The 72,089-nt window shown below is 40.2% G+C and overlaps 2 protein-coding genes across 4 annotated transcripts in view; one reads left to right on the forward strand and one right to left on the reverse strand.

Annotated features, from left to right (window-relative positions):
- Positions 1-8,764: 8,764 nt before the first annotated feature.
- On the reverse strand, positions 8,765-49,938 carry LOC133649167 (UV-stimulated scaffold protein A-like). 2 transcript variants are annotated; one of them, XM_062046000.1, is made up of 15 exons: positions 49,774-49,938; positions 46,837-46,961; positions 42,056-42,209; positions 40,462-40,638; positions 37,030-37,150; positions 34,551-34,997; positions 32,091-32,200; positions 31,755-31,883; positions 24,162-24,273; positions 17,630-17,837; positions 16,113-16,238; positions 15,843-16,026; positions 13,682-13,790; positions 9,700-9,883; positions 8,765-9,314 (listed from the first exon to the last, which is right to left on the reverse strand). In XM_062046000.1, exons 2-15 carry the CDS (start codon positions 46,944-46,946, stop codon positions 9,221-9,223), a joined length of 2,265 nt encoding a protein of 754 aa, XP_061901984.1. In that variant the 5' UTR covers positions 46,947-46,961; positions 49,774-49,938; the 3' UTR covers positions 8,765-9,220. The 2 variants fall into 2 exon arrangements, with proteins under 2 accessions (XP_061901984.1, XP_061901983.1); XM_062045999.1 differs by having other exon boundaries at positions 16,113-16,241.
- A 12,368-nt stretch (positions 49,939-62,306) lies between these two features.
- LOC133648050 (protein Spindly-like) overlaps positions 62,307-72,089 on the forward strand; it is a 14,948-nt gene continuing 5,165 nt past the window's right edge. Inside the window, exons 1-8 of one of the 2 annotated variants that reach the window (XM_062043829.1) lie at positions 62,379-62,441; positions 62,958-63,042; positions 64,915-65,085; positions 67,441-67,617; positions 68,560-68,754; positions 68,819-68,959; positions 69,968-70,066; positions 72,053-72,089. The exon at positions 72,053-72,089 is cut by the window's right edge and continues 74 nt beyond it. In XM_062043829.1, coding sequence (XP_061899813.1) covers positions 64,915-65,085; positions 67,441-67,617; positions 68,560-68,754; positions 68,819-68,959; positions 69,968-70,066; positions 72,053-72,089 — 820 coding nt within the window. In that variant the 5' untranslated portion in view covers positions 62,379-62,441; positions 62,958-63,042. Of the gene's footprint in view, positions 62,442-62,957; positions 63,043-64,914; positions 65,086-67,440; positions 67,618-68,559; positions 68,755-68,818; positions 68,960-69,967; positions 70,067-72,052 lie in introns of both variants that reach the window. The other variant, XM_062043830.1, reaches the window with a different exon arrangement.

Genomic DNA, 72,089 nt, shown 5'->3' on the forward strand with positions numbered 1-72,089 from the left:
AAGGCGGGGTACACCCTGGACAAGTCGCCACCTCATCGCAGGGCCAACACAGTGATCTGTAAAGATTTCCATGATGAATATGAGTAAACATTTTATCCCAGATTTTCTATTGTGTTAAAAAACTAAAAAATGTGTTAGTTGGTGGTATAATAATAATATAAGCAAAGAGTAATAAGAATAAGAGCTTTAATATTTTAAGGGGGTTGTATTAGGCAAGGCATTTTTATTTAATAGCATTAATATGCTCAACAATCCAAAGTGCTTTACAGATGCATCACAATTAAATATTTTAATTGAGATTAATTGCATTTTGTTCATAGTTAACTCAAACTTAAAGGCCTACTGAAATGATTTTTTTTTTATTTAAACGGGGATAGCAGATCCATTCTATGTGTCATACTTGATCATTTTGCGATATTGCCATATTTTTGCTGAAAGGATTTAGTATAGAACAACGTCGATAAAGTTAGCAACTTTTGGTCTCTGATTTAAAAAAAGCCTTGCCCCTACCGGAAGTAGCGTGACGTTGTCAGTTGTTCACTTCCTCATATTTTCCTATTGTTTTCAACGCAGCTAGAGCTATTCGGACCGAGAAAGCGACGATTACCCCATTAATTTGAGCGATGATGAATTGATTGATTGATTGAGACTTTTATTAGTAGGTTGCACAGTGAAGTACATATTCCGTACAATTGACCACTAAATGGTAACACCCGAATAAGTTTTTCAACTTGTTTAAGTCGGGGTCCACATTCGTGGATGAGGAACGTTAGAGTGACAAACTAGAATGCAGTGAAATACATATCTTTTTTCGCTCTGACCGTAACTTAGGTACAAGCTGGCTCATTGGATTCCACACTCTCTCCTTTTTCTATTGTGGATCACGGATTTGTATTTTAAACCACCTCGGATACTATATCCTCTTGAAAATGAGAGTCAAGAACGCGAAATGGACATTCATAGTGACTTTTATCTCCACGACAATACGTCAGCGAAGCTCTTTAGCATGAGCTAACGTGATAGCATCTGTCTCAAATGCAGATAGAAACAAAATAAATAAATCCCTGACCGGAAGGATAGACAGAAGATCAACAATACTATTAAACCATGGACATGTAACTACACGGTTAATAATTCTCAGCCTGGCAAAGCTTAACAATGCTGTTGCTAACGACGCTAAGGCTAACTTAGCAACTTAGCAACCGGACCTCACAGAGCTATGATAAAAACATTAGCGCTCCACCTACGCCAGCCAGCCCTCATCTGCTCATCAACACCCGTGCTCACCTGCGTTCCAGCGATCGACGGCGCGACGAAGGACTTCACCCCAACACAGATGTGGTTGGTGGCTAGCATCGGCTGACGCGTCTGCTATCCAAGTAAGTCCTTCTTGTTGTGTTGCTACAGCCAGCCGCTAATACACCGATCCCACCTACAACTTTCTTCTTTGCAATCTCCATTGTTCATTAAACAAATTGCAAAAGATTCACCAACACAGATGTCCAGAATACTGTGGAATTATGAAATAAAAACAGAGCATTTTTGTATTGTATTCAATGGGGAAGCCATACCTCTGTTCCCCTGGCTACGTCACGCGCATACGTCATCCTCCAAAGGCTTTTTCAACCGGAAGTTTAGCGGGAAATTTAAAATTGCACTTTATAAGTTAAACCGGCCGTATTGGCATGTGTTGCAATGTTAAGATTTCATCATTGATATAAAATCTATCAGACTGCGTGGTCGGTAGTAGTGGGTTTCAGTAGGCCTTTAATGGTGACCAATCGCACATAATGTAACATTTCATCATTAAGAAGTGTACCCTAGACAGATCATTTTCAAGTTTTTAACACAAATTAGTTTGCTTTGATGAAATGTTTTTTTTTAACATTATGCTTTTTTTATACAGTTAAAAACAAAAAGGACATACAGACGCTTTTAATGACAATTTAAAAAAATACCTGCAGTGTGTTGGTGTCCTGCAAGATTTTGTATTTTGTAATGGCGACCTTTTTCATTTTGTTAGTGTAAGTTAGGCATAGCTGACATATTCCTTATTTTCTGTATTTTCCTGTCCAGTGCTCTTACTTTTGTTCACTTTCTGTCTGGTTTCACTACTCTGGCCGAGGCGCTGTTTCCCTCACTTGTCCCTGATTGGCAACCTGAGCACACCTGTTTGTGGCTGCCAATCAGGCTCCTTTATAAGACAGCCTGCCCAGCACTCAGGGCTGGAAGATTGCCTCGGTTATGGCCAATGTCACATGTGTTGCTCAACTCCCTGGTGTTAAACAATAAAATACTTGTCTTACCTGCACATTGCCCTCCTGTCTCTGCATCTTGGGGTCACAACTATTGCAGTAACGCGTGAGCGCGACACATAGCGCTATTATTGTGAAGAGGTGTCTTGACGTGTTTTGACGACGTGACAAGAATAAAGAATACGAATTAGTGACGTGCGATACCACTGATGTTTTTTTCCGAACATGATACTGAGTAAAATTCAGGCTGGTATTGCAAAGCGTTCCGATATCGATACTTTGTGCAAATATGACTTACCATGAATTTAGAGCTGATTTTTTTCATAATGTACCTATTTCTTTGTGCATTTCTGCTCACTATTTTCCCACTTGAGTCTCAACAGTAACTAAACACAGATACTAAGGGTGTGCCTCGCTACCTTAAAGGTGCCATATGTAATAATTTCATGTCAAGTCATCATTTAATGGCCCTGATATGTCAAAAGGCATTAATAAATCATGTTCTTTTCTAATACCTCTATAACTAATAATGGTAGTTCAGCCAGGTTATGCTCATTTCAAAATTAGATTTACAGCCCCGAAATCTTGTTATTGTTTTCATTTCAATGCCCCGTCCTCTACCGTTTGACCAATTAGAAAGTCTGTGAGTGTGTCACATCCAGGTTGCCAGTTACGCACCGCCCTCTTCGTCTAGCTACTGCCACTGGTAAAGTTACTAAACATGTCAGACCTTAATAAATCTAAAAGGTGTTGTTACGATTCTCAACTTATTCATGACAAAGCCAGGAACAAAAGGAGGATTTGTATCGGGGATGCCTTTGAAAGATGGAGATGATTGAAGACGGGGAAGATTTTTTTCATGTGATGCCAAACTTGCTAATTTCCTCCTTGATAGGTAAGTCAGGCATTTACATTTTCTTATTACTTGTAATAAATGGAAATGGACATTTCGTATGTAAACTATATTGTCCAATATAGTCTAACAAAACTAGTATGTTCGTGCAACGAATGCTTAGGAGCGAAGCACCATCACACTAGTGTAATGCTTACTTAGCATGCTAGCCCGGTCAATGACACATCGACATATACTGTAGGCTAACAGCGGAAATATATGCCTGTTAGCCTGTATGTCGATGTGTCATCCAATTGACAGGGCAAAATATATTTTCGACAAACAAAACCTATGTGGATATTGGTAATGTTCGTGCCTATTTACTTCTCAATATGCTGAGGAAATGCGTTCCAACATTGGCACGGCTAATTGCGGTTTCTGGCACTGCATGTGCATCAGGCACATATGGAGTGGTATTTGCTTGGCACAATATAATGCTTTACATGTAATGGATTTTTACTTTTGACATGGTAAATAGGCTATATGATTTATACGTAACGTGGTTTTTGCGTGACGTGGGTTGGCTCATAGAATTGCACTCTGCACTGAAAGATGGTGATGTGCGTACATGGAAGAGAATGCCGTGCAACATGGAGTTATGCTGAACAAAATGTGGCGGTAATTTTACTGTTGGCCTTGGCTTGCCATCAAAGTAGGCCTATGCAATATATAATATGTTATATATTATTATATATAATTATTCTGATGGTGATCCATGCGGTCAAACTAGACATTTTAGCAGGGTAACGCCAACAGTCTGTCCCGACTCCCGACGAAAATATTGCTGCGTAACTTTACAAATACATTTGGCTCATCGACATCAGTAAAATGTGGCATAATTACTTAGTAAACCATCTTACAAGAAGCATAAACAAGAGAAACCTACATGGTAGTTGTTTCTTGGAGTAGGATTCGGATTTGGCTGCGTATCTGGCAACCTCAGTCATGGAGAGTGGGAGCGGACTACAGCATTTTGACCGTAATTGCAGTACCATTTCTGGCCACATTACTACATGTGGTACCTTTTTAAATGGCGATCCGATATGCATCTCGATACATGGGTTACGATGCAATTGACTAACAATACTTTTTAAAACATTACGATTCGATGTAAAAGGGAGCTTTGCAAGAGGAAAGAAAAATGGATCATGTCTGAACAATGTCATGTGTTTATTTTTCAAATGGACAAAACAGACAGTCCCTGTATTAATTATGAGCAAAGAGAAGTATCTAAATAGTAGCTTGGTTGGTAGAGCGCCCGTGCCAGCAACTTGAGGGTTCCTGGTTCCTAGTTCCTAGTCACGGACGTTGTGTCCTTGAGCAAAGCACTATACCAGGGGTCGGCAACCCAAAATGTTGAAAGAGCCATATTGGACCAAAAATACAAAAACAAATCTGTCTGAAGCCGCAACAAATTAGAAGCCATATCACATACAGATAGTGTGTCATGATATATAAATTGAATTAAGAGGATTTAAAGGAAGCTAAATGAGCTCAAATATAGCTACAAATGAGGCATAATGATGCAATATGTACATATAGCTAGCCTAAATAGCATGTTAGCATCGATTAGCTTGCAGTCATGCAGTGACCAAATATGTCTGATTAGCACTCCACACAAGTCAATAACATCAACAAAACTCACCTTTGTGCCTCCACGCACAACGTTAAAGGTTTGGTGGACAAAATGAGACAGAAAAAGAAGTGGCGTAAAACACGTCCTAGAAAGTCGGAGAAAGTTACACATGTAAACAAACTAAGGTGAGTTCACGGACCGCCAAAATTAGTAGGACAAAACGGCGCTCGCCAAATACTCGAATCAGTGAAGCCTGTTTAATATAAACAGTGTGCTTTATAACAATTAGGGAGGTTTGTGTCATGTTTGTCCTCCTACAGTAACCATACTAAAAAAAAAAATGTTTTTTTTTCCCATCATCTTTTTCCATTTTTCATACATTTTTGAAAAAGCTCCAGAGAGCCACTAGGGCGGCGCTAAAGAGCCGCATGCGGCTCTAGAGCCGCGGGTTGCCGACCCCTGCACTATACCATTGCTCCTGATGGGTCCTAGTTAGGGTCTTGCATGGCAGCTTTCCACCATCAGTGTGTGAATGTGTGTGTGAATGGGTGAATGTGGAATTTACCAATTGTATCAACTTCACGACATTGCAATTCATAAACTTGACGAAAAAAACTATGTAAACAAAACACTTTTGGAAAGCTAGCAGGTATTTAATGTTGTTTGCTCGGGTAGCAACAATTAAATTGAGAGAAAAGCAAGCTGTGCATCAAGTAGAGGTGGTATAACACCACAGTATACAAATGTAAGATACAATTATGCGCCACCAAGTAAACTAAACGGCAGATTTATTGTGGAAACTGAAATACTTTTCATAGTGTCATTCTGGTGGTTACTGTGCAGCTATGTCTTTATCTTTAGCACAATGAACAGTGTAGCGAATGCTGTTAACACTTTGCAGAGTTGGGGAGGGGAGTCTTTTAAATCAGTTTCCTTAACTTGCCAGTTGGTAGCTCTGCTAGCATTAGCATACTTAGCTCCCTCATGGCCGATTTTTAGTGTCTTCATGCCGTCACCACAAGTGGGTGCTAAGATTAGTCGTGCAGCAGCAACGTTGCTGCTTTCAAAACATTACAAATCGCCATAATATTATCCAACCGACCAATATTTTATACAAAATCTACACTTTAGAATTTATATTCGGGGGTGTGTTGTCTGTAAACTCTTTCGGTGATGTCTGCCATGTTGGTCTGCTGTCAGTCGCAAACGAGAACATTACTACGTCATCACAGAAGTCTGGCAAGATTAGAGAGGCCATATTTTTTTAGCAGAGCTGCAATCAACCCGATTAATGAATTTCCAACTGGATATTGACCGATCCATAGGCTACAAGATTTAGATCAATCGAGAGGCTCGCCATACAATTTATTCATATCTCTAAAGTTAAAATAGTTTTTTGATTTGTACAGATTAATCCCCTCAACAGATACATTATCCTACGCTACGAAATAGACTGAGGATCAAGCAGGACACGCTTATGGAACTTCTAGTTAACGTGTTACCATAGCGTTAACTTGGACAGCCCTAGCATTCATTTAATTTGCCCGAGTGCAGCTGGGATAGGCTGCCGCGATCCGAGAGGGACAAGCGATAGACAATGGATGGATGGATGCGTTGTTACCTTTAACACAAACTGTACATTGATTTTTATGTACAAAATATGTCAAATAGGTCCCCGCAACCTTACATTTTTCTGTACGCAGGCATTGCTGGAAAAAGTTTGGACACCCCTGTTCTAAAGTTAAGTCCTGTTTATGTTTATTTCGAACATGGAAACAAGATTATGCAATATTTGGAGCACTCATTTACAGTGGAATACACCAAGGCAGGTGTGGAGATAGTCCATGTTTCAGTTGTTTCTTCTTAACTTTGCACTCGAAAAGACTCTCAAAAAAGCGACCGCATGTCTGCTGCAGACGACTTCAGGATCCAACCAAAAGAATCAGTCACTCTTGAATGCAAGATAAACCAATTCTTCAACTGCCTCACCCTACTCGCAGTGGATGAACTCAGACAGTGATTGAATCGTTGAAGCTAAGGAGCGAAACGTATTTCAACAAAACATTGATGCTGATAAAGATGTCAAATCCAGAATAGGAAACACAAGAACATCATTCAACATACTAAACAAAATCTGGAGAGCAAAAAACATTTCTCTCAAAACCCAACTGAAAATCTTTAACTCAAATGTTAAATCCATCCTGCTCCTGGATCAGAAACATGGAAAACCACCAATAGCATACTCACTAAACTACAGACATTCACAAACCGTTGCCTACGTCAGGTCCTAGGAGTCTACTGGCCAGACACCATCACCAATGCCAACCTGAGGGAACTCGACAAACAAGAACCAGTGGAACTGCAAATCAGGAGAAGGAAGTGGAGCTGGATAGGCCACACACTCAGAAAACCCAATAAATCAATCACCAAACAGGCACTAATATGGAACCCACAGGGAAAAAGAAACCGAGGGAGACCAAGAACAACCTGGAGAAGAAGCACGGAACAGGAGATGAGGGCTGAGGGGCTGTCATGGCAACAACTCGCCCGAAGGGCACAAGACCGGAATGGATGGAAGGCTTTCGTCGACGGCCTATGTTCCTCAGGGAATACTACGGCCTAAGTAAGTAAGTAATGCAAAACAATACAACATTGTCTAAGAAGCACAAGTGGAAGTTTGTAATGTGCTTTGGATACAGTACTCGCCAGCGGTGTTCAACAGGTTTGGTGCGGCGACACAATTCTGTGGGACTCCAGAAGTGCTAACAAAAACTTCCTCTGCTTTTAATATGCAGGTGAAGTCTGCATGAAGATCATAGAGGATATTAATACAGTTGTAGGAGATTTCCATGTCTTGTAGGAGTTGCCATCAATCATCAATGTGCGGCCGTAGCCGAGAGACCTTGCACAACCCTCCGCCAGCAGTTGGCGTCACTCATGGCAGAGCCCAGCTCTGAAACAAGGATCCCAGTGTCCCGTGCGATTACTTCGGGGTAGGTGAGGCGACCCCTGGTAGATTGTTTCCAAAGGAGGAGTTGTGATATCAGCTCCGTCTTGGCACGGAAGCAGTCACCAGCAAACTGTGCGCAACGTTGGCTCAGACGGGTGCTTGCTCGAAGTAGGTTGCCGTATATTTGGTCCAAGGTGGGATGGGACTGCCACGACAAGCCTTGAACTCTTCGAAGCAGGTTGGTATAGCAACCGTCAAGCCACTTGTGACGGCGCGCATTGAGGGTCCAGGTCTCGGAGCCGTATATGAGGATGGGTTCGATGGTAGACTTGAAGAGGTCTAGCTTAAGTGAATTGGGCAGGTTGGAGTGCCATATGCTGTCCATTTTATTACATGCTTTCCAGGCTTGGGCTTTCCTGGTACGGAAGTCATTACCGGAATCCATGGTCCAGGAACCGAGGTACTTAAAATCGTCAACTTGATTAAGTGGGGCTCCAGATTTGGAGAACAGTTATACAGCAGTTTCGGTTGAGACAAATTCTGTCTTCAAGGAGTTGCAGTGGAGACTAACGCAGTTAGCGGCATCCTCTACAGCCTGGAGAAGGGTCTCTGCATCTGCCGACGAATTGGATGGTATTGCAATGTCATCGGCAATATCTAAATCTGTGATGCATTTCGCCGGGTGTCTGCGGCTAGTTCCGGGCTTAAGTAGCAGCCCCATGTTGTTGTTAGCATCAAAAGAGACGCGGAGGACGTAATCGAGGACGATGATAAAAAGAAAAGGGGCTAAAGTGTCTCCCTGTAAAACGCCAGCGCTGATTTCAAACGACCCAGTTTCTCCGTCAGGGGTGATAACTCCTGTACTGGTATTGGTGTGAAGAGCCTTAACGGTCAGAACAATCTTATCTGGAATACCATAGCGGGGTAAAATGATAAACATGGTCTCTCTGTTGACAGAATCAAAGGCTTTCTTGAAGTCAACTAACAGTAATGGAAGATCTTTCTTTTTTGTTCCTCATTTCCTCCACTATCCTCCTCACAATGTAATGTTGTGATTATTAGGAATATAAATACAGAAGGATCATTTCCTGTACAGCAGTTGTTTTTAATAAGTATGGTCAGTGCATGGATGATCAACATTTATTGTCAATTCATTTCTTTAGTTTACAATACATACATTTATGACACAACATTAATGAAAAAAATATTACCTTAATCTAGTCACATCATGAGACTGTAAGAGTACAAATAAAATACAATAAATCTAGTTAGAGTTATAAATATAGTTATGAGAGCTTGTATTAAAAAAAGCAAACAATCCCAGGCAAACATCAACACTTTCTAAGATGAAATATAAAATATCAACACAAAAGCTGGACCACTGGGGTTCAATGTTTGATATTTAATGAGTAGAATCAGCTTCCTTCCTCTGTGAAGATGATTGTGTGGTCTCTGAGGAAATATGTTTGATCAAGCTATAGGACAGAAGAAGAAATACTTCAAGTGTTTATGTGGTAGAACAAAAGTGATGAAATGTATGAAAGCGTTTAGTTGAGAGCGTAGTTGAACTGGTTGGAAAACTTGTCGTGTTTCCTGCTGTCAGCTTTACTCAGCGTCTCAGCGACTCGCCGCATGGAACTCCTGCAAACAGCAAACAAACTTCTTCAGATGATGACAAAACTACAAAAGTACTGAAGACACGCCCACGTCCAAATAAGAACCGGCGTCCTCTACAGTGGATATTTAATAAACTATCCAGACTGACATAATAGTGACGTCCAAGCAGTGTGACATAGTGGTCGTGGATAAACATCAGAAGACAGCAGTGGTATGTACATACCAAACTGGGAGGTTGACGTACTATTGCATGCAGATATTTACAAATATATATTTAGTCCATGTTTTTGTATTTTGTCTTTGAACACTGTAGACCATAAACATTGTCAATGTGTGAAAATATATTGATTGCATATACCATTACTGTACGACATCACACCATGAATATAAATATCAGAAAACAACGTACTTGTTGAATATTCGATTCTCCAGGCGAGAACGAGATGTGTTTGCTTTGTTCTTCAGATTGCTGAGGTTTGCATATTTACTCTTCTTCTTCTTCTTCTTCTTATTCTTTTTGTCCATCCTGTCAGAACCAAGGTCTTGTCCTGTTTGAATCTCAATGTCACGAAGTAACTCTGCATCACACCAGTCTGCAATAAAACATAAACATAACATAAAGATAAACATGGGCGAACAATTCCCGTCAACGGATTGCTGTGCGTATAGTTTTGCAAATAAATATTGGATTTTGTAACTTTACCTTAGGATTACTGCATGTAAATATGTAGCTTACTGTTTTCATTTTTAAAATTTTCCTTTTATCTTTCTTAATTCAGTGTTTCTTAACCATTGCTGGGCTGTTGTTTCCCAGCTGTTATTTGTATGGGCCGCAACGATACTCAGTTGTCATACATTCTTCCACCACTTGTGGCAGTAATGCATCAGTAAGTTGATTGAATTACAAGCTAAAACTATGAAAAGAAGTCTGAGCAAAAGTCATGAAGAAGTTTCCAAAGGAGTCAGATTATGATTTTTTTCTACATCTAAAACACTTACTTATGGTCTACATAACATGTAATGGTGGTTCTTTTGTCAAAATGTTGTATAGATTATGTTTTACGGTCCATCTTAAAGTCTATGCCACATCAATGTGGAATGCGCTCCCAACAGGTATAAAAGAAAGGGCATCTCTATCCTCCTTCAAAACCGCTATAAAAGTTCACCTCCAGGCAGCTACAACCCTAAACTAACACCCTCCCCGGATTGCTAATAATCAAATGTAAACAATCAAATGCAGATTCTTTTTCTTATGCCTTCTGATCTCTCTCTCTTTCTCTCTCTCTCTCTCTATGTCCACTACTTGATGTCCATATCCCCACCCCCCCACCCCACCCCCCCTCCACACTCCTGATTGTAAATAATGTAAATAATTCAATGTGATTATCTTGTGTGATGACTGTATTATGATGATAGTATATATGATAGTATATATCTGTATCATGAATCAATTTAAGTGGACCCCGACTTAAACAAGTTGAAAAACTTATTCGGGTGTTACCATTTAGTGGTCAATTGTACGGAATATGTACTTCACTGTGCAACCTACTAATAAAAGTCTCAATCAATCCTTTCTAACAGTCTCCTCAGGGTGTGCCGTTTTATGGGCGAGTTTATTTATGTGGTTCCACTTCGACTGTGCTTTATCCTCGTCAGCCATGTTGTTATTTTAGCACTTCCGTATTGAGTGTAATGAAAGATATAAGTTGGAACTATACGCTACTTTTTTTATGAAATGGCAACAGCGGGGGATGCATGTGCATGTACGAGCCAGTCTGCCCCACAACGGGATAGAGAAAAAGAAGGAACTTACTGACTATTGCTTCAGACTACAATGATGGACTCGGGCAAAGGTCTTTGGGTAAATTTCAACCATATATGGAAATATTGGCTGATGTCACAACTAAGAAAAACATGGGAAAAATGCATAACGGCTCGTTTGCCAGAAGTATGAAGGAAGGCAAAATTATTTTATAAATATCTCAGCGATGCCTCCATGGTTTGAGTTCTAATTTTCGAGACGTATGGGGATACCAAATACAAAAAAGCAGATACCATCAGGTATGAAAAGTTGGTTTTGCATAATAGGTCCCCTTTAAGTGCAAAAAATATAATAAATAATTATATGTAATATAATATTATATGTATTGTAATATATGTATATGTAATTGATAATTATATACAATGTGTATGTATTTTTCTAACTCACTTCTTTTGCAGTATATTTGATTAATATTTATTTTGTGATTTGACTGACATAATTCTTGTTATGCATGCAGTTTGTGTAAAAATACAAATCTGTTTTCAAATAATCTGACCATGTTTATTTAGTAGACCTGTTAAATTGTCAGTAGGTAGGCCAAATTATTGAAATACTAATAAATTTAAGATTAACATGGATAATTCAGTGTTAATATTTGTGTGAACTGTACAAGTGGGGCACAAGGTTAAGAAGTTCTGATCCAATTTACAGTAGCTTGTAGTTATTGTATAAAATGTCCCTAAAGTTTGGAGAAATAGGCAAACATATATTATACTACCGTATTTTTCGGATTATAAGTCACAGTTTTTTTCATAGTTTGGCCAGGGGTGCGATTTATATTCGGGAGCGACTTATGTGTGAAATTGTTAACACATTATCGTAAAATATCAAATAATATTATTTAGCTCATTCACGTAAGAGACTAGACGTATATGATTTCATGGGATTTAGCGATTAGGAGTGACAGATTGTTTGGTAAACGTATAGTATGTTCTATATGTTATAGTTATTTTAATGACTCTCACCATAATATTTTACGTTAACATACCAGGCATGTTCTCAGTTGGTTATTTATGCCTCATATAACGTACACTTATTCAGCCTGTTGTTCACTATTCTTTATTTATTTTAAATTGCCTTTCAAATGTCTATTCTTGGTGTTGGGTTTTATCAAATAAATTTCCCCCAAAAATGCGACTTATACTCTAGTGCGACTTATATATGTTTTTTTCCTTCTTTATTATGCATTTTCGGCTGGTGCGACTTATACTCCGGAGCGACTCATACTCCGAAAAATACGGTATACAGTATTATGGAAAAAATAAAAACAACTTAAAATGTTGTATCACATGATACATTCATATTGTTATAAATAATTGATGTGTATGCTAATGTTATAGCAATACACAATAATATAATTAATGGAAATAGATGTGAAATATTAGTGTTCACTTAAAGTGTGTAAAATGTTATTATGGTGACAATTGTCGTTCAGTTTGGTGTTGTGTGTGATGGCATCATGTCTACAGACAAGTGGACCGAGACCCAAACTAAGTAAGTCTAAAGAAGAGTTTTCAAAGTAGAAAGATGAAGTGAGAATGAAAAAAGATCAAAGGCTCAAGGAGGATTCAGACATAGATGTTGCAGCAGTCTTCATTTCTCTTTCAACACTCCAGATGGTGTCTGTGTTTGTTTTCACAAGCATGAGTGCCACTCACACTGTAGACCACACACCAGCACTCGTGCATCACAACTCTTCTGCTTCGTGTGTGCGTGCGTGTGTGAGAGACTTACTAGAGCATGTTTATCTACAAACAAGTATATTCCTTCCAAAATACACTATTTTTAAAAACACACCACACAAACACACACACGCACGCACGCACGCACGCACGCACGCACGCACGCACGCACAAAAGTACCTTGGTTTTCAAAAGTGCAACTTTTTATATGCTTAAGCTTTTGATGAAGATTTTTGCCAAATTTTACCCTGGTTTTGGTTTATTTTGTTATGTTATGAATACACACTGCATGTTATTCACTGCATAGTCCATTTGTCCATGTATTATTCAGTGGAATGTAATATACAAAGTATCACTTGTTGGTGATTTAGTCTACTTGTGTACTTTTTTATTTTGTACATAATCCATCATGGCCTAAAGAAAGTTGTGAGCATTTATACATTTTCTTTCATTCGTCATATGTATTTCACATTGTTTTCTGTATTAAAACTATCAATATTACCTCCACCTTGTATGTCTGTCAGTTAGTTGCACATTAAGACGATAAAAAAAAGAAGGGAGTATTTTACTTTCACAAAAATGCTGTTATCAAATACTTCATGGCCATATATATTTGCTTTGATTAATTATTGAAAAAACATTTGAGTCCTAACTTTTACTATATTTGTATGCAAATCACATGAACTATCCTCCATAAAAATGTACTTTAATGGTCACCTCTGTTTAGGAACTTGCCACACACACATACTATTTAATAGTTATAGCTGCTTATGTAAGCATGACTGCTTTCGTAAATTATTTTTAGATGTTAGTTGTCTTTGTGGTTAGGACTGGCAGAAAATGTTCACCTGAACAATATTTGTTTAACAATATTCGTGCACACTTACTATTTGTTTCCTCTTTCTTCCTCTTCTCATTCTCTTCTCTCTGACGCTCCTCCTGGGAGGAGGGCCGGCCCTCCTCATCCCTAGGAATGATGCGCCCATGGAACGGACACTACAGGACACAGTAATAAGTCACTAGAATTACACATTTTAAACATGTGCCAGAGAAACACACTGCTCTGCTGCAGGCGTTATGTATGCTTACATTTTTAACTGTAATTGTTATGCTTTTCGCTGCTGTACAGCGACCCTAAGTTAAAGTTAAAGTTAAAGTACCCATGATTGTCACACACCCACTAGGTGTGGCGAAATTATTCTCTGCATTTGACCCATCACCCTTGATCACCCCCTGGGAGGTGAGGGGAGCAGTGAGCAGCAGCGGTGGCCGCGCCCGGGAATAATTTTTTGTGATTCAACCCCCAATTCCAACCCTTGATGCTGAGTGTCAAGCAGGGAGGGAATGGGTCCCATTATTATAGTCTTTGGTATGACTCGGCCGGGGATTGAACTCACGACCTACCGATATCAGGGCGGACACTCTAACCACAAGGTGTCTTAGAAAGCACCTTATGAAATACATGGATTATTATTATTATGAAAGTAAATAGGGAAAATATGGGAAAAGTAGAGCACCTTCCAAAGACATGAGAGATGTTACAGACTTATGGGGTTACAGTAGTGCACTTGCAGTGTTCCATCTAGGGTTAGGTTTTGTTACTGTTTTCGGTTTGGTCCGGTGTACATTCTTAATAACAGAGTCAGTCCTGCCAGCCCTGGGCTGAAAGCTGTTTATTTTATTTGTTTGTTGTTGTTTTTTACAGTGGAGCAGGTAAAAATAAAACAATACCTAATCAAAACCACATTGACTAAGATGATAACACAACTAGCTGACATGTATTCTTATCAATGGGTGAGACAAATTCGGAATATACCCAGTCAAAGCTTTTTAACAGCGTTCTTAAGAAAGGGGTTGGGGTTAGTAATGAAGGAGTGCCAATCAAATGCTTTTCCTTGTAAGACGAGGAAGTCACCGCCAAAAACAAAACCAAAATGTGTGGCTTCAACATGTCACACATCGCAATATGTGTACAACTGGGATACAGTGAAGAGGACACCTTTTATTTTTACTGCTAAGATGTCATCAGCAGGCGAGTCATCGATCGTGACATCTACACAACTGTAAATTAAATCTGTTATTTGCTTCTTTTGGTGTTGTACCAAAAATGTAATCCTGCCATGTGAGCGCGCACTGGGGCTTCGTCTGTCCACAACTTATTACTACATGTAAGAGAAATACTACAGAAAGGAGATGTGTCATTATACAAATATAACTTTGAATCCTTTTTTGACAACCAATAATACATTAATTTAATGAATACATCCAAACACTTTAATAATATTTATTATGTGGATATTTCCTTCCTTCCATTTTCTACCGCTTATTCCCTTCGGGGTCGCGGGGGGCGCTGGAGCCTATCTCAGCTACAATCGGGCGGAAGGCGGGGTACACCCTGGACAAGTCGCCACTGTAATATTTAAAGTAGCTTCTAAACAAAAAAGGAGTTTTAGCACATCAACATCGGATCAACAACAATCTCATTGTTCCATATGAATGGCCAACTCTTTGATTTTGCGGACACTATCAAGGATTTAAAAAATGTAAACACATATCCATACAAAACCCACAAATATAAGTGTTTGTCTCACACCTAGTAGTCAGTTGTGGATAGATGAAACGCCAGCAGTGCAGCTTTAAAAAGCGTGTGCGCTCCCGCGGCAGGAGTTAATTTTTGGCAGAGGGCCCCCTGATAAAATTGAATGCCCCCCCTTAAATGTTTTTCTGCAGTCGGGTCTGCTGCTATATATCCCAATATTCCACCATTACCATTTTTCACTTGTGGTTCTTACAAAAATACAGCATATTACAAAACAAAAGTTAAAAATGGCTCTTGAATTAGTGTAAACCCAAAATGTAACTACACAATAGTTTTCTTTGTTAAAAACAATATGTAAACATGAGGATATTATATACAAGTTTTTGCCTGTCTGAGTTTTTAAGTTTTAAATGAGGGAAGTAGCTGAAGAAAGTAATAGTAATAATAAGAAGTAGTTGTGTATCCCATTTACAGATGTTTCATTAGATCAAAGTACTTTGTTGTGTTACCTTCAGCCGGTCCTGTCTCTTACACAGCTTCCCGTAGCCTATTGGCACATGGCAGTAATGGTTAACAGGAGTGAATTTGCCGGGGAAGGAGATGTATCTGCATTTGCTCTCCGCCAACATTTCCTTGTTCTCCACCTCTTCTTCCACAATAGATGGAACCCAGAACTGGTGCTGAGAGCCCATTCTGAAGGTAAACACAGCAGTACACATGTGGATCAGAATGCTACATTTTACACAATGCTATCTATGTACGTGTTCCAGGGATAATACTTGATGATCTTCCTGGAGTTGGGCTGATCTTGGCCCCAGTAGTACAGATCTAAACCAAAAGGAACCACTGGAGCCTTTGAAGTTGTTGGGCTTGTGTTGGACTGAGTTGAACTTGGATGAGAGGAGCTGCTGCAAGTAAAAATTGTATTAAATTAGTTAGTTTTTTTGTTGCAACAATATGTAATACAAAAAATACATTCACACACACTTAAGCAGTTTAGTAGGTGCACCTCAAAAGTGCTCAGGTGGTAGACTAGCATCTTTCTTAGAAAACTGAGAAGTGTAAAAGTGGAAGTGGATCCATTTTTTTCTTCTGCTTATCTGGGTCCGAGTCAAGAGGCAACAGTCTCAGGAGGGATACCAATTTACTTTCTGGTCTGCAGTCACCACTTCATGCTCTACTGGGGTACACTGAGGAGTTCTAAGGCTAGCTGTGAGAAATAATCCCTCCAATGTCTTCTAGGTTTTTCCTGAGGTTTCTTTCCAGCTGGGCATGCCAAGAACACCTCACCACAGGGGCATCTAGAAAGCATCTGGGCAAGTTCCCTGAGCCATCTCAACTGGCTCTACTCCAAGTGAAAGAACGGCACATTTACTCTCCTTCGCGATGACCAAGCACCTCACCTTGTGTCTGTCAGTCCAGTCACACTACAATGAAACACATTTCACTTGCTTTTATTTGTGATTTTGCTCTTATTGGAGGGTAAAGAAAAAAACATCAAAGAGGAAAGTGAAGGCGCACCTGGACAACAAAGACTCATGGTGGAAGTGGCAAGGCATTCAACACTTGATGTGCTACAAAAGTAACTCAGCTGCAGTCAACAACACGTAAGATTCGCTAGTTGAGGAACTCATCATTTCTTTGCCCGTTTTGAGTCATCCAGATCAGCAACATCGCATATGCCCTTACTACCCTTTAGTCCTCAACTGCTCGTCCGGCACTGAAGGCTTTAAACCCGTGTAAAGCGCCTGGGCCGAATGACATACTAGAAAAGGTGCTCCGAAACTGTGCAGACCAGCTGGTAGGAGTACTGACAGGGATATTCAATTCATCCCCGGCACAAGCCCAAGTCCCGCCTTGTCTTAAGGCACCCACTATCATCCCAGTCCCTAAGAGGACAGCCATAAAAGACTTAAATGATTATAGACCAGTGGCACTGATGTCTGTGGTTATGGAGTGTCATATCAAAACCTGCCTCGCCTAGAACTTGGATCCACTCCAGTTTGCCTACAGACCAAACAGGTGCACAGAGGATGCCATCTCCTCTCAGCTGTGGAACATCTGGAACTCCCAGACACCTATGTCGAGATGCTGTTGGTCACCTACAGCTCGGCGTTCAATACCATCATCCCTGACATCCTGGTGGAGAAGCTGAGTTCCCTGGCAGGCATATTGCCTCTTAAGGCTGTGCCTGGCCGCACTTCACACAAATTACTGGACACAACTATTTACGAAAATACTAAGTTGAAGAAAGCACTGTATGTACAGTAAAGAGTATTTTTCCAAGTATTTTTACCTGGATACTGCAGTCAGATTAAGGTCTTTTCGAAGGAGGTGTAATGTTGCAGCAGCACTAGTAGGATCTCTCTCTTCTTCTTTGAGTCTTTGGAGCCTCCTGGAGTGAGAACATGAAGCTAAAGGTGGAGTAAAAGGCTTTTGGACAGGAGTTCTTTTTGTCACAGGCAATGCTGGAGTGGAAGAGGGGGCTGAAGAGGGGATCAAACCTGTCAACAAAAAAAGTGGAACTAAACATCTGTTTTGCATTCTCGTTTTACAATCAAATTAGCTGCACTGAGAATATCAGCCGATCAAAAGTCTTCAAGTCTGTCTTTCATGTAATTTTGTGTGATCATTGATACTAATATGACCTGATAGCAAAGCAAAATACTTTGTCTTTGAATGTTGTAGATTGTTGAGAAACACAAAATAAATAGTAAGAATGGATTAGATTTACATATACATTCGCTGTACACACATATACACATACTGTACATATACATTCACTGTACAAGCACACATATACACATACTGTACATATACAAGTACATATGCACACATACACTCATGCACATAATCACGTTTCATCAAACATATATTAACGTTGTTGCCCTAGGGTAAACTGGGTATAACACATGGCACACTGACAAAGCTTAACCTATTGTTACTATAACAATCTACAAGGTTAATGTAGGTTGCTTCTCTTTCTTCCCCTCCATTTTTCTGCATTCTTTCGTATCTCAAGTTATCATTACGTATATGTATTGTTGCATTTGAACAATTGTATTGTTGATAATAAAGGTAAAGTACTGGTATTGTTTATTATCAATAGCACTATTTCTATTGGTATTCATATTGCTCCATTTTTAGTGTAATAATGCTCTTTGTCATTTCTGTATTTTTTTTTAAATTTTCGCTAACTGCTTATTTGCTATTACTTTTACCATCATATTTGTACATGTCGTATTTGCTGATGCTGCTCTGTTGTTGTTGTTGTTGTTGTTGTGTTTGCTGTTGTTGTTTTTGTCTCTCTGTCTAATCCCCCTCTTGTCCCCACAATTCCCCCCTCTGTCTTCCTTTTTCTCTCTTTCTATCCCCTCCTGCTCCGGCCCGGCTGCACCAAATGATAATATAAATACATTTAATAAAGTCAAAATACAAGTAAGGCAACAAGAGAAGTATCCTACACTTCTCTTTTGTAAAGTAAAAATAAAAAAAATAAAAATAAAAAAAAATAAGATTTACATAACACTTTTCTAGACACTCAAAGCGCTTTACAGTGAGAACTGAAAATTAAACATTCATTCACTGCAAATTCACACATTGATGGCAGTAACCTACATTTGTACCACTGATGGAAACGCGTCTACGGACTCTCCAACCACCACCAAACATTCTTTCACATTCATACACCAGTGTCAGCGGCATAGGATTCGAACCAGTAACTAAGGCTGCAGCTAACGATTATTTTTCTATCGATTAATCTATAGATTTTTTTTCGATTAATCGGTTAATCTATAGATTTTTATTTTTTTCGATTAATCTATAGATTATTTTTCCTTTTAACGATTTTTTTTTTATTTAAAATGAAGATGAAAAAATAAATGTAGGCCCGTTTTTTCAAAAGGCATGGCTTTTATTTACAAAAAAAAAGAAGTATGGCCACTCAGTCAACATTGACAACAACATGACAAAATATTCTGTAACAATGTAAACATTTAAAACTTTTAACATTTAACCAAATTAAAAGTAGCTTATTTGCTTTTTAATGTGCAAATATAAAAGTAAACATTCAGTGCAAATCTTAATATTCTGCAATAGTATAAGCATTTCAAAAGTAAAAGTATTGCTTATTTTGCTTTAAAATGTGCAAAAATAAAGATAAACATCCAATACAAAAAAGTGCAAAACGAAATATTCTGTAACAACAGTGTAAACATTTCAACAAAAGTGAAAGTATTGCTTATTTGCTAAAATGTGCAAAAATAAAGATAAACATCCAATACAAAAAAGTGCCATTCTAAATATTCTGGAGCACTGTAAACATTAAGTATTGCTTTTAAAATGTGCAAAATAAACATCCAGTCCAACACAGTACACAATAACCAATTCTACTCATTCCAGTGAGTGTCTAACAGTTGTAATGAAGAAAGGTTAGCATGTCTACATGCTCTGGTTCTTTTCTTGTTTACAATATTCCCAGCGCTCAGAAGGGGTCGATGTGGCTGGAACTGAGAGGTAATTAGCCTTCACCTCAAGCCAGGACTGCGAGTGAGCTGAGCTGCAGTTTATATTCCTAGAAGGTCAACGGGCTCATAGTGATGTTACTTGTAGTTGACTGGGAGGTGTTTATTATCATTTGGGGAGAGTCCGCTGCCTGATGCTCACCTGCTAAACACCTATCTGCTCGACGCTGAAGCGCTGACTACATGCGCTCTGAATACGCACTGCTGATTGGCTGGTAACGCTCTGAATACGCACTGCTGATTGGCTGATAATGCTTTGTGTGTACCAATCAGATGGTTGTGTGGGTGGGACAATGCTGCGTGCTGAGACAGAGGCAGGAGCAAAGCAGCTTGTTAAGACTTTAGCTTTAGCTTAGAAACTCGTTCGGTACACCCCCGTACCGAACCGAAAGCCCCGTACTGCAACGGTTCAATACAAAACACGTACCGTTACACCCCTAGCAGATACAAATGACACATTCATGTTTTTGTGTAATGATGACAACGTATGCTCACGCGGACGATTGACTAGTTGATGGTTTTCTTTTCAAATGTTCGTTCACAGCCGTTGTGCCGCTATGATAGGCCATTTCCGCTCGACACAGTGTGCATACAACAACATTATTAGGCTGTGTATTGAAATACTTCCACACTTTTGACGACTTTAGGCGTGATTTTTTTTCCCCCCTCGCTCGCACAGTCTGCTTTGCGGTCCGCCATGACGGTAGTGTGACGTAAATATGCGACGCGTCGACGCACAAAAACGGCGTCGACGTATTTACGTAACCAATGACGTCGACGTAGTCGACGCGTCGTTTCAGCCTTACCAGTAACCCCCAAGTTGCTGGACGGCCATCTGAGGGACGCCACCCACACAAGTCAGGCGTCTTGCAACACATCATATCTGCTGAGGTTGAAGACAGTTAGACAACGCTTGTACATTTGTTAGACCGTGCTAAGGATTATAAGGTTATTGAAAGGGACAAGCGGGTAGGAAATGGATGAATGGATTATAGATTATTTGGCTGCAGCCTGCTTCAGCAAAAGCCTTGATTTTGGTCGAGAATCGGCTTGTCTTTACGGACACCTGTGATATCCTCCGGCTTTGTGCAGGTGACATGTTTTTGGTTCCATCACTTGCTTTTTGTCCCATCACCCTCAATATCTTTTAAGAAATGACAATTTGCATAATTAATTTCAGTGTTTTGTTTTTTAGTGTTGTTTTCCTCATTTTCTGTTTTCAGTTTTGGCCAAGAATTTTATTTCAGTGCATCTCTACCATCGGCCTCTCCAACTTCTGGCAAACGTTAACTTGAACGATGTGAACCACCAACCCTCTGGTTACTGGACTACCCGCTTTACCTCCTGTACCACAACCGCCTGTGTACAGATTATTCTGTGTCAATGTTTTGTAATGCCTCAATATGTATATCCCTGTTTGAAATGATTAGCAAACTGCAACCTAATGATGGAAATACTACAAAGAACTCACTGTGATGGCATGAAGTAGCAAGAGAGCTAATGGTGAGTATTGTCCAAACACAGTCAATTGGAGAATAAATATCTTCAAGACTATTATTGTAAGTGGAACTTTGCCTGGACAACAAAAGTAGTTAGAAAGCCACAAAGGGCAGAGTAAGAGTAAAGTGTCAAATAGGGCTCGGTAAAATAGTTGATTTTATCGGAATCTCTAAATTGGCCTAAAAAGTCCTAATATCGATTATTAGAGTCTTGTAAGATTGTGATAAAATTGCTGTGTGTTACATTCTGTCTGAGTGTGCTAAAAAAATATGACTCACAGAAAAATAGCTTACATATTTACTGTTAATATTTTGGACTTGAAGAAATAATACCTGAGTGCAATTTGCAGTGATTGAATGTTGCAATGACAATTAAACTTTCACTTTTAATTCCTTTCCTGTTTTTAAAATTGCACTTGCGAGACTTTGGAGAAAGTTTAAGCTAACGTTTTTTTATGATGAAGAAAAAAATCAAAGTACATATGTATTTTGTGACAAGTCTGAAACATTTCCAATATTTAAGTGTAGATCAAATGACTGAAATCGTGATTAATTGATTTGGAACCATATGAATCGAAATTAAATTGATTTAAGAATACACAGGCCATAATACATAGTCCTTAATACATAGTCCTAGTGTCAAATCATAAAATATGTATATATAAAACAACAAAAAAACGCAAATAAAATCATGTAGTGTTTAAATAAAGCAAGAACAGACTATCTGCTAATGAGGTTCAGGGTCCACATGGAGGCAGTTTATGATGCTGCTGAGTGGAAACTGAACTGATAAGCAAGGCCAGCTTTTCCCTTGTGTCCATCCTCTCCTCCCCCGATAGTAGAAAAGTTATGATGGAAATGACTTCCACCCGCAGCAAGACACAATTCAAAACCTCAGCAGCTCATTCATTCCAAATGAGTGACTGAGAGGTATGCAAGTACTTCCTATCTGCTGAAGTCACAATTTCTCTGATTTATACACTATTGTGTATATATTTACTCATTTGTACTTAATAGGACTGATAAAGGTGTATTCCCTTCTATTTACATTAGTAATAAAGAATCACAGAGACCAATTTCCAAATACAGTTAAAACGATCACCTTGACAAACAACTCATGCGCAGCTCTTTGACAGAAGAAAAGGAAAGGCAGAGAGGAGGTAAAGAAAAAAACAACAACACGGGAGGTATTGATTTCCCAGGGTTAAGCGGGGGCTGTAATTAACATGTTAATTTGAGAAAGAAGGCGATAGCGTCCTGAGCAGGCAGGGATAAAAAGACTAATAATCAGGGTGACACAATAAGGACAAGAAAGATAGACGGAGAAAGGAAAGGAGAAGGTCTCGCCATGTTAGTAACCCAGGAAAAAATATGCAATGATAAGTGTGTACTATCAGTGGAAATGAACAAATAATTACAGTGTTCCCCTCAATTATTCTGGGGGTTACATTATCCCCGTGGTAGGTGAATTTGTCCCCGATGTAGGAACACTATTTATTTTTATGATTTATATGATTATTATATCTATTCAACGTCTTCATGAGCCCTCCCCACAGTCCAAACAGCTTTCACACACATTTTCTTTGCTCTTAAAACACTCCATACACTCTAAAACTTACATTATTTTAACATGAAAATTTCAATGGGTACTCAAATTTTAATGTACTCAAGTTTAAAAATTGCAATTCACTGAAACTGGACTAAAAGTGTCTAAACAAATACAACCAAGTCTTTGGCTAGCAGGAATCACTAGCAATAGTGCCAAGGAGAATCCGGGACTTGAAAACTCTCTTCTGTGGTAAAAGTTTCCTGTGTGGTAACACTTGGTTTTTCCGATGAAATACGTAAACAAAGGCAAGTGGGCAGGATGAAAGCAGTGTGTTGCCATTGTTCAGAATAGATAGAGAACATGACTACAAACATCAACTATTAGTACCATACTTAAACCAATAATAAACTTTACTTTTCTACAAACTGAAAATATTAATAATGTACTTAAACCGATTATAAACATATTAGTGCTTGGGCATGTCTAGTTATAGTTGACTCACACTTGGCCATCTTGGACAATAGAACTGTTCAGAATGACTCAAAATAAAAGTGTAATAATCCACCAAGTCATAGAAATTGTCGTAAAATATCAGAATTGAAAGTGATGGGACAGTAGTTTGTAACATGAATAAGTGTGAATGCAGGCCAGCACATGCTGGGAAGGGGAAGCTCTCCCTCATCCATCATGATACCAATGGTCTGATGTAAGTACACCCATAAGGGACGGCGTGGCGAAGTTGATAGAGTGGCTGTGCCAGCAATCGGAGTGTTGCTGGTTACTGGGGTTCAATTCCCACCTTCTACCTTCCTAGTCACGTCCGTTGTGTCCTTGGGCAAGACACTTCACCCTTTGCCTCTGATGGCTGCTGGTTAGCGCCTTGCATGGCAGCTCCCGCCATCAGTGTGTGAATGTGTGTGTGAATGGGTAAATGTGGAAATACTGTCAAAGCGCTTTGAGTACCTTGAAGGTAGAAAAGCGCTATACAAGTATAACCCATTTATCATTTATTTATTTATAAAAAGGTATTCTACAATCTTCAAAAAACATTAATTATACGATTGAAGTGAGTGTATGTCATGTATGTATAATTATGTCTCGAAGAAATTATTGAAATCTAAACTGTGCACACGATCGTAGTTAAAAATTGAAGGATGCCGATTGTATTCACATCCTGAAAAAAAAGAACTGAAGTGTCCAAAAAGAATGTAAAGTTGCGAGTGTACATATGGTTCCTTGGTGTGTTTAACAACTAACCATATTCCTCCTGCAGATGCTCGGGGATATGCGGCTCGTATCCTTCTTTTTCTGGTACCTCGCTGAAATCATCATCATCATCCTCCTCCTCCTCCACTCCATCTGATGAAACCTTCATGTCAGAAAGAAAAAATATTCATGTATTTATTGTAACGAGTAAATGCAAAGAAAAAAACGGTATCTTTGTTTTTATTTCATCTTAAAAGGGTCATATTATGATTGTTTTTCCACATTTATAACACTTCCTTGTGGTCTACATAACAATGTAATGGTGGTTCTTTGGTCAAAATGTTGAATACATTTTTTCAAGCCGATTTCTGACCGACTCTCTTCAGGATGCGGCGTTCTGTGGGCGAGTTTATTTATTTGGTTCCACTTCGACAGCGTCTTTTCCCCATCAGCAATATTGTAGTTTAGTGCCTCCATAGCGAGACTACTGACAAATAACAATTCTAACTATATGATAATTTGTATTATTACAGCAGAGGATGCATGTGCATGTATGAACCAGTCTGCGCCACAACAAGAGGATTAAAAAAAGAGTTAATTGACTACAGCGCGGACTACAATGGCGGACTGGCGCAAAGCACTTTGGGTAAAATTCTACCACACAGTATAGGGAGCTATTCGCCGACGTCACAATTGGTAAAAATTTCACTAATGGAGCAAATTCCAAACGGCTCGTTTGTAGGAAGTATAAGTACACTGTACAGTTATATGTAATGTAGTAGCGGGCACATTTATGATAACATTTGATATTTACGTATTTTGATCATATGGGGCGCATTCATTTGAAAACCCCATCAAAATGTTTGCTTTTTTTTCCCCACTACATTGCTGATTTCTACTCACTGCAGACTTCATGAAAGCCAACAAACATGATAAAACATCACTTACTGTGCAATGTCTGCTGTCATTAGGACGTCGACTGATAGAATCGTGTTATATTCCCGTTTTGGATGAAAAATGACTCATAATCCTTGCAAAGAAAAGGGGTGTGGAACCAAGCGTTTTTTCGTTTCATTTTGGCTGTCAAAGTGTACCAACTTGTCGAAATATGTCCTCGCCTATCCAGGTGAGAGGCATGATTTATGATCTACAATAAACTTTAATGAGCAAAAGGTAGCGAGGAAACAGCTTAGCACTTGATGATTTAAACATAGGCACACACGCTAGTGATCACGGCGCTGCTATAAATAGTTTGTCTGCCTTAGCGCTTAAAATAACAACATCTCTAACACTTCGTTTAATATTCAATTCATGAAGTGTAAATGGACTATTGTTGGAGCTTTTTGGATGTTTTTTAATTGGGATTTATGGGCGGAATAGAGGACCAGGTCTGAACAATGCGAGCATTTTAGTCGCATTTGCGACTAAAAATAGGTAATAATTGAAATTTTTAAAAAGTAGCACGGATAACAGATTTTAACCCTTTAATTAGCACTTCGCTCCTAAAATCTATCTATCCAAATTTGATCAAACTAGAGTATATTTTTCACCCATCTGTATAGCATGTTTGAAATAAACTTAAACCATAACCAAATGGACAAGTGATTGATGCAGAAGTGTCACTGATCACTCTGTGCGTGTCCCTTCCTCCTGCGCTGGAGCCCTGCTCCTGGTTCACGCACTCAGTCTTCCAACACAGAAGAAACAAGGTCTTAGTTGGAGGAACACATAGGTTTTTTTCACCACCTTAAAACTTGACACAAACTGCACTGCATGCTAGTAATTACGAGGCTCTGATGGAATATTGAATAAGAAATCAATGATTGAAGGGACAAATTTGCCACCCAAACAATACCCCGTTTGTTGACAAGAACATAGCCATAGAAGCACGTTCAATCTATGGTTCAATCTATTAAGGTAACACAAACCAGTGAAAGATTAAAATGACCTGCAGTCAGATCCTATGTCAGAATTGAACCAGCGACCTATTCCAGAATTGAACCAGAGAACGATGTCAGAATTGAACAAGGGACCTATGCCAGAATTGAACCAGGGACCTATGCCAAAATTGAACTAGGAACCTGTGTCAGAATTGAACCAGAAACCTACTGTATGCCAAAATTGTACCAAGGACCTATGTCAGAATTTAACTAGGAACATGTGTCAGGATTAAACCAGGGACCTATGCCAGAATGTAACCAGGGACCTATGCCAGCATTGAACCAGGGGCCTACTGTATGCCAAAATTTAACCAAGGACCTACTGTTTGTCAGAAGTAAACTAGAAACCTGTGTCAGAATTGAACCAGGTACCTATGCTAAAAGTTAAGCAGGAACCTACGGCAGCATAAATAATTTTTTAAAATTTAATATTTGTAATATTTTCTATTATTTTGTAATGGTTGTGTATACATATCTCAAATATTATGAGGATTATGATACATTTCTAACATACAGCAGTCGAAATGTCAATGCATGACTACATACAGTGTTACTAATGGGACCTACTGTATGTCAGAGTTGAAGGGACATCCTTGTTGTAAGCTCCAATGCATGAAATACGTATTTATATTCCTTACAGTGTAATTTTGCATGTGTTGCTGACTGGTAATTACTCGCATCACAGGTTAAAAACACAACCGAGTAAAAAGCATTTAGTTGCTATTTTCTCTGCAAACTAAATGTTTTCCAATGATTTAAGGCAGCCCTGCCCCCAACACTCCTTTCCCTGGAGGAAGTAGTCAGTTCACATGATGTGTAACGTGATGTCTTTATATCACTAATCACGTGTGTCAGCTCTATTAGCCTAGCCAGAGCTTCACAAACCATTTTCTGTCAAGGAGCGTTTTCTCTCCTGTCTAGTTAACTGCTTTATTCTACCTTTTGCAGATCTGTGCTGTGCTGTGAATCATGAAATGACACACCTTTACTTTGGATTTCATTTCACATGGAACACTACCTTAGACATGTTCAGATTCTGCTTAAGACCACACAAAAAAAGGTACTGCTGGTTTGTGGAGCATCAGCCAGTTTTTTCAGTGGATCCATCCCTTTTTATGTGCAATTACGGTTCTTTAATAGTGTCAAACACCTCTAATGAAGTTGAACTATGCACGCACTGACTTCTCTTGACCAATAATCCTGTCTTTTACAATAAATTACAATTACTCTGCACAATGACATTTGGACAAACCATTATTAAATTCATTATCTTCTCTGTCTGCTTGCTACTTGTGCTGACTGGACAACATTCATGTTTAGAATGTCAACGTAATAAACTATGACATTATTAACTAGGGAATGCAATGCTTGAAATAGCGTGTGAATGCTCAAGAGATGAAGCTCAACTCAAAATGGAAAATGTGACATTTTAGGAAGATGTGAATTTGGGGGAAGTGAAAAATAGAATGAGCAACATCATTTTTTCAATTAGTTGAGAAATGTGGAAAAATTATGGCATTTTTGGGCCAGAATGTGAGTTCTAGGAAAACTGGAATAAATGTTTTGAAAAAGGTTATTTTATTGTTTGAATTAGTTGACAAATGGCAAGTAAAACAGAATTAGTGTTGATAAGAATTGGAAATTAGAAAGAAGCAAATGTGTATTCAGCAGCGGCAACAATATCATAACTTAGCACTTATCTCACAGTTGTGTGTAATAACGATGACATTTTGGGGCAATTCTTCTGACAAACATTCCATAAATACTCTTAACTTGGAAGCCATCCAAATCTAGAAATACCATAAATGTACTTTAAGGGGGACCTATTTTACGAAATCAATTTTTCTTACCTATTGGTATTTGTTTTTGTGTAACTAGGATCTGCATACGTTCCGAAAAACTGAAATCAAACCATGGAGGCATGGTGGAGATATCTATAAAACAATCTTGCCTTCTTCCGTACTCCCTCCAAACGAGCCGATTGGAATTTGCCCAATTTGTAATGTTTTTTCCCATTGTTTTTTCCCCAACATATATGTCCATATATGGTAGAGCAGGGGTGCTCACACTTTTTCTGCAGGCGAGCTACTTTTCAATTGAACAAGTCGCGAGGATCTACCTCATTCATATATATATAATTTATATTTACTTATTTATGAAATATATGTTTTTGTTAACAAGTTAAAGGTGTTTAATGATAATGCAAGCATGTTTAACACATATAGTTAATATTGTTAATAAATTAAATGTGTTTAATGATAATACAAGAATGTTTAATACACATAGCTAATATTGTTAACAAGTTAAAGGTGTTTAAAGATAATGCAAGCATGTTTAACACATATAGTTAATATTGTTAACAAGTTAAAGATGTTTAAAGATAATACAAGCATGTTTAACACATATAGTTAATATTGTTAACAAGTTAAAGGTGTTTAAAGATAATACAAGCATGTTTAACACATATAGTTAATATTTTTAATAAATTAAAGATGTTTAATGATAATACAAGAATGTTTAATACATATAGTTAATATTGTTAACTAGTTAAAGGTGTTTAAAGATAATGCAAGCATGTTTAACACATATAGTTAATATTGTTAACAAGTTAAAGGTATTTAAAGATAATACAAGCATGTTTAACACATATAGTTAATATTGTTAACAAGTTAAAGGTGTTTAAAGATAATACAAGCATGTTTAACACATATACCGTAATTTCCGGACTATAAGCCGCACCTGACTATAAGCCGCAACAGCTAAATTTAGGGGAAAATACAGATTGCTCCATATATAAGCCGCACCCGACTATAAGCCGCAGGGTTTTGATGTGTAATTACCGTAGTATATAGGGGTTCCTGCTACCACGGAGGGGATTGTCGGGACAGAGATGACTGTTTGGGAACGCAAAGTGTCCCATTTATTAACAATAAATCTTTCAATCATTCAATCAAACTTTCACATCTTTGACATGGCGAACAGCATTCATGCAGAGTACAAATAATACAATGGTGCAAAGTAATACAAAGTGCTCGCCTGTACGTTATCAAAATAACCAGCCTACCGGTATATGAAAAGTCAGTCTTTAATCATTGTGTCATCGTCTTCCTCCTGCGTACTAAAACCACCAAAATCCTCTTCGTCGGTGTCAGAGAAGAACAGGCCGTATATAAGCCGCACCGTTGTATAAGCCGCAGGGACCAGAACGAGGGGAAAAAGTAGCGGCTTATAGTCCGGAAATTACGGTAGTTAATATGTTTAACAAGTTAAAGGTGTTTAAAGATAATGCAAGCATGTTTAACAAATATAGATTCCTTTCTTTCATGAAGACAAGAATATAAGTTGGTGTATTACCTGATTCTGATGACTTGCATTGATTGGAATCAGACAGTGGTGCTGATAACGTCCGCATTTTCAAATGGAGGAGAAAAAAAGTCCTGCTTTCTGTCCAATACCACATGAAAGTGGTTGGTTTTTGGCATCTTATTTGTCCAGCTTCCATACTCCTTTGTATACACTTTACAAGAAATACATTGACGGCAAACTCTGTAGCTTGCTTGCTTGTGCACGCCAGCTTTCTGAGACTCTTGTTTTGTTAGTGCAGGCAGGATGAAGCAGAGCTTTTATTGTGCAAATGTGCAGTCGGTCTTTGGAGTTTTGACGACAGGTACGGCGCCAGTCTGTTGAAATAAAGTGTTTCTCGCCTTCCTGTCTGTAATTTTTTCTTAATAATGAGCTGGCAGCAGCCAGCGTCATCTCAGAAGACCCTCGGGTGCCGTGAATGTCAATCAAGTGACGAAAGTGACGCCATAGTGAAGATTTATGAACGCTCATTTTTAGGACTACTTTTTTAATGCCTGGCTGGCGATCGACTGACACACCCTCCGTGATCGACCGGTAGCTCGCGATCGACGCAATGAGCACCCCTGTGGTAGAGGTTAACTGAAGATCTTTGCACGGGTCCAACATTAGAGACCAACATTGTAGTCAATAAGCTCCTTCTGCTTCTCTCTCCTCTTGTTGTGGGGCAGACTGGCTAGTACATGCACATGCATTCTCTATTGTTGCCATTTTTAATACAAAGTAGCATATACGGTAGTTCTAACTTACATCTGTCAGTAGACTCCATATGGAAGCGCAAACAACTAAAACATGGATGACGGGGACAAGAGGCACGTAAATAAGAATAAATAAATAACAGTTAGAAAGCAGCTTGAAGATGGTCTGTATAACACAATCTATGCACAATTTTGACCAAAGAACCACCATTACATGTTATGTAGGCCACAATGAAGTGTTTTAGGTGTAGAAACAAAATCATAATACGACCCCTTAAAACAAATATTGAGCGAAGAAGAGTTAAGATATATACTGCAACAGATGGTTTATCTATAAAGCAAATTTACACAGGCACCAGTATGCGTTATTATTTTGTGAAATCGTGTATGCTTGCATATCAAGTACAATTCACAGAAAATTGAGATAATCAAACATAAGCTGTAACTTGAGAAATGTTTGTTGCACAGCGCTGCCATCTATTGGTCACTCTTTTCAGATGGGGTCAAATACAACTAGTACCTTTCCTTCACTTTTCAGTTTCTGTATAGACATGGCAGCCTTTTCTGCTAGCAAATTTGTATTTTCCACTGTATACTAGGATAAACAATGTTGTAGACCATTAGGAATTGTATTAACATATGTTGGATAGTAGAGTATGTCAAAGGTTTCCAACCACTGTGCTGCGGCACACTAGTGTGCCGTGAGATACAGTCTGGTGTGCCGTTGGAGATTATGTATACTCACCTAATTGGGTTAAAAATATGTTTTGCAAACCAGTAATTATAATCCGCAATTGTGCCGTTGTTGAGTGTCTGTGCTGTCTAGAGATCGGTAGCGTAACCATGTAATACTCTTCCATATCAGTAAGTGGCAGCAGGTAGCTAATTGCTTTGTAGATGTTTGTTGTGATCACAATATGCAGACAACAGCGAAAAGCAGCGTGCAGGTAAAAAGGTATCTAACGCTTAAACCAAAAATAAACAAAAGGCGAGTGCCGCTAAGATAAGGCAGTGAAGCTTAGGGATGGTTATGCAAAATGAAACTAAAACTGAACTGGCTGCAAAGTAAGCAAAAACAGAATGCTGGACGACAGCAAATACTTACAGCGTGTGGAGCAGAGACAGCGTCCACAAAGTACATCCGTACATGACATGACAATCAACAATGTCCCCACAAAGAAGGATAACGTCCGCACAACTTAAATAGTCTTGATAGCGAAAACAAAGTAGGTGCGGGGAATAGCGTTCAAGGAAGACATGAAACTGCTACAGGAAAATACCAACAAAACAGGAAAAGCCACCAAAAAAAGGAGCGCAAGACAAGAACTAAAACACAACACAGGAAAACACCAAAACCTTCAAAATAAGTTACGGTGCGTGATGTGACAGGTTGTGACAGTACACCTACTTTGAGACAAGAGTTATAGTGATGCATGGTTGGTTATGGTTTGAATTCATATCCAACAATTGCGAGAACAACTTTTTATTGTCAATATCGGCTACTGAGTTTAATTTTTTTATGTTTTTTGCTGGTGGACTGCCTCGGGATTTTTTCAATGAAAAAAATGTGCCTTGGCTTAGAAAAGGTTGAAAAACACTGGAGTATGTTGTAAAATACATTTTTGAAAGTAAAGAAGGCAACTCACCACTTTTCTGACTCTGTCCTTACAGTCAATGTCCAACTTGTTCAGTTTGATCTGGGCAGCCTCCAGGGATCTCTTTAAATCCAGTGCTCTTTTCAACACCTGCTGCTCTGCACCACACTTGATGAACACCTGCCAATGCACACACACACCATCACCTATTATCCACTTCATTTCAAGATGGCAGATGACAAGTGTGAGTTTTTTCATCACACTGATGCCCCAATAAAACAACGATGCTAATTCCTTTGGGGCTACAAATGTCAAGAAAAAAAACTAAGTCGTATTCTAGTTACATCATTAAATAAGGTTTGTGTTGCTACGTGTGCTTGTACTAACCTGAACCCAACGACGCACAGCAGGCAGATGTTTGCTTGTTAGGAGTCTTTGTAGATCCAACAGTGTTGAAAGTACCGCTTCATTATCCTCATTCTCTGCTACATGAAGACCTGTGTCCAATAAACATGCAGTAACAGATTATATTATTACCACTACTACAAATACTGTACTACTGTAGTGGAAGTATTTGGTACCCACATACACACACATATATATATATATATATATATATATATATATATATATATATATATATATATATATATATATATATATATACACAGTATACATACAGTATATATATATATATATATATATATACACAGTATATATATACATACATACATACATACAAACATATATATATTATCGATGCTAATTGGTTCCTGGCCTGACCGTGTTAAATTAATTTCTGTGCAACAGGAAATATTCATTAAAAATTGTATATTTTCCTAAGTATAGCATGAAAAACATTCCACGCACATGTTTTAACATTATAAGAGAACACAAGACCATAAATAACTCACATATTCACCTTTACACTTGTCTAAACTAATGTAGTAACGCTGCCTGAAGTTGAACCAATCAGAGCCCACGATACCGAACAGCACACTCTCATCTAATGGCCAATATATGTATCCACAAGATCTACTGTAATATTGATATTTGTAATTCATTTAGCTATTTCTATGCTTGAAAATGCTTAATTTAGGACAAAAAAATGTAGTAGAATATGCTTACATAAAAAAAAAAATACAATTACAATAGTGTGAAGCCGCAAACTTTGACACGCAACATGGCAAGGGACCACTCTATAGTCATTAAGAATGTACAGTGTTACCTCACCTTTCGCCCCACTTAATGTATGAATCAATCTTCTTTGACAAAAGTCTGCTTCCATTATCATACAGCCAAACATTATTAGTTGAAGTTCAGTGGAATGTAGTGTCCAAAAAAAGGAATCCTTGTGTTGGTTTATAAGTCTCTGTAGTTTTTTATATTGGCTGCCAAAAATCCATCCACCATTGGACCAACGAAAGTCATAAATGCCAGCACTTTGAAAAAGAAAGTGAGAAACACTATTGAATTAAAAAAAAGAACGTGGTGTTTGTGTGGCTCCCCCGTCCCTCATTCCTCTTTGTTCGTCATCTTCACCAACAAGTGTATAATAAAGTTACAATTGATGTTGAATGTTCATTTATTTTAATATATTTCATGTATCATTTATATGTATTTCACATTGTTTTCTGCTTTAACACTATCATTATTCTCTATAAAATGTGTTTTAATCTTCATATTTTTGGATTCATTGGATTTACTTTATTTTTTATTAAAACAATTCCTTCAGTTTTTGTACGATTTGATCTTGGTTGGACTTTTTGGAACAAATTAATAACACAAAGTTTCTATATCACTGTATGACCATTTGTTTTGACATTACACATTTTACGCTCACTATTACAATCTAAACATGTTGAAGTCTTACTATTATGAAAGTTTGGGGTATGTTCATGTGGACGAGCAATTGCAACACAGTCTGACCACAATACATAGTATGACCACACCAACACGTGCACGTGTTGGTGTGGTCATACTAAATATCAGCTTTACAGAAGTTTAAATAGGCAGAGTCAGCTAAAATACAGTCAAGGTTGAAATTGTTGGCACCGTTATGCCAAAGAAGTGCTGTGAATCATGAAATTACACACAAAAATAACATAAATAATGGAAACTGACAGAAGTGATAATAGAGACAACAAATAAATGCATGGAAATCAGATATTTCTTTCAAATTTTGGTTAAAAAGAACTCATGAAACTGTCCTGGACAAAAATGCTTGTCCCCGTAACCTAATACTTTTTCGCATTTTTAATTTAAATCACGGCTCATACTTCAGAATAGTCACGTTTTTCTTCCCTAGCCATTCTTGAGTGTATTGTTGGAGGACTTATGATCTGCGTGTGAGATCAAGCTTTCTGACACTGAGCAACACAGTGGGCTCCAGAATGCCTTCTTAGTCTTAAGGTTTCATTGTACCCAGCCCAGATTAAACACAACCTGTGGTGGATGCATCCTCAGAATATAACCTCCATGTCAAAATTAAGTGAGGTGTTCTTTTCTCTGTATGCTTCATTTTTGCATCTACATGAAATTAATGTGTTTCGTCAAAAAACTCCAGTCTATCAAAAGCTTTGTAGCTTGTCAAATTGTAGTTATTTTTTAAATGTGACTTTTGTTATTCTCAGGTAAACTGAACAGACAGTTGCGATTGATTGAATGCCCTGAATACAAAATAACTTGATGAATGAGAACATCCATAGACATTACATTCGTCAGTTTCCAGTTTTTAAATGAAACATTGTGGGTTGGAGCCAACAATCGTATCCCTTACTGCGTGTGCGCCTCAAAGCTGTTAACACAGAAATACCATGCAGTATTATGCAAATAAAAAATACCTACCAGGACTAATGTTTAAGTCCAGACAATACGAGCGGGAGATTAGACCAGAGTTTTGAATAAAGGTGTCTCCGTGAAGAGGTTCTTCTTCTGCTTCACATCTACCGTCTTCCTCATGGGCTATCACACTTTGTCCTTCTTCAATCCCCTCCATCTTGTCACTGCAGTTGACTTTTTCATTTTGACCTTCCTTCTTCTTCTTCTTCTTGACCTTTTTGTCTTTGCTACTCCTCTCCTTGTTCTCTTGCATGCTGTCTTTGGTGTTGTTGGTCTGCTTCGTGCTGCAACAGGGCTGCTCGTCGTCTGACAAACATGCTGTGGTTGTTTGCGTGAGCAAGCAGCTGTCACTGTTGTTACTTGCATGGCTGTCTGCAAAGTCAAACTGAGGGAAAAGCAGCGTAAGGCAGGAGTCCAACTCCGTCAATGCTACTTCAATCTCTGGGGAGGACTCTGTAAAATAAATAATACTGGGGTCAAAATCACTGTTGCAGCACCGGCTTCTATCTGTTCTGAAACTCATAATTACCTTACATTTTTTCAACTATACATTTGATCATAAACACATTGAACTGCTCTGAATGGAAATTATTTTGTACAAAGTTCCTAAGGTGAAGATGACTCAGAGTAACAGGACTCAAAGAATCATCAAATACATGAAATATATGCACATGGCCTTCATAATGTGAATGTGAACTAAAATGTTTGTAGTTGTTTTAAAGAAATAAAGTATAGTTGGCATAAAAAGTAACACAAATATATAAAGAGTATATCGTTCCTGAATAATCTTTAACATTAAATTTCAGAGTAAAGTCTCGTAAACAATGAATACTATTTTCCAGTGTTTAAAGTAGTTTAAATCAATATTTAAAATGTTATGCAATCGCATCAATGTGCAGCACTTTCTAAATATGTCTAGCTTGTGTGCTATTGTGTGCTTAGCAATTGTGCAGCTGCTCGCTCCTAGTAGCCTATAGCCTACCATGTTTACTAGGGCTGTGAATCTTTGGGCACCACACGATTCGATTCTTGGGGGTAACAATGCGATTCAGAATCGATTCTCAATTCAAAAGGATTCTCGATTCAAAATCTATACTTGTTTAATAACATTGGATGCCAGTTCTATGATTAACTACATTCCTCCATAAAATAGAAAAACAGCTCTGACCATTTCCTGTATTACTTAAAGAAAACTGGTTTTGTTTAAAAAAAAAAGTTTCCCAAACATTTAATAAAGTCAAATACAAAAAAGGAAACAAGAAAAGTATCTAACATTTCTATTTTCTAAGATAAATATGTACAGCAAATGTGGGCATCTACATTAATAATATGATTTGCCCGAGTGGCTGGACGGAACAGATACATTTTTGATTTTTTTGAATCGATAAAGAATCGGTACAAATAGTAAATCATTTTTGACACCCGTAATGTTTACCTTTCCTAAATAATTTGACCTAAATACAAGAAAAAAACAACCATGTGTGCTTATTGGATTACATTTAGATGTTAACTGGCTGTCCAGCTTTGAACAGGTAAACAAGTTGCATGACTGTTTGTATCAATAATAATAATAATAATGGATTAGATTTATATCGCGCTTTTTCTATTGTTAGATACTCAAAGCGCTCACAGAGAAGTGGGAACCCATCATTCATTCACACCTGGTGGTGGTAAGCTACATTTGTAGCCACAGCTGCCCTGGGGTAGACTGACGGAAGCGAGGCTGCCAGTTTGCGCCTACGGCCCCTCCGACCACCACCTACCATTCATTCATCATTCATTTCACCGGTGTGAGCGGCACCGGGGGCAAAGGGTGAAGTGTCTTGCCCAAGGACACAACGGCAGCGATTTTTTGGATGGTAAGAGGCGGGGAGCGAACCTGCAACCCTCAGGTTTCTGGCACGGTTGCTCTACCCACTACGCCACGCCGTATCAAAGCTTATATCACAAATTTTACATGCAAGCCCATATAATCCGATATCATTTTTTGCTGATATATTGGATATCAGCAATTAAACAGGATTACACTGAACAGGTACCTAAATATCAACATCATAATGCAACTTTCACAAACTTACTTTGCCAATGTTATGTGATGGTTTGTAAGCAACATTATCAATTTGGTTGTTTGACTGGTTAGTATTGTGATGTTTAATCTTGCCTACATTACATATCTTATAAATGTTTGTCACGAAACAAGAGAGCAAAATACAGCTCTTTAGCATCAAGCGGACTACACACTAGAAGGTTGCAAAGGAGGGAGATACAAAAAGTTTCAATAATGAGACGACTATGCTGCTTAGTTATCATTTTTCTTTTTGATGTGCACTGCCGTGGTTACATTGTACAAACCTTCCATCTCATGTCCTTACTGTATAGAACATTTTGAATTGTTTACCAGACGGTAGAAGCTTTCAACTGTTTTGGAAAATAAGAGACCATTACTTTGTCACTGGCATACATAAAAAGTGTTGATTGTATATACCTTGCAATTCTTCAGTGGCTGCTTTCAGTCGTTGGTCGTGTATCTTCTCCATTTTCCTTTGTCTCTCTCGCTCTCTTTGCCGCTCTGCTACTGTCCTGGCCTCAGCATCCTGAAAGTCCACCTGACACAAAGCACAAAAAAAGTCTAAAAAGGGACTGTGTGTCTATCCAGTGTTGTCAACTCTTCAGCACGAAAAGTAGCTATTGGCTGTACTAAAAGTCGCTAGATGATGTAATCGCTTAATTTATTGCAATGAACTCTGTAGGAGAGATACTAAAGTGAGTTTTAAAAAATTATAATTATTAATAAAACTGCACATTACCTTTTTTCTTTTAATTCTTAGTTGTTTTTTAATCAACTTTGTTCTGCATTGATAAATGTTAGAGTATCAAATTTGATTAAAAGAATGGAGGGTTGTGATACTCACTAACCAACCAAATCTAATGACTGGTTCATTAATATGAAGGATGGAATTGGGACGTTGCAGTGATTTTATATTAGCTTGACATGACAGTGAAGAAATATTTACATCTCGCTCTTTAAACCAAGGCGGAAACAGTGGCAGCTTTGCACATCCATCCATCCATCCATCCATTTTCTACCGCTTGTCCCTTTTTTTTGGGGTAGCGGGGGCTGCTGGAGCCTATCTCAGCTGCATTCGGGCGGAAGGCGGGGTACACCCTGGACAAGACGCCACCTCATCACAGGGCCAGCACAGATAGACAGACAACATTCACACTCACATTCACACACTAGGGCCAATTTAGTGTTGCCAATGAACCTATCCCCAGGTGCATGTCTTGGGAGATGGGAGGAAGCCGGAGTACCCGGAGGGAACCCACGCAGTCACGGGGAGAACATGCAAACTCCACACAGAAAGATCCCGAGCCTGGGATTGAACTCAGGACTACTCAGGACCTTCGTATTGTGAGGCACATGCACTAACCCCTGGTCCACCGCACATTTTATTTGCAGTCTGGAGGCATGTGGGTCTCCTCTCTGCACTGACATGATGGCTAGCTAGCGAAATGCTCAACTTTTGTCACACACACACACACACACACACACACACACACACACACACACACACACACACACACACACACACACACACACACACACACACCTCAAAATTGTCTGTGTGTGTGTAAGGGACTGAGGCCGTGTATAGTAGGCAAATCAAATTAGGTTATTTATTTAAGTGTGACAGTGAAGAAACATTTGCATTTAAAATTCCAGTCGTAACTTCCGGCTAGGAAGTCGAAAATTCAGACTCCCCACTACACATTGAACGCACCATAAAAGTCCGGACAACAAATGATTTGCGCATGCGCAAACCGCTGTTGGGGAGGGGTGGGGGGGGGGGGGGGGTAGGGGGGGGGTGGGGGGGCAGAACAGAAAATAATTGAGGAAGAAGGATTAAGCTAGCCTGTGGTGTTGTAGCTATATTTTTTGCTTTAAAAACGTTACTGTTAGGAAGTTGCAAACAGCACCTCTAAGTGTGCTCCAAAAGGACAATGATCCAAATACACATCAAAAGTACATTTGGAAAAGATGAAGCAGACTAACATTGAACTTCTGGAATGTTCTTCTCCCAGCCATGAGTCAACCCTATGGACTATGAAATAACCTCGACAAATCACACGCAATTATTGAAACACAAATATTCCCACACAATCAAACTCTATGTCAGAAGCCTGATGATGGATACAAGAAGTTTTTTTGGAAGTGAAACTTGATCAGGTACATTTAACCGAATATTAGTGGGGTACAGTATATACCAGGGGTCGGCAACCTTTACCACTCAAAGAGCCATTTTGGCAAGTTTCACAAATTAAAGAAAATAATGGGAGCCACAACAAAAACATTTTAATTTAAAATGAAAAACACCGCATATAAAGCTTAAATTGCTTTGTGCTATGTTAACCAGGGGTCTCAGACACACGCATCGGCACGCACCTTAATATGGAAATTTGATGTTAGTGCGGCCCGCGAGTTTTGAATGAATGGCGCTTGATAGCGTCATACTTGCCAACCCTCTCATTATCTCCGGGAGACTCCCGAATATCAGGGCGTGATGGCACTGCTTTTGGCGCCCTCTACAGCCTGCCCAAACAGTGTACCTGCTCGACCACATGTAGAATGCAGCTTCAGCTTGCTTACGTAAGTGACAGCAAGGCGTACTAGGTCAGCAGCCACACAGCTTACACTGACGGTAGCCGTACCGTATAAAACAACTTTAACACTGTTACGTTACAAATATGCGCCACACTTTGAACCCACACCAAAAAAGAATGACAAACACATTTCTGGAGAACATCTGCACTGTAACACAACATAAACACAACACAACAAATACCCAGAATCCCATGTAGCACTAACTCTTCCGCTCAACCGACGCACGGAAGGGGGGGGGGGTTAATGTGTGGGGGGGTTTGGTGATAGCGGGGGTGTATAATCTAGACCGGAAGAGTTAGGGCTGCATGGGATTCTGGGTATTGGTTGTGTTGTGTTTATGTTGTGTTACGGTGGGATGTTCTCCAGAAATGTGTTTTTCATTCTTTTTTGGTGTGGGTTCAGAGTGTGGCGCATATTTGTAACGTAACAGTGTTAAAGTTGTTTTATACGTCTACCGTCAGTGTAAGCTGTGTGGCTGATGACTAACTATGCTTACATACACACATACATACACATATACATACATATATGTATATACACATACATACACATGCATGCATATACATATACACATACACACACACACACACATATATACACCTACATACATATACATATGCACACATATACACACACATACATACACTAAAACAAAACAAAAACCAAAAAAAAAATTTAAAAAAATAAAAATAAAAATAATAATAATAATAATAATAAATAAAATAAAATAAACCCTTTAAATAAAATAAAATTAAAATAAACATGAGGCCTGTGTGCAAGTAAAAGCTACATACAACATGTAGCCGGGCTGGCACGCTGTTTGTAAATGCTATAGAGGACAATTACTGCAGTGCAATTAGGGCACGCCGTTAATTTAGTAATTAGAGTGAAAATAGGATTATATTTGCCCTGGGAGTCATCTAGGAGAGGCACTGAGATCCATAAGTCTCCTGGGAAAATCGGGGGGGGGGGGGGGGGGGGGTCGGCAAGTATGCAGCTGAGCCGCATCAGAGTGGTCAAAGAGCATGCCGACCCCTGGTATATACCAAGGGTGTCCAACCGACAGCCCGACGTTTTGCGCATTGTATCTGTTTGATGTTTCTATTTTTTTGCAAAACGTCAATTAGGTTGTCAGGGAAGTAGCTTGCTTTAATCAATGCTTTGGCAAACTGAAATGTGTCAGTGATTTCCTTAAAAACTTTGTCTTTATCGCAGGTTGTACTGTATTTTTACATGTTCCTCAGGCTCACTCACCTTTTTAAATTGTTTGAGAAAGTGGTAGCCCAGTTCCAACTTCTTATATGCTGAGCCATAAGAGGATTGCCAGGACTGGATGGTCTGCACAGCAAGGGACCTTAGTTTTCTGGCTACTGGTTGAGGAGCAGGAAGGGGGCGCTCAAAGTTGGTCTCCACTGTCAACTCCAACAACTCCTGCCAGAGAGAAAGCAAAACTTATGAAGGCCAAATTAAGATTTAGATATTATCTTGCTTATCACCATCTGCATCGTACATATGTACTTTTACAAACACAAAAAGAAATAGTGACCTGTGTGGGATTAAAACCATAAAGTACAGGTGTACACCGGTCCACAGTATTGTGCATAAATAAAATCAGGGATGATTTAAAAACACAGAAAGCTCATAATATGGCACTTGTACATCATGTAGTACAACATAAAAAACATATACAGACGTATGAAAAGTTGGCAATGTATGATAGGACATTTTAAGAAACTGTTGATGTTACTTAAATGATTTATTATCTCTGAAACATACTGTATATATATATATCTATGTGTAGAACTCAAGTTGAGAAAGTGTTGTGTTGGTGTATAAAAGCAAACACACAAAGGCTCTATATTTCGATATACTTTCTATAATTTTTGTCTGTCTATAAGGCCATGAATGTTTCCTGACTGGATGAGTGCAAGAAAGACAAGGAAACGGGAGGTGTGTGTGTGCAATGAAAGACTCGTCAGCTTCTAAAATGTGTGACCCCCGCAGTAGGCTAACCATCAACACGTCGCAAAAATAGAACAATTTCGGGAGAAAAAAATTTAATTCCGCAAAGAAAGATGCCTTTTCCTGTTAGAGTAAACATTCATTAGCTGTGTTATGTTTTGTGCCTTCACACACACTATTTTTCTTAAGTGGAAGAGGAGACCAAATTACTCTTTTGTTTTAAAAGGATGCCAACCCCTGTTCCATTCAATATCAATCTATATCGTATCTGAATAACACACATCATATCGTATACCGTATCATATGGTACACTGCTTGACATAATAATTGCATTTGTGCAGTGTTGTCCAAACCTTTTCTAGCGAGGGCCATATATTGAAATAATAAAGCATGAGGGGCCATTTGATACATTTTGTACATTAAAAGATACTAAAATAATACATGTAGTTAAATCAATACATGCTAGAGTATCTAAAAACATCTTCGCTTTGTGTTATAAGTTAAAAAAAAAAGCTAATTAGTGTAAAATGTATTCCAACCCTGTTGCCATATTTATTATTACTGGTACTATTCTTTACTAATATTGTTATTATTACGCCAACTACAATTTTTTTGAAGGCTTACTATATTTAGCAATGTGTAAACATTCTCATCATGACAGGACGAATGGAAATCATCAAAGACTATGTACAGTAAGACCCATGGGTCGTCGGCCATTTTGGTTATCAAGTCCCATTTTGGGGGATTTGAGCCGGTTCCCTTTTTTGGTGTAATGTTCTAATCCGGGATATGTTTATTTTGTCTGTAGAATGTGCCAATACAAGACAAACTTTGGACACCCCATAATTTGTGTTTTTGAAATGAAAAAGATAAATATTTGCAGTACCTGGAAGTTGTCCACTAGAAGAGTTCTGAAGTGATGGGACCTGGTGAAGAGCTCACTGGCCAGCTGAAAGGCTGACAGGCGGATCTCAGCGTGGTCTTGGTTGAGTTGGGACATGATTGTATGGTACACGTGATCAATGCAGTCATTTGACTCCCTAATAAAAAAATAAATAAAAGCAATAGTTCATTGAAACGAGGAGTTAATAGAAAGTATAGTTAAGAGAACAACCTCCAATGGATTCAAGTAATGACAAATAGCAAAGGAATTTTAAAAAAGCAGGAAATCACATTATTGTATTATCAATCTCACTTGTTTTAGCTTCCCTTGTGATTATACTGTAGTATTGTAACATCAAGCAGGACTGTGACGCAGTGGTTAACAGAGGTGGGACCAAGTCATTGCTTTGCAAGTCACAAGTAAGTCTCAAGTCTTTGCCCTCAAGTCTCGAGTCAAGTCCCGAGTCAAGACAGGCAAGTCCCGAGTCAAGTCCAAAGTCGAGACTGGAAAGTCTCAAGTCGAGTCCCAAGTCCTGCATTTTGAGTTTCGAGTCCTTTCAAGTCCTTTTAACCACAGACTAATATTTTTACACAGATTGTGTATGCTTTTAAAATGCTGTATTTATTTATTAAAACAAGTGCATTTGAAATTGCAAGAAAAAAAATAGTGCTGACATTGCAATTCATAATAGCACTATTAACAGTAATTTTAATAGTTTAAACAATTTTAAACATTTAACTCATTCCTTTACAGAATAAACACATTTGCAAAAACAAACATTAACATACTATTGGTTGTATTTTATGAAAATAACATTACCACAGAGTTGAGAAGGAGCAAAGATCTTCAATATTTGTATGTGAAAATCACAAATAAATCTTCTGTTGGAGGATGACGCCCCTACAGGGGTTTGGTTTACAAACTTTCAGCCCCACCTAAAACAAAATTCACCAGCCGCCACTGATTATGATGCATTCTCATTTTAGGCAAAATATAAGACAATACTTTCTTAACAGTATAATTGTAACCAGGAATAAGTCTTTAAGTAACAATATTCAAATACTAACATTGTTGGGTAAAACAGCATTTGGTTTTGTTCTGAATGTAGTGAAACAAATTGGTGGTTTTAGCTGATATAAAGACTTTCAGGTGTTTATATATGTTTAAGTATTTGGCAGACGCTTTTATCCAAAGCGACATACATAAAAAATACATACATAACAATCACTGTAAACATGATCATTTAAGGGAAGAATGTAATACAACATATCAATACAAAGTGTCAAGACAGAATAAACTCTCTGCTGCTGCAGCAACAGAGATACAGTCTATAGGTCCCTAAGATATATAGATATCTAATGTATTCATACATTGTTTATGTAGGATATACGCATGTATATATAACCTAATCATATTGTTTCTTCAATTTAAAAATAGTTTACCGTTTTTTTCCCCCTTCTCTGGGATTATATTCCCAGTTTTGATCTCGGACGTCTGGTCACTTATAGCGTATAAGAATATTATATTACTGTTAAGCAAACTATGAATAATAAAACTTGCCAAAACATGTGTCCGTTATCATAGCTACACGTATGACAAAAAACCGCGTGAAAATCAGTGGTATTCAGTGAGGTAAAATGAATTAAATGCGCTGACAGTTCATTGCTCCTGACAAATGAATTGCACTGAGTGGAGCGGATCACCACTCCAAGATGGCGGCCCCGCGTCTCGTCTGCGCCAGTAGGCAGTAGCGCTCGATGCTGCGTACCCTTAAAACATGTCTATGGTTATGACGTTAGCAGTGAGTTTACAGCCTCACTGATTTAACTACACAGCAAATAAAAGTCATGTTACTTAGCCAATAAACGTTAGCTTACATTCAAAACTTACCCTTCTTTGTGCAACTTCAAATGTCGAACGAAGTTGGAAGTTGGAAGTTGTTGCGTCTCCGTCTGTAATATTCGAACTGCGTGATTTGCATACGCAATTCGTTTTTTGTTGACCAAGTCGTAGTTTTTATACCCGAACGAAACCAACTTTGGCGTAATTGTTTCTCTCTGCCGCATTGTTTGACAACTCTTGTTCGGTGGTTGTCCTGCAATTTGATTGGATGAATGCTGTGTGATGAAAACAACGTATAACTAATTTGATTGGCTGTTGTACTGACAGCACACACGCTGACACGCAGCACACACGCTGATAGACAGACAGACACGTACAAAATGAAAGATACGGAGCGCTCCCAAATAACTTTTTAAGATTTGGGTTTTGGGGAAAGTAGCAAGTCATGTCAAGTCAAAAGGCTCAAGTCCAAGTGAAGTCACAAGTCATTGATGTTAAAGTCTAAGTCGAGTTGCAAGTCTCTTTACATTTTGTCAAGTCGAGTCTAAAGTCATCAAATTCATGACTCGAGTCTGACTCGAGTCCAAGTCATGTGACTCGAGTCCACACCTCTGGTGGTTAACGCTCGTGCCTCACAGCGAGAACGTCCCAAGTTTGATTCCAGGGCTCTGGGTCTTTCTGTGTGGAGTTGCCATGTTTTCCCTGTGACTGCCTGGGTTATTTCCAGGTACTTTGGCCTTCTCCCACCTTCAAAGAATTGCACTTGGAAATAGGCTGATTGGCCTACACTGAAATGGCGCTAATGTGTAAATGTGAATCCTTGACTGTTTATCTGTGTAGGCCCTGAGATGAGGTAGCCACTTGTCCAGGGTGTACTATGCCTTCCACCTGAATGCAGTTGGGAGAGGATCCAGCCCCCTCGCGACCGCGAAAGGCACAAACGGTAGAAATAGTATATTTTGGTTAGAAACCGCCATTCACCACGAATAAACTACAAGCCCTAACTGAGCTCCAGGAGTCAGTATTTTGAGCACAATAGCTTGTATGAATATGAAGATCCATACATCAGAAAGTTAAAAAATATAATATCAAATGCACAGTTAGCTATTTTCAACCGAAGGTGTAATTTGCATTACACAGTACATTCTCACAACCAGCTGACTAATTAATTGATCACCACATAAACTGAACCAAAAAACTACACCAAATGTCTCTAAATTATTGTTTAAATCTTGCTAGTGCCTTCTCCGTGGAAACCGATCCAGGGCCCCCTGATAACCTCTCCACGCAGGAGAGAGGGGCAGAGCAGAAAAGAGAAGCGGCAGGTCAATTGGTCTGAAAAAGGGGTCTATATAAAGGCTAGAGTATAAATGAGTCCCTGACATCTGCGGTCCCTCCCAAGGTTTGTCATTAGGTTGAGTTTTTTCTTGCCTCGATGTGGGTTCAGATCCGAGGATGTCGTTGTGGTTTGTGAAGCCCTTTGAGGCACTCGTGATTAAGGGCTATATAATAAAAATGTTGATTGATTGATTGACATTGAAGATGTAGCCAACAAATGATTTGCAATTCTAGCTGGAAAAGATTAATTATGTCTTCTTATTTTTTTTATTCTTTTTTTTTTTTCATTCAGACAAGATTTAGGTATAGTAGATGTCACTGTTTTGCCTTTGCAATCATGCTGTTACATGAATTACGTATTGAACTGTGGAATTAACTGCAATGTTATTGAAAGCATTGACAATTCCAGTGATGAAGATGTTGTTTACTATAGTGACTAGACTTTGGTACAAATCTGAGAGGGGGGGTTGTTTACAAAGTAGGGTGAGTCAGTGTTTGTTTGTTTGTGGTGTTTTTGCTTGATTGCAAACTATGTGGAGGATGTTGTCTAGGAAGTAAACAATGTGTACATACTCTGTTATGTTCAATGTTTTATTATTCATAGTTCATGTTATAAACCACAAATATGTTATTCTTATATAGCTACATGTCTTATTCATTAAAAACCTGAACAATTTAACTATTTTAATTAGCTGGTCTGTCATAATAGCCATTACAACACTTTTAGCGAGCACTAATGCAATAAACCCACTCTTAATCTTTCAACACAACAGATTGCGTGACACTTTTACAGCTACAAGTAATCAAGTCATTCCAGTACCGTACTGTTACAATCACAGGTGGTAAATCATTTAAATGTTATTATTATTTTATCAGAATCCGAATCAGCTTTATTGGCCAAGTATGTTTAACACACAATGTTATTATTAGTGCTGCCAAGGTATATTTTTTTAAATCACATTTAATCACAGGCTATTCATTGCTTGCTTAATTTAAATGAACTTAAAAAGGCCTCAAACACAAATGCAAATGTATTGTCAGAATGTAATACAGGATTTTTTAAAAAATGTTTTAGGCTACTTGAATGCACTAGATTTATTTGCTCAAAACATAGTAACAGTTTCATTTAATGTCCAGTCGGGGTGTAATTAGAAGGTAACATTGCATGCAAACACACCGGTAAGAACCTTTTCACTCAACTTTGCACTGACATATGCATTGACCTGATCACTGACCATATAAGAACCTGTATCGTCTTTCAAGTAACCATCCCTGGTTAAGGTAAAGGAGCATACACAGTCAAAATAAATTGCATGATTAATCTGTGTATATCCATGATTAATAAAAAAATATATTTTATAATTATTCACATTAGTTAACTTATTATTGGTGCAGCCCTAGTTACTATGGATCATATTGAAACTAGATATTTCTGATATATTGTGTACAAAGACAAAGTTTTTTTTTTATGTTTGAAATGAAATCAGACTCAACTTCTCATGATTTAGTAAGACTTGTTATTATTAAGTAAACATTACTACACTTTTTAAATGAGAGAGGATATTTAGGTGTCTTGATTACATGATCTTCTGGCTGTAACCTACTTGCATATTTTCTTGACTTCCTTCATCTTGTGCTTGTTGACATCCGTCTGACCAGAGGTGGTAATTTCTTCCACCAGCTCAGACAGCCTGTCCCTCTGAGACAACTCCATGGCTTTGTGGGACACCTGCACAATCACACACTTGTGCTTTTATCATGTAAAGCAAACTCAATGAAGCATTTATAAAATATGAAATCACCTTGTAAATAAATTGTTCATAAAAAATGAAAACAGCTTGTAATCAAATAATTTACAAACATTAAAATCAGCTTGGACATTGCGCGTGGCGTCCCACGGGTCCAAAACGGTTGAGTTTTTGTATCAATAACAATGTCTCCAAAGTATTTAAATTACATTTGCAGACAAAACTTATAGTTTTGTACTTGTGAGAATGTATGGGAGCCAATAAGGAGAATAATGGTCAATATGTTTCAATTTAAAAAGAAGTTGTTGGATGCTAACAAATGATGAATGAATGTAAAACAAATAAAATAAAGTTATTTGTAATTGCAAAATTAATAGTCCAGCTCAATTACAGATAGATGGTGTTCACATTGATGGTAGTTCATAAAATAAGTCTCTCGGAGTATTAATACACGATTAGATGCGTGGAGTTTGCATGTTCTTCCTGTGACTGCGTGGGTTCCCTCCGGGTACTCCGGCTTCCTCCCGCCCGAATGCAGCTGAGATAGGCTCTTCCTTATGTCCCCCCGCGACCCCGAAAGGGACAAGCGGTAGAAAATGGATGGATGGAAGATCTCACATTAATTGCACATAAAAAATGTACTACATAAACTATGACAAAGTATTCAATACTGAATCAAGTAAAAGTGTAATTGAATATTGACAGTTGACATATTAATTTATTTCTAATGTTAACACATTTAATTTCTCTTAATGGCTGTACTACTGTAGTACAGTGACTTCACTTATATTTGCATTTAAAATGTATCTTTATTATAATGTCAACAGGGAGCACTTGAAGTTTATCATTATTGGAATAGTATAAAGATACGTACATGTGAGCACTGATATGATAGTAATAAATCATATTGTGGTATTGCACCACTGTGTTTTACACATTTTTAAACAAGTGCAGTGGTACCTCTGTTTTCATATGTCACACTTTTTAACTAACATTTTGGCAAACGCATTTCTCAGGTTCACAAATGGTTATCGCACGTCCACACATTGTGTACAATAAACTAGTCTGACCGCGCTTATCCTTGCGTGAAATGGAGTGTCCAAACAAAGAATCCATGCGTTGGTGATTCAGTCTGTGTACTTTTTTTTTATTGAGCAAGACTGCAAAAAAATCCAAAGAAAGTTATGAGTGCCAGCACTTTGATAAAGAAGGGGAGAAACATTTTTGAATTCAATGGTCGTAAAGTACAAAGCCTTTCTTCTCATTGCCGTCTTTACCAACAAGAGTCTTCAATAAATGTAAAACTGAAATGCTCATTCATCCATTTCCTTATCTTTAATCATATGTATTTCACATTCACATCAACAAAACTGAAGTACCACTGTATGTTTTGCTCTGTTTAGTTAGGAGTATTTGGTTAAAAAACAAAGATTCCATAGAGTGTGGTTGGACTACCTCCACAGTTACATTACAGAAACTTTCATAATAGAATTCAATAAAAAAAAAAAAGACTCCAACATAACCAAACAAAATAAAGACATTTAATGATTGCTCCTACACATGCGTTAGACATGTCATTCTGTCATGTAAATAAAACAAGAAAATATAATGTATATATAGCATGTTCTATATGAAATATATGAATAAATGACTTATGTTTCCACCTGGTACTTTATACAACATTGTACATGTACAGTATGATTGTTTTTGTCTGCCAAGACATTAATGTTGTATGTTCATAGTACGATATGTTTGTATTATATTATGTATTCAAAGTTATATTATATACAATTTTTGTAATATTTAACGTGTATCATATAATACGTTTAAAGTTGTATTTTATTGTGTATTCAATGTATAAACAGTTTAACGTTGTGTTATATTATGCATTAAACGTTGTATTGTATGTATTTGATTTTCTTTATTAATTTCACTCTTGGTACGTAAGGTGACGTGAGATGGAATATATGTGTGTACAGCTCTGGTAATGGGTACATTTGCACCCACCTGCACAAATGTACTTCAAAATGTAACAATCAAAATAAATATGACTTTTTTTTTTGTTTACTAGGGCATGCATATTTTATATGCATTAGTTTGACCATTTAAAATCAACGATAATAAAAAGGAGATGCTTGGAAATAGCATAAAAATGCCCCAAAAACTTAGAAAAACGCGATTCATAGCGTTACATTTTGGTGTAACCATCATGAGCGTTCTGTTCAGGTATATTACTTTTATATTTTGATAAATATTTATGTATTACTAAATTTAAATAGGTATTGATCAATCTTTAAGCTGTGTGTATTTAAATTCAGTTTGGTTTTGACATCTTATTTAGAATTGTAGTTGAAACTTTTACAAACTAGATTTTATTTAATGATCTTATTTTGAATATTTATTCCCTTTTTTACATTTAGTATATTTAAATATTCATTTATAAACATTGAATACATTTCAAATATCAATAAAATGCAATTGCCTTCATCTTATAGGGTAATGTTTAGATACAACAAGTCATGAGCGTAACACTAAGCTTCATCACTTTGACTTGTAATATCTCTAATTCTGGTGGTGTTTTATGCTTTTTTCTTTTTGGAACATGTATTATACATATAACACAATAAAGTCGCATATAAAATTATGTTTCTAGCAATACTTTAATGTTGCCTTTGAAAGTAACACTCCAATGTCCATTAGTGGAGCTGTACACATGTAATAAATGAGTGTGCACAGTACAGGTAAGATTTTTGTTTTTACATTGCAGCAGCGTAAACAAAGACGTCATCTTACCTGCTCGCACTGGCAGCGTGTTAGGACATTGAACTCGCAGCAGTTAAACAACTTGTATTGTAGATCAAATTGCTTATTTCACTGTAGAAAACCAGATTAATCCTTTAAATTTGGTCCTTGTTATTCTCCTGCCACTTCTTGTTTTTCCGCACCGGAACACACTATCAGTGCACGCATGCGTAAGACATGTCACTTCCTTTTTCGCCATTTTTTCGACGGCGCTTCTGTTACGTCATGTGCGAGTCAAATTGTCAATTTTTTAATAAATGTTTTTGAAACGAAGCACTTCACTTGAAATCTATATCTGCAGGCTAACAAAAAGTACACTTTACAACTGGAAGTATTGTGAGTTGATATATTCGATGTAAATAAAGTACAGTAAAAAAAAAAAAGATCGATTTTTTTCAGCTGACTATTGTTTCAGTGCATACGATGTTTATTTTCTTTATGTAGGTACTTATATTTTCGAAGAAGAAGAAAAAGAAGGTAAATGACTGAGAATATTTACATGATAAATTGCTTGTGTGTGACGTCAATACAAACAGGAAGCTTCCCTGCGTCAGCTCTGTGGTCACGTGATATACACAAACAAATCATGTCAGCAAATCATTCATCTATCCATTTTCTACCACTTGTGCCGTTCGCGGTCGCGGGGGTGATGGAGCCTATCTCAGCTGCTTTTTAAAATTCATTTTTATTTAATCTATTTATTAGTATACTGGTTGTTACACATTTAACTTGTTAAAACGGGGTAGTTATTTAGTGGATTGAGAGCTATTACATTGACGTCTTACAATAGATAATATATGTTGTTTTATCCACAATTTAAATGAAATAATACAGTATTCCTAATTATCCAAGACATATATATTGTAATAATCTCAGGAATGTAGGCTCAGAGACTTCTTCAGTTATCTTGCATTTATTGTACAAGATGCATTTAAGGCACACAACAGCTCCAACATGCGTCTATCTCCTCTTCCGGCAAAACTCGAACCAACACTTCCTGTCAACAACGTCACTTCCCTAACTTCCCCGGAAGTCCCGCCCCCCAGCCAAAGCCATTGGCTAACACCCCGTAGCCAGCCGCTACATCACCCGCCCCCCCCCCCCCCCCTTACAAAAAGTCCTCGCCCTCGAGGACTGACCCGTAAGGCAACATTTGGCAACACCATAGCAGCATGTAAAACAGAGCAACCCATTAGTGCAAACAAAACAGTGTAAACAACATAACCCTCACATCACACAAAAGCGGGTTCACAAACCCCCCCACCCCCCTTCCCTTCAGTCTAAGGACACCACAAAGTCTTGCAAGCGGTCCGGAGGCCTCTTCATCCGCCTCGGCCGCTCTCTTCCATTTCCCAGCAGGGGGGCAGCTGGGTCGGGTGTGCCAGTCCTCGGGAGGGAGCTGGAGGGGCCGGGGGAGGAGGGGAGTGGGGAAATTGGTTCCCCCTGGGGCGTAAGCGGGGTATTGGTAAAGGGCTGGGCGGGCAAGGGAGAGGTCACCTGTGTATCCGAGGCAAGGGAAGGGGGACCCCCCCGGTAGGGGGCGAGTCTGTCTCTGTGGAGGGCCACCTTCCTTCCCCGGGGGGGCTGCTGGACACGATACACAACCTCTCCCAGCTTCTGGAGTATCTTACAGGGTCCTGTCCATTTGCTGTCCAGCTTGGGACTGCGGCCCTTCTTCCGAATCGGGTTGTAGACCCAGACCAACTCGCCTGGCGCGAAGTCCCTTCCTCGGGTCGTCACATCATAGTAGCGCTTTTGTTTGATGCCAGCTTCCTGCAGCTGCTCCCGAGCGAAACTGTGGGCTGAGTCCAGCCGGTCCTGTAATTTCCTGGCGTACTCTGGCCCTGCAGCGAAGGCCGGGGCATCCGGTGGGCGGCCAAAGGCCAGCTCTGCTGGTGTGCGCATCTCTCTCCCTAGCATGAGAAGCGCCGGTGTGCACCCCGTGGATTCTTGGACAGCAGAGCGACACGCCATCAGCACCAGTGGTAGGTGTTGGTCCCAGTCATGCTGGTGGCGGGAGGTGACAATGGCGAGCTGGTCTCCCAGGTTGCGATGGAACCGCTCCACTAACCCATCACTCTGAGGGTACAATGGGGTAGTGCGGGTCTTGTGAACGCCCAGGCGCTCGCACAAGGCCGCGAACACCCGGGACTCAAAGTTTGTGCCTCCGTCACTGTGCAGAGACGCCATGACGCCAAACAGACCTATCATGCCCTCCACCAGGGCATCAGCAATGGTCTCTGCCTCCTAGTTGGGAATGGCGTATGCCTCTGGCCACTTGGTGAAATAGTCTATGGCGGAAAGGACATAGCGGTTCCCCTTGTCAGACAGTGGGTACGGCCCTGTAATGTCAATCCCCACCCTGTCTAGGGGGCACCCCACTGGGAACTGTTGGAGCGGTGCCTGTGAGCGCCCAGTGGGGCCTTTGCGGGCAACGCAAGGGTCACAGCGGCGGCAGAAGTCCTCCACATCTCTCTTCTGCCGACCCCAATAGAACCCCTGTCGCAGCCGCTTGAGTGTTTTGGCGACCCCGAAATGTCCAGACCCACCTCCCCCATGCACTGCCTTAAGCACTGCCCCTTGCAGTCCCTTTGGCACCACCACCTGCCACTGTTCTTCCCCCGTGGCCGCGGCCTTAAATGCCCGCTGCAACACGCCTTGGGACACCCGCAATGAGTCAAACATGGCCCACAGGCCCTTAGTAGCCTTAGAGAATGGTGCCACCGCCTCCCAAGTCGGGCGCTGCCGAGCCTCTACCCACTGCAAAACAGGATGAAGGTCTGTGTCCTCCACCTGCGTGCGCCTCCAGTCATCATTCGTCACAGTCTGTAGTTCTCCGCAGACAACGTTATCAGGCCTGACTGACGGCCGCACACTCAGCGCCCTCTGCCCGCCGCTCTTGTTCCCGGGCTTCCCTGCGCTCGCAGTACCGACATCCGTCTGCTGCACACGGCCGGCGCGAGAGCGCGTCCGCGTTGGAGTGGCGAGCACCTGGCCGATGTTCTATTTTAAAGTTGTATCCTTGCAGCTCTTCCACCCACCTGGCAACCTGCCCCTCCGGCTCCCGGAAAGTCATTAGCCACTGGAGGGCAGAGTGATCAGTTCTGATCACAAAGGGGAGGCCACACAAGTAATATTTAAAGTGTCTGATAGAGAGCACCACTGCAAGGAGTTCTCGGCGGGTGAGACAATAGTTCCGTTCCGACTTGTTGAGTTTCTGGCTGAAGTATGCCACCACCCTTCCCCTTCCTGCCACGGCTGTGCAAGTACACCCCCCACCCCAACTCCGCTGGCATCAGTGTCCAGTAAGAAGGGCAGGGCGAGGTCAGGTGGGGCGAGTACCGGGGCCTCACACAAGGCCCGTTTCATCCCCCAGAATGCCTCCTGGCACCCTTCGGACCACACAAAGTCTTTGCCTTTTTCCAGCAATCGATATAGGGGCGCGGCGATTGTAGCAAAACCCCGCACGTGCCTCCGATAGTACGAGGCAAGCCCAATGAAGCTCTTCAGCTGTCCTTGGTCCCGAGGGGCGGGCCAATCTCTCACAGCCCGCACCTTCTCCCCCATGGCGCCAATGCCATCTACCCCCAGCTCATGTCCCAAGAAAGTTACTTCCCGCCGCATGAAACTGCATTTCTCGGGGTGCAGTTTAAGGCCCGCTGCTCGAATCCTCTCCAGGACTCTCCTCAGGGACCCCAGGGCTGCTTCAAAAGAACGCCCATGTACCAAGATGTCGCCTAGGTACACCAGGCACTCTTGACGGGAAATACCAGCCAGCACTTTGTCCATAAGCCGGGCAAAAGTGGCGGGGGCATTACAGAGCCCAAAACTGAGGACTTTGAATTGCCACAAGCCCCGGCCAGTACAGAAGGCGGATTTAGGGCGAGATTCAGGAGAAAGGGGTACCTGATAATACCCGCTTTTAAGGTCCAGAGTGGTGAACCACGAGGAGCCGGAAACTAGGTCTAGGGACTCATCAATACGGGGGAGGGAGTAAGAGTCTTTTGTGGTCACTTCATTCAGCCATCTGTAATCCACACAGAATCGCCAATCTCCAGCCTTCTTCTTGGCGACCATGACCACAGGTTCCGCCCAGGGGCTCTCGGACGGCTCAATAAAGTCGGCCCGCAGCAGGTCATCTACGGCCTTGTCGCATACCTGCTGTCGAGCGAGGGGGATGCGGCGTGCGTGGCACTTGATGGGCCGCGCCAAGCCAGTGTCTATGACATGCTCTGCCAAGTGGGTTCTTCCCACTTCCCTCTCGTTCATTGCAAAGCTGCCCTGGAATTCCCCCAGCAGCTGTTTCAGCTGCTCCTGTTGCTGTTTCTCCAAGTCCCTGTACTCCTCTCTCCACACCCCTCCCCCTATGACCGGGGGTGCTGGCTGCGGGTGGGGGCCCGTGGGTAGGGATGCCCAGGGCTGGCATCCCCGGGTAATACACAGCTCTGTCTCCCCCCTCATTGGCTGAAGGGAGACAGGGCGAGGGCAGGGGTAGTAACTAGGTGAGGTGTGAGGCAACAAGAATGTAGAGGCATGCGGTGAAACGGGCAGGGGCCCGGGAACTAGGGTACCCATGGCAACTGTAGGGCCCCCCGGGAAGTTAAGTGTACCCCTCCCCATGTCTAGCAGGCACCCAGTGACTTGGAGGAAGTCCAGCCCTAAGATGCAGCAGTCTTGCACGTCTGCCACCCAAACTAGGTGGCGAACTCGCTTTCCCCCCACGCACAACCACAGGAACCCCTTCCCCACCATAGGAGCTAGCTGGCCCGTGACTGTGCGTAGCTGTACTGCTGTGGGCTCAAGTGGTGTACTGCTGGGAAGAACGTCCGGTCTTACCAGCGTTACCGATGACCCTGTGTCCACCAGACCCACGGTAGGCACCCCCTGGACAGAGACAGCAACATGGCAGGAGCCCCCACTTTTGGGCCCCCCCCCGTGTCCAGCCCACCGCCATAGGTGGCACACTGCTGTCATCTACTTCCATCCCCCCCCCCTGGCTGTGCCGCTGGGCTCCTCCGGGTGCCCGAAAGCGAGAAGAAGGAGTAGAAGGCGAGTCGTCGTCTGCTTCTGGGGGGGGTGGAGCCCCTCCCCCTGGCTGTGCTGATGTGCTCCTTCCCCTGCTTGACGAGCCTGGGCTGGCGAGTCAGGGTCCGCGGTGGACGTAGGGGCCCGCATACCCCTGACTATGCGGGCCCGGCGCCGTTTCCCGGCTCACGACGAGTGGCAGGGCACTCCCTGTGAAAGTGTCCAGGTTGGCCACATCCCCAGCAAACCTGCATGGGGCGCGGGCCACGTTGACTTTGCAGAGTCACCGACCTCAGCAGTTCGGTAATTTCTTTCGCCCAAGCCGGAGCCCCGTCGCTAGACGGGTGTGACGATGCCGCCCTCACCGGATGGGGTATACTTTCCAGTTCCCCGGCTGCAGCTGCACTCCCCAGCGTCTCCCTCTCCACGGCAGCTTCCAGTGCCTCCTGCAGGGACCTCGGGTGCTGAAGCTGCACTTGCACGCGCAGATCAGGAGGAGTAATGGCTCCAACAAACAGGTCAGTTGCAAGCTCATTCCGTGCATCAGCAGGCAGGTGACCATATGCACGGCGCACCTGGCCCTCAATGTCATTAGCGAGCCCCCGGAGTGGCTCGCCAGGCTTCCTGCGCCTCCCTCTCAGTTCAGTTTTTAAAAGCGCTGGCTGAGACCATCTCCCAAACCCCCTCTTGAGCGCCCCCACCAGGGCTGCATAGCACCGCTGCTGTTCAGGGTCCAGCAGCAGAAGGCACGAAAGAGCCTCTCCCTCCAGACACAAAGCCAATTGCAATGCTTTGTCCCTTTCTTCCCACCTTCTAGCGTCCGCCAACAGTTCAAATTGAGCGTGGAACGCCTCCCAATCTGATCCACCGGCAAATTTTGGCGTCTTCACTGAGGCCGCAGACGGTGGGGGGGACGCGCCGTGCGGGGAAGGTGTGGGCGGCGGCGGCAGCGGCGACATCTTTACGTCCTCACGGGCTGACGAGCCGCTCGTGTGCGAGCAGGAGCGCGGCTGTTCGACGGTCACCCTCTCCAAAACGGCGTCATCCCGCTCAACTTTAAACTTATGCTCACCGGAGCTAAACATGCTAAAGGGCTTGCGGTCCTAGCTAACTCACAGACTGAAGCTAACTTGCTAATGCACGATACGCAGCGTGTCCTTACCGCGACAAAGTCTCTTCCGAAAATCGTCAGTTTTACTTCTGACACCAGTGTAATAATCTCAGGAATGTAGGCTCAGAGACTTCTTCAGTTATCTTGCATTTATTGTACAAGATGCATTTAAGGCACACAACAGCTCCAACATGCGTCTATCTCCTTTTCCGGCAAAACTCGAACCAACACTTCCTGTCAACAACGTCACTTCCCTAACTTCCCCGGAAGTCCCACCCCCCAGCCAAAGCCATTGGCTAACATCCCGTAGCCAGCCGCTACATCATTATATATATACGTCTTCAGTAATGCGGACGCTGTATCGATCCGTTGTGGTGAAGAAGGAGCTAAGCCGGAAGGCAAAGCTCTCAATTTACCCGTCGATCTACGTTCCCATCCTCACCTATGGTCATGAGCTTTGGGTTATGACCGAAAGGACAAGATCACGGGTACAAGCGGCCGAAATGAGTTTCCTCCGCCGGGTGGCGGGGCTCTCCCTTAGAGATAGGGTGAGAAGCTCTGCCATCCGGCACGTCCGACCGATAGGAGGCCACGGGGAAGACCCAGGACACGTTGTGTAGACTATGTCTCCCGGCTGGCCTGGGAACGCCTCGGGATTAATATAGCAAGAGTAACTCCCCTCTTTAAAAAAGGAAGCAAATTGGAACCTGGCAACTACCGACCTGTTTCTATTCTCAGTTCCGTTTCGAAAGTAATGTAGAAAATAGTTTATGAACAGGTCGATAGTTACCTTGCCACTAATAAACTCATGTACAAATTCCAATCCGGCTTCAGAACTAACCACTCCACTGACACATGCCTTCTCTATCTGACCGACCACATCAAACATGAGGTGGACGCGGGCAAATACTGCGGCATGGTCATGCTGGACCTTCAGAAGGCCTTTGACACCGTTAACCACGCTATACTGTTGGATAAGCTCAGAGCAATCGGATTTAACAAAACCTCATGGAGCTGGATGCAATCTTACTTGGAGGGGAGGGAGCAGGTGGTAGAGGTGAACGGCACCGTGTCCCCCCCCCCTCTCGGTGATCTGTGGAGTCCCCCAAGGCAGTATATTTGGACCTTTACTGTTCCTAATATACATAAACGACATGTCATAGGCATGCGACTGTGAATTGTTTTTGTTTGCGGATGACTCTGCCTTGCTGGTATCCGGCAAGGACAAGTCACAGGTGGAGAAAATCCTCAGTGCTGAGCTCTGTAGAACTTGCACCTGGCTCACTGACAACAAGCTATCCATACACTTGGGTAAAACAGAATCCATCCTGTTTGGATCCCACATCAAACTTAAGAAAGTCAATGACTTCACCATAAAAGTAGGTGACATTGTTATCACCAGGAAAGATGAGGTCACCTACCTAGGTTCCATTCTAGAGGCTAACCTTTCCTGTGATAAAATGGCAACCAAGGTAATCAAAAAGGTTAACCAACGAACGAGATTTCTCTACAGAATTTCCTCTCTGGTCAACAAAAGCACCTTGAGGATTTTGGCGGGAACTCTCGTTCAACCCTTTTTCGATTACGCATGCACCTCCTGGTACCCCAGCACCTCCAAAACCCTCAAATCTAAACTCCAAACATCTCAGAACAAGCTAGTCAGGTTACTTCTAGACCTCCACCCCAGATCCCACCTCACTCCTACCCACTTCTCTAAAGTGGGCTGGCTCAAGGTGGAGGACAGAGTTAAACAACTTGCACTGAGCCTAGTCTATAAAATCCGCTACACCTCCCTGATACCGAAGTACATGTCAAACTACTTCCTTAACGTAAATGACCGCCATAACCACAACACCAGGGGGAGCTCCACTAACCACGTTAAACAATCCATTCCTTCCGTCATCATGGGGAATGTGAACTCGCTGCCAAACAAGATCGACGAGCTTCATGGACTAAAAAGCCAGCGTGCATATCGAGAGAGCAGCCTGTTTATCTTCACGGAAACGTGGCTAAACCATCTGGTACCGGATGCTAACGTGGACCTACAGGGATTCACCGCAGTGAGAGCTGACAGAGACACTAAAGCATGTGGGAAAAGCAAAGGTGGGGGGGCTCATCATATACGTTAACAACCGCTGGTGTAACCCGGGACACATCTCCGTGAAGAAAGTCTTGTGTTGCCCGGACCTGGAGCTACTAGCTGTTAGCCTCCGGCCATACTATCTGCCGAGGGAGTTCAGTCACGTGATCTCCCTCTGTGTTTACATTCCCCCGAGGGCAGATGCAGCCAATGCATGTGAGATGATCCACGCCATCACATCAAGGCTACAGACAAAACATCCTGAGGCTTTTTTCATCATTTCTGGGGACTTCAATCATGCTACTTTGGACTCAACGTTAGCTGCTTTTTACCAGGCTGTGGATTGTCCCACGAGAAACAACAGGACAATTGACCTACTGTATGTTAATGTCAAGGATGCATCCAAGGTCACACCCCTCCCCCCACTAGGGAAGTCTGACCACAATCTTGTCCATTTGCAGCCAAAATACACCCCCCTGGTCCAAAGGCAGCCTGTTAACACTTGCTCTGTGAGGAGATGGTCCCCTGAAATGGAAGATGCCCTCAGGGACTGCTACAACACCACAGACTGGGACGTAGTGCTTCCACAGGGTGAGGACATTGATGGGCTGACTCACTGTCTCACGGATTACCTCAACTTCTGTGTGGACGTGATCTGCCCTGCTAAGACTGTTCGGTGCTACCCTAATAACAAACCCTGGGTAACACAAGAGGTTAAAGCTGTCCTCAACAAGAAGAAAGCTGCCTTCAGGAGTGGAGACAGGGAGGCAATGAGAGCAGCACAGCGGGAGGTGAAACAACGCGTGAGGGAAGCTAAGGACAGCTACAGGAAGAAGCTGGAGCAGAAGCTGCAGCAGAAAAACATGAGGGAGGTCTGGGAAGGTGTGAAAACCATCACAGGCCACAAGGCAAAGACCAGAGCTGTTGGGGGGACAATAGAGAGGGCCAATGAGATGAATAACTTCTTCAACCGGTTCAACCAGCCCGTGTCCTCTCCACCCCTCACTCCCCATCGCAGCCGCCTCCTTTCCCCTCAACGCAGCCCCCCCCCCCCCCAGCCATGGCAACACCCCCCTCCACCACCTCTACGCAGACATTAGTCATCTCTGCAGACCAGGTCAGAGGTCAACTGAGGAAGCTACAGCCTAGGAAAGCAGCAGGCCCAGACAAGGTGTGCCCCCGACTCCTGAAGACCTGTGCTGCAGAACTGGGTGAACCACTCCAGCGGATCTTCAACCTCAGCCTGCAGCTGGGGAGAGTGCCCACCCTCTGGAAGACGTCGTGCATCGTTCCAGTTCCCAAAAAGAACTGCCCCAGTGAGTTGAACGACTACAGACCAGTGGCGCTCACCTCTCATATAATGAAGACAATGGAGCGGCTCTTTCTCAGCCTCCTCAGACCACAGGTGCAACATGCCCAGGACAGCCTGCAGTTTGCGTACCAGGCAGGCGTTGGTGTGGATGATGCTATCCTTTACCTGCTGCACCGAGCCCACTCACACCTGGATAAGGGAAATGGCGCTGTGAGGATCCTGTTCCTGGACTTCTCGAGTGCCTTTAATACTATCCAGCCCCGCCTACTCCAGGACAAGCTGGACAGAATGCAAGTGGATCCCTGCCTGGTTGCCTGGATTTCAGACTACCTCACCGATAGGCCACAGTACATCAGACTGAAGGACATCACATCTGACACTGTGATCAGCAGCACCGGAGCACCCCAGGGAACGGTGCTGGCCCCTCTTCTCTTCACCCTGTACACCGCTGACTTCTGCTACAACTCAGAGCTGTGTCACATCCAGAAGTACGCGGATGACACAGCCATCGTCGGGTGCATCAGGGACGGCAGAGAGGAGGAGTTTCGGAGGCTGGTGAGGGACTTTGTTGTCTGGTGCCACAGGAACCTCTTGCAGCTCAACCCTTCAAAGACCAAGGAGCTGGTCATTGACTTTGGGAGGTCGAGTCCAAAGTCACAACCTATTGTGATCGAGGGAGTCGAGGTACAGACCGTGGACTCATTCAAGTACCTCGGGGTGTGGGTGGACAACAAGCTGGACTGGACTGTTAACACGGACCACTTGTACAGGAAAGGACAGAGTAGGCTGTACTTCCTGAGGAGGCTGCACTCCTTCAACGTCTGTAAAAAACTATTGTGGATGTACTACCAGTCTGTGGTTGCCAGTGTTCTGTACTACATCGTAGTGTGCTGGGGGGCAGTATATCTAAGAAGGACAGCTCCAGACTGGAGAAACTGATCAGGCGGGCCGGTTCTACGATCGGACTAAAACTGGACTCACTGGTGACGGTGGCAGAGAAGAGGACTGTGGAAAAACTAGTGAGCATCCTGGATGATGCCAGTCACCCTCTGCATACCGTTGTCAGTAGCCAGAGGAGCCTGTTCAGTGCTAGACTGCTTCATCCCAAGTGCAGGACTAATAGACTAAAAAACTCATTTGTCCCACACGCCATTAGACTGTACAACTCCTCTCTGGGAGGGAGGGGGGTATTAGAATGACGGGGATGCAAAACAATAACAGTGTAATACGTTTTCATAACATGGTCACTAATGCCTAGTTTCTCGTGTTATATTCTCATTTTACTGTTATATTTGTATCTCATTGATGCTTTTTGTTTTTATTCTATTGTAATATTTTTCTATTTTGTTTCCATTTATACCCCCATTATTTACTTTTTTAAATTCGATCTCAATTCTGTACATTGCTGCTGGAATTTTAATTTTCTTGAGGGAACTCTCCTGAAGGAATCAATAAAGTACTATCTATCTATCTATCTAAACCCAGATTCCGAACTAATAAAGGTCTCAACTCATTCTCTTTCTATGCCACATCAATGTGGAATGCGCTCCCAACAGGTATAAAAGAAAGGGCATCTCTATCCTCCTTCAAAACCGCAATAAAAGTTCACCTCCAGGCAGCTACAACCCTAAACTAACACCCTCCCCGGATTGCTAATAATCAAATGTAAACAATCAAATGCAGATACTTTTTCTTATGCCTTCTGATCTCTCTCTCTCTTTCTCTCCCTCTCTCTCTCTCTCTCTCTCTCTCTCTCTCTCTCTCTCTCTCTCTCTCTCTCTCTCTCTCTCTCTCTCTCTCTCTCTCTCTCTCTCTTTCTCTCTCCACTATCAATCAATCAATCAATGTTTATTTATAAGCCCTAAATCACAAGTGTCTCAAAGGGCTGTACAAGCCACAACGACATCCTCGGTACAGAGCCCACTACTTGATGTCCATATCCTCCCCCCCCCCCTCCACACCCCTGATTGTAAATAATGTAAATAATTCAATGTGATTATCTTGTGTGATGACTGTATTATGATGATAGTATATATGATAGTATATATCTGTATCATGAATCAATTTAAGTGGACCCCAACTTAAACAAGTTGAAAAACTTATTCGGTTGTTACCATTTAGTGGTCAATTGTACGGAATATGTACTTCACTGTGCAACCTACTAATAAAAGTCTCAATCAACCAATCAATCAAGGAAGAGCTGGACAAAGTGGCTGGGGAGAGGAAAATCTGGGCTTCCCTGCTTAGGCTGCTGCCCCAGCGACCCGACCTCGGATAAGCGGAAGAAGATAGATGAATGGATGGATATATATTATATAAAAATATAATATAATATAATATATCAGTATATATCGTATACTATATATATATAATATTACATATATGTTATATTTTATATTGCTACTACGGTACATTTTTAGTCTACTTTATACCTGTGTTATGCTTTCCATCCTTTGTAACTGAGCTACTGTGTGGAACAATTTCCCTTGTGGATCATTAAAGTTTGTCTAAGTCTATAGATGCATTTTTAATTTTCTTATTTTTTAAATGAAAGCCTACAATTAGAAGGGTTTTAATCAACAGATTAATGTGACTTTTTCCAAATCAATTAAAGGCAGTTACAATTGTAAATGCCACACTGTTGATTTTTAAAAAGTTATTTTATTTGCTGTTGTATTGAAACGCTGGCTGAATATCTGATATTAAGACAATTTTCTGTTCAAGTGTTGCCCTCAATACAAATGATTTACTTTTATCACCAACTTTTATTATAAACTAATTACAATTAATTATAGTCGTCGCATTTAACATATACACGTTAATTGTATTTATAATTAATACTGTGATCTGGGTCCGATCACATCTGTTTTAAGTTCTGATAACTTTATTTACAAAAAATAACATAAGATTCATTAAAACAATAAAACAAGTAGTTATATTTTCCTCCGTTCACTGCAGTATAACTGCTGATTCATACTCCAGGCCAAATGGGGGCGGTAATACTTCATTGAATACCAACCGCCAACATAACTACAAGAAAAAAAAGCAGAAGAAGAATTTAAAAAAGAGGCGGAAATATAAGAAAAGTCAGTCGAAGCAGTCTGAACGAAGTGCGTCTGTTCATTTATATAGTAGGTGTTTGATTTATTATTATTATTGTCTGTTGATAAGCAGCGCAAAAGGCCCATGTGTAGACCTAATTAATGTCTCATATATGTTTATGTAATCTAAACGAGAACCCGGCATCGCCTATGTAAAACGTAGTAATCGTAAGGGACCTTTACGAGCATGTACGAAATAAAGTTAAACCATAACTATCTATTAATAATAATGTTGGCTCGATTGGCAAACTTTTATTACTATGCTGTATTTTGTATGATGGGCTTAAACAGACGGCAATGATTTGTTTTCCATAATGCAAGTCTTTACTTTTCACAACATGAGGCAAAGCGACTCCAGGTTTTTTCGTCAACACTCGGGCATCTTCGGCGCAACATTTCTGTAGCCGAGAATCCAGCCTTGGAAAAAAAACAAAAAACTACATCGTACTAGCTCGTCTTGGTTATTGTACGGCCATAGAGGTGTGACGTCACGGCTGTCACACGCAAACAAATATCATTACATGTGTTCAACATCTCACCTACCAGGTGTTTCGTTTGGAACAATGGAGACATATGTTGCAGAAGGAAATCTATTTTCCTCAACAATTGGTTCAACAAAGATATTGTTTTGGTGAGTCAGCTTTTCAATAGGGAAGGTCAACTTTTTAATTGCCAAGAATTTCTCAACCATTTTGGGGTCCCTGTGACTCTTAGGCAATTTGCCGTTGTGTTTGGTGCCATTCCAACAGGTGTTGTTGTATTGTACAGGGTTTGCTCGCCTCCTCTTTCTGCTGTGAAAATTGTGAGTGGTCCACTTGACACTCCTGTGGGGAAACTTCGCTTTGATCAGAAAAACAACGTAGGGGTCCGCAGCTTGTTCCAGGATGATTGTGTGTCTGTCTCCTATATGTAATTGCGCTCTGGAATAATATTGTGAATGACATCTGCTGGGTCAAGACGTGGTCCCTTCCTGACAGGTACTTACCAACTAAGTCAAAGAGATGTATTTTGAAATCATTCATCGTTATTGCCCTGTGAAGACTGTGATGGTTGGATATAAGAAGGACATTGATGTTACCTGCACCTTATGTACTATGCATCCAGAGACTGTTTACCACCTGTTTTGGACTTGTTGAAGCGCTCGATCACTATGGCAGGGCATCTGTTGCTTCATCCTGGACAATATTCTTGACAAATTTGTGCTTTGTTTTAAAGATGTGAAATTTGGTTTTACACTGTATAAACAAAGGTTTGGAAGGGAATTTTCTCTTTCAAACCTCATTGTGCTATTGACTAAGTTTTGTATTAATGGATGTGGGTTTCTCAATGCCCGACCTGTCTTTTGTGCCTTTAAAGGGGAATTAGAGCTCTCCATTGGGACACTCTCTACCTCTAACAGCCAGAAAGCTGTGAGAACGAAGATGCTGTGTTCCAAATTTAAGTTGTTTACTGGAGTTGAGTGAGCCTATGGCTTTGCACTTTGTTTATTTTATATATATATATATATATATATATATATATATATATATATATATATATATATATATATATATATATATATATATATATATATATATATATATATATATATATATATATATATAGTATATATATATATATATATATATATATATATATATATATATATATATATATATATATATATATATATATATATATATATATATATATATATATATATATATGTATATATATATATATATATATATATATATATATATATATATATATATATATATATATATATATATATATATATATATATATATATATATATATATATATATATATATATATATATACATATATATATATATATATATATATATATATATATATGTTTTTTGCATTCTATTTTGGTTGCTTTGAATTTATAACCCCTGGCGCTGTTTTGTACTCTTTTTGTACTGTTTTGTGCTGTTTTTGTACTTATTTTGATTGTTGTTTCTTGTCTGTTTGTAAATGTTGAAATTTATAAATTAAAGTTTAAAAAAACAAAAAAACATTACATGTGTTCCCTCTTCACACAAATGTAAACATCTTCCTCATTAGCATGCCTCGTGTTATAGATGTCGAAACAAATTAGTGTAATATCTAATAGTAGTCATTTTAATTTACAATTTTTTAAGTGCCAATTAGAAAAAACAAGCTGCTGGCTTAACATATTCCTGTGTGGTACTTATAGATGGTCTGTAATTATATAGCGCTTTACTGTACCTGGAATAAAACCCAAAAGCGCTTTACATTATACATCACATTCACCCATTCACACACACAAATAGCGGAAGCTGCCATGTAAGGTGCTAACCACGGACCCATAGGAGCAGTAAGGGGTTTGGTATCTTGCTCAGGGACACCTTGACATGAGCCATGCCAAATTTTGTTGTAGGAAATCAGTACAACTCTGTACTAAAGGTTTTGTTCAGCTAAATCCTGTTATGAATACATGCAATTTAACAGCCGTAATGTGTGTCCATTTCAGATGTCTGACACAGCAACTGAGGATGAGGTACAGGGCCTCCGACGCCAGCTGAGGCAGAAGGAGGAGCAGATCCAGGAGGCTGCCCGTGCCGGCTTGGATCTTCTCAATCAGCTCATGGAAATGCAGACTAGGCTGGAGGAACAGAGAATAGATATGACAAGTGCTCTAGAGGTATGACATTACAAGTCTTGCCACTAAGTGAAAGTACTGTTTTTTCTAACTATAAGCCACACCAACTACATTTTAGAAGAAAACATAATGTTTCCATATATTAGCCACAACGGACTAAGCCGCAGATATATACGCTGTAAAATGAGTTATTTACACGGTAAGATTCTGTAAATATTTATTTACATACCATAATTGTTTCCAAACGGTGCCTGTAACACAGCAGTAAAACAACTGATCAAACAAAGCAGAAGTCATCGTCATGGACCCACTGGCTGCGAAAGCTTGCTCTCCAGTCAGCTAAAGAGACTCTAACTCCACGATGACGTGAATTTACTGAGGAATTTGTGAAACTGAAACAATACAAAACGAATGCTGTTGCAAGTTAATAATACTAAAACAGACCATTGTAAACGTGGCAGCATATTTGCTATTGCTAACGACTATAGCGTCATTACATTACGAAAGCACATAAAAATATGCATGAAAACACTCCTACAGACATCACACATAGGACAGTTTAGGAAGTATAAACAGTTTTAGTTATACTCTAGAACTTACAAACGTTGCTTGGATGAATGAAGTATCCATACAAATAGAACTCTACGGACGGCTAGAAGACTGAACGGCACACGGATAAAAAAAAAAAAAAAAAAGCACTGCAGGTAAATGGAAGGACACTGCAACACCTGCCGTGAGTGAAGTCGTCCAAAAGATGGCGCCATTGCACAATCAACAAAACACCCTCTCTGTGTTTTTGCTTATTTATTTATTTTTTGTAAAATTATTTTTTGGTGTCCACCAGCGAAGAAAAATCTAGAAATTTGCCGCACAGTTCAAAGTGTAGGAAAAAAGTAGCAGCCTTATAGTCCGGAATTTACGGTACTTTTCTTTTATGGTTAAGTCAACTAAATTTTGACTCAGATCTCATTGGGAAATGTCAAAAATATACCAGTATTTTGATACCAAGACGATACCAACACACAAAACAATACATTGATACTTGCTTTTTTCAGTATCCTCTGTACCAAATACTGTATAACACTTTTTCCTCAGTGAGCTGCGTTGATTCTTTGTGTGAACACCAAGCAGTCAGCGCCTGCTGTCTTCACAAAATGAGCCAGTGTTTCCCATATTTTTATTTAAAAAAGTATTTGTGTCACAAATACTTATTTGGTGTTTTTTGCTCATAAACGGATTATAATGGAACTATGGCGGTATATATCGTAACTCCGCTTGCCAAAACACCTCATACACACAAGCTTTGCCAGAGAATAAGATGTAGCAGAAAGGATCTGTGATGTCAATTGAGCAACTTTGTTGCTATATTTAGCATTACGGTTGCACAATTTTAAACAAATAATGTATCTGAAAACTCGATTTTTGATTGCAATTTTTTGGGCAAAAACTACAAAAGTTCCTGTGTTGCTGAAAGCTGCTTTTCCTGCATTATTAAAACAAGTAGCAAACAACATTCTGCATGTGGTAGTTTGCGCTCTTTTTGGACTTGTGGACCGCTTGGATTTGATGACCAAATAAATGCAATATGCAAGACACGCTCCTCTTTGACTTTTAATGTACACCTCTCCTCGCTAAATATAACGTACAAGTCGCAAAATCGGCTCCATAGAACCTTTCTGCTGCGTCTTCTCTGGCATAGCAGGTACAATTATAAATGAAAAATAGTTGTTATTGTCACTTATTAGCATATTAATAACCACATTAGTGTGTGTTTTGATGTACTGAGTGGTTATAGAACACTGCTGTTCTTTTTTAAATGTATAGTAACCTCTTCGCAGCTGCTACTGCAATTTAGATTCAGTGCAGGAAGATGTTGAAGCACAGTAATTGTAAATACTTGACACTTTAAAACACTTCTCAAAAAAGTAGTCAATTTAAAAGTACATGGATTCTGTTTTTTTAATTTTTTTATTGTAGTATAAAAAAAGTATGGAGAATGGTGGAAATTCATCTGTATCAACTACTGAAATGCTGGTATTGTGACAACCCTACTGCTAACAAGGCTTTCTACAACAAGTACTGATTCACCCTATGTATAGGTAGCAACACTTATTCAGCTTTAATACAAATTAATGTATATAATTGTTTTCTTACATTTAGTTTCTCTTACAAGAAAAGCCACACAAAAATGGTATAGAGCTTTCCTTTTATTTTGTAAGTAAATCAGCAGGGGATCAATTACTTATTTTTTTTCACATTAATTGGAACATAACTGTAGAAAACATGCAGAGTAAGTATTAAAGTTGTGGCTCTCACTCAATTAGTGCAGGCTCAGAGTAGGCATTCATTATGAACATGTTCATAACCAGCTATTATTCTGTCTCTGATGTATGTTAGGGTCTTGAGCAAGACAAGTATACTCTGCAGAGGGAAGTGGAGCTGAAATCCAAGCTCCTTGATTCTTTGCAATCAGAATTTGACTATTTGAAGAAGCAGCAGAGACAGAAGATGGACAAGGAAACGGAGCAACTGGAGAGGAGCCATAAGACAACACTGAATGAGCTCAACAACAAGGTATAACAACACACTCTTTAAATGTAATACAGTGTAAAACAGTGCTTCTCAACTATTTTCTGTTACGCCCCCCCCTGTAAAGAAGAAAATATTTTGCGTCCCCTACTCTCCACCGTGACTGTATATAGTATAATTTGTGTATAAAATTGTTATAACTATATTGGAACATAACTGTATAAAACATGCAATGTGAGTATTAAAGTAGTAGCTCTCACTCAATTAGTGCAGGCTCAGAGTAAGCATTCATTATGAACATGTTCATAACCAGCTAAAGTGGAAAAGTGTTCTGTGGTCTACGAGTCCACATTTCAAATTGTTTTTGGAAACTGTGGACGTCAAGTCCTCCGGTCTAAAGAGGAAAAGAACCATCCAGATTGTTATAGGCGCAAAGTTCCAAAAGCCAGCATCTGTGATGGTATGGGGGTGTATTAGTGCCCAAGGCATAGGTAACTTACACTTCTGTGAAGGCACCATTAATGCTGAAAGGTACATTCAGGTTTTGGAGCAACATGTGTTGCCATCCAAGCAATGTTATCATGGACGCCCCTGCTTATTTCAGCAAGACAATGTCAAGTCACATTCTGCACGTGTTACAACAGCGTGGCTTTTTAGTAAAAGAGTGCGGGCCGGGTGCTAGACTGTCCTGGTTGTAGTCCAGACCTGTCTCCCATTGAAAATGTGTGGCGCATTATGAAGCGTAAAATACGACAACGAAGACATAATGAAATGAAACAAGTCAACTGCAAATAATATAAGGGATTTTGTAGGGACATGCTACCGAGTATTCTTCTGCATATTATTTTACTGTGCGCATAACTAGTTTTTGTTTTTTTAACATGAAGACTTTCTATATCGTATGTGTTTTGTATTTTACAATACTGTATCTTTTATATTCAGACAAGTGTTTTTGCATTCATCACTTGATTAATTTGTTTCTCTTAGATGCTGGGATTACAATCTTCTTTGGATGAGACACGGCTAAATGAGAAACAGTTGAAAGAAAAACTTGATGTTCAGACCGAGGTGCTGCATAACAAGATGGAGGAGTTACGTGTTCTCAATCAACACACTCCATGTTCACCAACATCAGAGTTACTGGAGTTGCAAAACAAGGTCTTGCATTTGGAGAAGATCAAGGTGAAGGAGACATATCATACAACATGTTGCATATTGCATGTGTTAAATCATTGGTGTCTTCTAGTTGGAGTTGGAACTTGCACAAAAGACATCAAAGTACAGGGAACAACAGCTGCAGTTGACCAATAGCAGCTTACAGCACAATCTGCAGAAAATCACAGAGGAGAGCAACAAAGAAGTTGCCACCTGGCAGAAGGCATTAGAGGTAGGTACAGTATGTTTTAGTAGCTCCCATTCTGATGCATTGTTATGCATCAAGTATGGTGACAAAAGTCTTGTGCGTAAAAACCATACTGCGTGCGCGCAGACTCTCACGATGTGTCTTTCACTTTCTTTACATGCACAACTTTTCACCCTTTTGCAACTTACTGTAGGTGCGGGCATTGAATAGACGGCCCAACAACTCCCCTCCTTTCTGATTGTTGACTTTTAATGTATATAGACTGCCTCCTGGTCAGAGACAGTCCAGAGGCACCACATCCGATGCCCACGCAATGCTGTAGCGCAGGGGTCCCCAAACTACGGCCTGTGGGCCGTTTCCGGCCCGCCAGCGTCCAAAATCAGGCCCGCGGGAAGTCACAAGTATAAAAAGAAAAGAAAAAAAATATTTTTCTGTCTTTTCTTATCCACTTTGTACCGCTTGCTACTCACGGTGTCTCCTAGCCGCTCAGGCAAATCATATTGTCTAAAAATGCATTTTCTCATCGATAACGTGACATCATCGCGCGTGCGGAAAGTGCGCTATATATGTCTATATATATATATATATATATATATGCATACTGTATATACATATACACAGCCCGGCCAAATTGTTTTAACCCAATGCGGCCCCCAAGTCAAAAAGTTTGGGGACCCCTGCTTTAAAATATCCACTGTGACCGAGTGAGTTGAGTTGGAGTTTTCCAAAAGCTCTATTTTCAAGTAAAACAACCAACGTTTGTAACATGTTTTTAAAAGATCTGTGTTGGTGTGAACAAAGCCTCTTCTATTGTGATAAAACCTCTCTTCTGCTGGATTTTTCATTCATTTGAATTTCATAATTTTCACAGCTAAAGACAACATCTGAAGGTTTTGTGCAATTTTTTTTAAATCTAAATTTGAATTGTTGATTTTCTCCTCTTGCAGGTCGAATAAAAAGGATGCTAGTTTAACAACACAATGTCAAAAACGACGAGACCACATACTTATTTGCCTCTCCTCTGTGCCACAGGAATGTCGGGAGGCCAACCGAGAACTCCAGATGCATTTGGACACCTTCCTTCAACAAGCCCAGGACCCAGACAGTAAAGGCAACTCTCTCTTTGCTGAGGTAAGATCAGAACTCTCAAATACTTACTGCATTTCTAGAGGACTTGATGTACCACTTTTGCTTCAAGTTGCCTTCATAGTCAGATCGGTCTTGAATTTGACAAGGTTTTTAACAACATCCCTACAAAACGAACAAGTGAACTTATCAAGTGTGAAATGATACAGCCATGCAAATATTTGGTCATAAGTCTTTCAGGGGGCTCTTCAAAGCAGGCTGATTGGAGTATAAGAGAGTTTCTCCACTACGACTTGTTAGCTACAGCTGTGCTCAGACATATTGTACATAATTGTGCAAAAATGCTTTTCTCCAAAGTTTTGAACTAAGCTCGGGGGTCAGTATTGTGTCATTCCTGGGCTGGATTTGGCCCCTGTGCTGCCAGTTGAAAAGTCCTGTGCTAGGGCTGCACGATTAATCGGCATCGAATTGATATTTTAATTAGTGCGATAAATAGCTGCAAGAAGCTGAAGGTTTTTTTTTCTCCTCCGTCACCAGCATTTGAGTGACAGAAATGTTCGCCAATCAGAATTGTTGAGTCTTGCGTTATTTGCCTCCTGGCCAACCAAAAGGGTTTAAAGAAACAGCAAGTGTGAGTGCGCTGCAGTGGAAGCAGCCAGTATGCTAATAACAAACACCGATTGCTCCTTGTTAAAATGTTTAATGGTGAATAGGCATGGGCTGATAGTCAATAAGTCAATCAATTAAAAAATATATATAAACATGATGTTGAAATACTTTACCAGCGTCAATAAACTGCTATGTCTTTGTGTTTGTTTTCTTTGTGAACTGGGAAGAAAGAGAAAGAGGTCTCACACTGTGCATCGCTCTCAGCACGATTGTTTAACGATTAAATTAACTAAACAGAGTGAACCCTCTTCTTAGTCTTTTACAATCTTTGTCCTGGTCGGCAGAGAGCAACACCACTCTCTTACACAATTACACACTCAGGAAGCACGACACTGAGCCTCACTCCTCACAACTCACTAGTGAGAAGTTCTGCAAAGTAACAAAAATTAAGAGAAACAAACATGATAACATAGCCAAATGTCTCGTTGTCGGAATATTTCAGATTCAAATCGGATCGGCAGTATGAGCTCATCAACACAGACGAATGAGAGAGAATGCGGTGATCACGTGACTGTAACAAAAAAAGACAACCCGACGTAATTTTTCCAACAGGAAAAAAAAAGCACTTTAAGATGTTCAATGTTTATTTAAATTACATTTTTGCTTACAGAAATGAGAATCCATTTTATTTTTTTGTTTGGTTATTTAGGATAACAAAGTTATTTACCTTCTAATTACAGTACAATGGTAAACAATTATACAGTAATGACAAATAAAAATGTATATCCTTTTAAAGCAGCGCTAAATACATTTTCAACCGTGGAATAAAGAAATCTCCCGCTGGTTTTCTTTGCTTCAAACCTGCATCCGCCCCGATACATTCTTGGTAGTAGCGTCATGTTTGTAGCGCAATCGAAGATCTTTTCTTGATAGTGTCTGCTATTTAACATCAGCATAGCCATTAGAGATGTAATAATTGTGCGAATATGACAGCCTGTCAGAAATGTCACTATGACGCTATATGCGCTAGTAGTTATCATGGGAAATGTGGTCTTCTACTGGCAAAACACTACCGCTTTGAAAGTTCTTAAGTGGGGCTTTTAAAGTAAATTGTTGCATATTGTTCTAATTTGTGGCACATTGAGACAAGCATATGTTGATTGGCAGTCTAAAAGTAACATGTCTTCCTTCACTTGTTAGTTTTGTTTATTTATATGTATAAAATATAAAAATCGCAATTTTGTAAAGAAAAATTGCAATTACTTTTTTTCTCAAATTGGTGCAGGCCTAGTGTGTGTTCGCCTATCTTCATGTGTTCATTTAAATTATATATTACAAATATTGTGCTGTTCTCTAATCGAATGTATACAGACATGATATAACATTGCTCTGTTCATGTGTACATATTTTTCTGCACTTCAGTTGGAGGATAAACGATCTGAAATGGAGAGAAAACTCA

The sequence above is a fragment of the Entelurus aequoreus genome, linkage group LG04 (assembly GCF_033978785.1).
Source record: "Entelurus aequoreus isolate RoL-2023_Sb linkage group LG04, RoL_Eaeq_v1.1, whole genome shotgun sequence".
Lineage (NCBI taxonomy): Eukaryota > Metazoa > Chordata > Actinopteri > Syngnathiformes > Syngnathidae > Entelurus > Entelurus aequoreus.

Coding starts and splice junctions, on each gene's coding strand:
- LOC133649167 (XM_062045999.1), bottom strand. CDS start 46,946: ATGGAGTTGTCTCAGAGGGACAGGCTGTCTGAGCTGGTGGAAGAAATT. Junction 37,151..40,461: donor TTCTCAAACAATTTAAAAAG/GTGAGTGAGCCT, acceptor GCTTTGTGTCAG/GTGGACTTTCAGGATGCTGA. Junction 13,791..15,842: donor AGAGACAGGACCGGCTGAAG/GTAACACAACAA, acceptor TGTGTCCTGTAG/TGTCCGTTCCATGGGCGCAT.